At 35.7% G+C, this 72,089-nt stretch overlaps 2 protein-coding genes across 6 annotated transcripts; one reads left to right on the forward strand and one right to left on the reverse strand.

Moving 5' to 3' along the window:
- The first annotated feature begins 2,285 nt into the window (after window positions 1–2,285).
- On the forward strand, window positions 2,286–42,892 carry LOC131161878 (pre-mRNA-processing protein 40A). Of its 4 annotated transcripts, none has more exons than XM_058117885.1 (30): window positions 2,286–2,446; window positions 9,192–9,254; window positions 9,938–10,003; window positions 10,098–10,439; window positions 10,527–10,721; window positions 11,766–11,833; window positions 12,067–12,136; window positions 16,241–16,293; window positions 16,425–16,482; window positions 16,561–16,940; window positions 17,037–17,106; window positions 17,367–17,465; window positions 17,624–17,692; window positions 17,799–17,876; window positions 18,041–18,127; window positions 18,208–18,242; window positions 18,380–18,485; window positions 24,370–24,450; window positions 24,573–24,665; window positions 24,733–24,786; window positions 24,871–24,987; window positions 25,118–25,216; window positions 28,453–28,500; window positions 28,583–28,675; window positions 36,392–36,499; window positions 36,616–36,680; window positions 36,779–36,881; window positions 38,220–38,525; window positions 38,617–38,796; window positions 42,375–42,892. In XM_058117885.1, the coding sequence occupies exons 2-29, from the start codon at window positions 9,222–9,224 to the stop codon at window positions 38,752–38,754; spliced, it is 3,114 nt and encodes a 1,037-aa protein (XP_057973868.1). In that variant the 5' UTR covers window positions 2,286–2,446; window positions 9,192–9,221; the 3' UTR covers window positions 38,755–38,796; window positions 42,375–42,892. The 4 variants fall into 4 exon arrangements, with proteins under 4 accessions (XP_057973868.1, XP_057973869.1, XP_057973867.1 ...); XM_058117886.1 differs by lacking the exon at window positions 42,375–42,892 and adding an exon at window positions 41,569–41,875; XM_058117884.1 differs by lacking the exon at window positions 42,375–42,892 and having other exon boundaries at window positions 38,617–39,130.
- Window positions 42,893–47,303: 4,411 nt separating this feature from the next.
- Window positions 47,304–49,149, reverse strand: LOC131162486 (uncharacterized). Of its 2 annotated transcripts, none has more exons than XM_058119025.1 (3): window positions 48,261–49,149; window positions 48,030–48,141; window positions 47,304–47,936 (listed from the first exon to the last, which is right to left on the reverse strand). In XM_058119025.1, the coding sequence occupies exons 1-3, from the start codon at window positions 48,870–48,872 to the stop codon at window positions 47,356–47,358; spliced, it is 1,305 nt and encodes a 434-aa protein (XP_057975008.1). In that variant the 5' UTR covers window positions 48,873–49,149; the 3' UTR covers window positions 47,304–47,355. The 2 variants fall into 2 exon arrangements, with proteins under 2 accessions (XP_057975008.1, XP_057975007.1); XM_058119024.1 differs by having other exon boundaries at window positions 48,027–48,141; window positions 48,261–49,027.
- Window positions 49,150–72,089: the final 22,940 nt, after the last annotated feature.

The raw sequence follows: 72,089 nt of genomic DNA on the forward strand, positions 1-72,089 counted from the left end.
ATGAAAGGGGGTTGGTGGGGGCTAGAATAAAATCTGGCACACTTAGTATATAGGAAGAGGTTAAAGGTGATAGGATAAAGGAAATCAACGTCGTTCTAACAACATTTTAGTTATACCAAAATAAAATGACATTGTTAAGGCTAAATCTATGACATCTCAGTACAAAACAACATCATTTTGATAATGTTTTTTTACGTATAATTAAGAGAGGTGTAGTTTTTCTAGTGCAATGATGTTAATTTGTTTTTTGTTTGTTTTTCATTCTTTTATTTTTTAAAGAAAGGGGGAAATAGTGTAAATATGAGAAAGGGTATTAAATTAGGAAAGAAAACCTAAAAAAACAAAAAAAGGGGCATTTTTTAAAAAACATTTTTTGACATTTAGAAAAATTTATAGGCTACACTTAGAGGTACTAGCACTCCAAAAATGCAACAATTTTGACTTCATTTTGGTGAGGTGTTGATTGCTCTGACTCATAAGGTTTCATGACTTAGCATAAAAGATGGCTTGCAAGGTTCACTTAAATTACCTTTATATGGTTACAAGCTCTAGTCAATGTGTGATAGTGACATACTCTCCTGTTTAATATCTAACACTTATGTTAGAGTGGAGCACACCTTTATATGGGACCTTGATCTTCCTGGAAGATCCACGTAGTAACACTCTTAAGATGCCTCATATAGCAAATGTAACAATTTTGTTCATACTCTAGGAGATATTGCTCACTTCGACCCATTTGTCATCATGACTTCGTCACAGAATGACATCTCACAAGATTGAAATCTAAATCGTTCTTATATGACCTATATCTTCATGTAAGACCTATATTTTTGTGTAAGATCGAATCGTAATACCCCTAGGTGGCTTTAATACCAAATATAGAAGTCTTAACCCAACATTAGGTGATGTTTTATCCATTTTGGCCCTTTGAGTCTCACCACTTTGTCTTATAAAACTAATAATATTTAAACCTAAACCATTTTTATATGTCATAAATCTCCAAAATACATATTTGATGTGTGATCACAAAAAGCTCACTTATGCAATCTCTAATGCTCTTTTGAATCCATACCTTTGTGTGGAACCTACACCTTCATATAAGATCCACCAATATCGCTGTGCTCTCATGATAGCTCTAATAGCAAATGAAAGAGTTTGAATTCAACTTCGCCAAATATTGTTTATTACAACATAATAGATCTCACGATTTTGTTTAATAAAAGATGTTTAATGATGTTCAATCCTAAAATTATGATAAAGATTTTCTGTTATTGGTTTGTAATTTTAAAAAATTAAATTAGTAATTTGCAACTCCAAGTTAATGTTTTTTTTTTTTTTTAGAATAACAAGAAAACAATTTTGAAAAATTAGAGTTCAGTTGAATATTAGATGTGGTAATTCAATAACAAATTTGGTAATTAATTAATATTTCAAAATTAAACTTATTTAAATTCAAATTATCCCCAAATCTAATTAAAAAAATTCCATTTTGTAATATTTAAAAGCAAGATAACTAAATTTAATAAATTTGATTTGATTAAATATATACTTTGTTGGGATTTCTGGTATGGAACCGTCGGCAGCAGCACCTCCCCATGCAGCCTATGTTGAAATGAAGACTAGCGGCCACCAACCTTTGCGGACTTTGCTGAAATCTGCAGCCACCTTATTTGATTTTACTCCCCCCTTCTGTATATATATATAGCTGTATGTGTGCAGCAAGGTGTGGTTGTGCAGTGTTGGAGTTGTGCTCAGAGTGCGCTGTGTGTGTGAGAATAAGCTGTGGGTTGTTGTGAGGTGTGTTGCAGAGAGAGAGGTGTGCGAGTGTAGTGCAGTTATTGTAGCAGTGTAGCTGTGAGTGCAGAGAGGTGGTGTATTTGTTGTATGCAGAGAGTTGCAGTAAGAGAGAGAGAAGAGAGAGACAGTGAGAGTTGAGCAGTGGCTTTTACTTGTATTTTTCTTTCAGTATAGTGCAGTGATATGTGCTCCCGTGGAGGTAGGTCAGATTCGACCGAATCACATAAATCTGGTGTTTCAGTATAGATATACTTAATTAATTTTTTCTGTGTGTGATTGCTGCTCTAGGTTGATAATTCCCCAACATATTTTTTGGTGGAAAGAACTGAATTGAAATCGATTGTTTCTTACATATTTTCATATGCGATTACATAGGTTGAATTTTTTTTAAAGAAGTATATATTATTATGCTGGTTAAAATTTACGGTGGGCCCGCCCATTGAATTTATGGCACGCGTCAACTAAACTCATGGAGCACTTCCTAGTCCTTTTCCTTCTGGGTACAGTAGTCTAGCAAGGCGACCTGCGTATTAGGGTTTATATTCTCGACTAGCTCCTTCCTAAGGTTCTTCCAACATCCCATCGGTCGCTCCTGTGCCGAGCGATTCCTTATTTCTCCTGCGGCCTTCTGCTCCGATCTTCCTAGCAGGCAAACCCTCTGTCTTTCTCATGATTATGTATTGTTTGAATTGACGGTGCTCTTTGTTCGACCACTTAATCGGATGTATTTTCGCTAGGTTACTATAGGGGACAAGACCCTTTCTTTGCAGTTGCTAAAGTTTTGAAGTATTCGCATTTTTTTTTTTCTTGGTTATGTGTAGAATGGGCGCTACTCATTACTGCACAATTCATTGTGGCTATTCAACGGCGTTTGTTTTAGGTTTTTGATGCCTCATCTGTTTATCGCAGAAAGTGGCTTATGAAGGCGAAAGTTCCTGGGAATATAGTTGCGAACCTTTGGGATGGAGCCTAGCTGTTGCATCAGCTAGGTTAAATAAAAAAGTTATGGTTTCCCCCAACCTTTGGGATGGAGCCTAGCTGTTGCATCAGTTAGGTTAAATAAAAAAGTTATGGTTTCCGTGCTTATAGTTGAGTTTTCTACATGAATGAGCCCCATAAAGACTTTTTCCTCCTTTTTTTTTTTTTTTGCTATTTTTTTCGTTTGTTTTTGTTTTGTATATATATACAGTGATACTCGACCATTGTGGAGGGGTTTACCAGTGTACTACTCCTGACTGATGTCCAGATGATCAACCCCTTATGGTGGTGGATCATTTGATGAGGCACTTAGAACCTGTGGAGAATTGAATGGCGAGACACCTTGTCTTACCAAATCATCTCTAAACATATTAAAACGTTAGTGATGGGATAAATAGTTATGTTACCTACCTATGCTAGTTATTCTTCCAGCATCTGTGTAGATACAAACATGTATATGCAAATTCCTTGTTAAAAAAAAAAAAAAACAATCTTTGAACTATACTGTTTGTATGTGTTTTATAACTGGTAAGTGCTTAATCCAATTATAAGCACATTATGTGTTTGTAGTGCCGTGGAAATTATACTATTAGATGACTGCAGGAACAACAACTATTAAGTGCTTATCCCAATTATTTGAGGTCTGCATCATGAGTCCCTTTTCTCTGTTCAGCTTGATTTGCTGATATTTCAATGAGGCTGTTATACATCCAGTTTATCTGATGACCTATGATTGTAGAATGATTTCCTCAACAATTTTACTGTTGCCTATGTACATACCTTGTAATTTACCACTGCCTACGTATGCATCTTGTAAGTTATGCAGATTTATGTGCAATATTACATGCAATTAATGGTTCACAAGCATATTAATTGTTTATTGTGGTGTCTTTGGAGGGAGAGAAATAGTAGGTGTTTTGAAGATAAGGAAAGATCCATTTCAGACCTGAAGCTATTTTTCTTTACAACTTTGATGGATTGGTTGGCTGCTTTGCGAAACCAATCATTTTTTTCTGTTTTTGATTTACTAGATTCTTGTAAAATCTGTTTTTGATTTGTTTACCTCATGTACACTCCTTGTGTACTTGGTGTTCATTTTTGATATCAATAAACTTATTACTTATAAAAAAAAAAATCATTTTGCTGATTTCTCATGCAAAGTCCCTTGAAAAATGATTGTACAGCTGTACAGGTTTTATGTCATATTTTAATTAAATATAATTGCATATTGATATTGAACAAAGCAAAAATTGGACCGGCATCGTAGATAAAGATTTGATGAGTCAATTTTTAAAGGATTTTTCATGGATTGTGTGTGGAGTAGCGAAACAAAATTATATAGGTGACCTCTCCTAGCGGTAGTTATGTTTGTCCTGTTTTTGAAATCAAATAAATAAATTAAAAAAATGCTGGGGGGAGAGAGGGAGAGAGAGAGGACAGCTATCATATGCTTCTTCATTTTTAATAACAATGAATGGATGATTGCATACTAGAACTATTGAGGGGAACTTCATAACCATTGACAAAGAACAGTTCTTTTCCAAGCAGAAAGGAGGGTCATTTAGAATTGTGGGTGACAATAATCCGCAATTGTACTTTATTACAGTATCTCTTTAAGAACAAGAATGGCTGTCATTGGAGCTGAACTTTACAAAAACTTACAGTCCATGAATGAAAAGATTCGGGTCACCTAACCACATGTTGTTACTTCATTTGCGACTCACAATCCATTGATTATGGAGGATTTTTTTTTTTTTTTTAAATTTCTGGAAAAGTTCCCATGCATGGATAGAATACAAGGGCTTTGTATTCCTGTAACAAGGAGGTGGTAGGAAAGTGTTATTGCACAAGATGAAAGGAATAATCTTAAATAATGCTCATGGCAAGTCTCTGGAAGTTAAAGGGTGAAATGGCGATGAGATGTTTAGATTGTGGTTCGAAAAGAATGTTCACATAGGATTGAAGGCATCCAAAAAACGCAATCCAGGTTACAAACTATCAATTTTATAAAGGTTAGTCTCAGAAGTTAGAATTACAAGAGGGGAAGGTTCTTTGGTAGTTGGAGATAGAGAAGGGTAATTTCCAATAATGGAAATTACTGAAGAGCAATCTTGGAAATTCTGCTAGTAGGAATCATGATATCATTTGGAATCAAATTCGGAATTTCATTTTGAAACTAAATATAGGAATGGGAATTTAGGCCTGAATTTTGATTCCATTTTGGCCTTGATTCCGCAAACTAAATGGGGGGTTGATTTTGTTAGAAGTGACTAAGTGAGAGGTTTTGGAGATTGGTGGTTCATGTTTGTATATGTGCTTACATTCTGATCCTTGCAGGCCTCATTTTTAAGGTTTTGGCTAGACTTTTTTGGCTTTGTAGCCCATTTTGGGTTGTTGAGGGGAATTTTAATGTTGTTTGGTTGGCCAGTGAGAGATTAGGAGGGTCGAGGGTGACAATCAAATGGAGGGAGTTTGGCTTGTTTATTCAAGATGTGGGCTTAGGACGGGCCTTGGTTAATTGCCATTTTACTTGGGTAGTTGGGTGGCTTCAGGAGAGAGGCTAGGTTCTAGTTTTTAATAGGTTTTTATTCATTAATGAATGATAAAGTTTTATCTTCCAATGTTGTTTGGAAGGTTTTGGTTAGTCTAGTTTTGGGTCATTGCCTAGTGCTGCTGGATGCCAATCCGACGCAGTGGGGCCCTATCCCTTTAAGATTTGAAAATATGTGGTTGGTGGACTCCACCCTTAGGGAGTGTGTTAAGATTTGGTGGAGAGATGGTTGCACTCAAGGATAGGTGGGTTTGAAATAATTGAAAAGATTGAAGATTGTGAAGAATAAATTTAAGCTGAGGAATAAAGAGGTTGGTAAGGTAATAGTAAAAAACTAAAGGCTGATATTCTTGATGAGATTGAGTGTTTGGATAGATAGGGGGGAATGCGGTGTGGTCGATGATTAGAATAGGGCTAGAAGGTTTCACCTTGGCAATGAATTCGAGATGATCCTTTTCCGAAAGGGCATTTAGTTGGGGACAAAAGCAAGGATTAAGTCTGTGAAAGAGGGAACTCTAAGTCTGTAATTCAAATTTGGTTTGTAGGGTGGCTAGTGGAAGGAGGAGAAGTCTTGTGAAAGAGCTGGATTGGGACGTGGTGAAAGATGCGCAATTTGCGGATTTTTGTAGGAAATTTGTATGTTGAGAGTTGTCAATATAGGGTTTTGGTGGAAGGTTTTGATTGGGGTCCCATTGATGCCTAGCTATGTGGTCAGAGTGCCCGTTTGACATGGAGGAGGTTTGGGGGCAGCATTTGAGAGGGAGAGGGATAAGGTTCTATGTCCTCATGGTTTTACATTAGCTCTCTTTTAGGATTGATGGGAGGTGTTCAAGAGGATATTATGAAATTTTTTCGTGAGGTCCATCAGAATAGAGTGGTGGGGTAGAGTGTAAACTCTATTTTTATTGCTCGTCCATAAGAAGGAGCTTTCTTATGGTTGAGGAACTTTTGCCCTATTTATTTGGCTACTGGCCTTTATAAAATTTTGGCGAATGTTGTAAGAGGTTTTGTGAGGTGTTAGGGAGTGCTATTTCTTTGGAACAGGCTGCATTTATTAAGGATAAACACATTTTAAACGCATCTTCGGTTGTCAATGAGGTAGTTGATTATGTTAGCACGAGTTCTAAAAGTGGGCTTGAAAAAGCTTATTACATGGTGAGTTGGTGTTTCACAGTCAATCCTATTATAACCACCATGGCTGTCTAACGGAGTGCACCAACTCTGTTCCTTGGAAGCCCATTTGGAAAACAGCAGCCCCTTCCAAGGTTGCTTTTTGTGCATGGGAGGCTGCTTAAGGGAAGATCCTCATCCTTGAGGTTCCTATCTCACAAAGAAGCAGAATCTGTGACTCACATCCTTCCCCATTGCCTATGGATAAGGTATCTTTGGAGCTTGGCCATATTCCTTGGTCAATCATAAATGGGTCATCTTAGCAGTGGTTGAGAGCAAGATTTTGGCTTGGAAAGCGATCTGTGCCAACAAGCTCAAAAAGGAGAGCTCTTTCTCTTATCCTGTTGCTATTTTTTGGGTGGTCTGGAAAGAAAGAAGCAGAAGGGGTTTCGATGGGATGGCTTCTTCTCTGCAGGCTGTTAAAGATAATTGGATTTTCATGATCTCTAGTTGGCATTATGGGTTGCTTGAGAGGGACTTCCCCGTTATTCTTGATTTCGTGGATGTACTTCAGTGATTGGTCTTTGTTTTAGTTTTTTGTTGTTTGTGTTGTACTCTAAAGGCATTTTTTTTGATGCTCAGTTTGCCTTTAATAAAGTTTCTTTACTGATCAAAAAGTGGTGAGTTGGGTTTTCTTGGATAAGGTTTTGGGTTAGTTTGGTGAAACAGAAAATGGATTCATGGTTGTTCATCTGCAGTGAAATTGTCCATTATTGTGAATGGTCAACATGGTGTGTTGGGGCCTCTTTGTCCTTTTTTGTTCACTTTGGCAGTTTGATGTGTTGAGTAGGTTGGTTAGTCACGGTCCCTAGATGTGATTAGATGTATTAGGGTAGGTAGGGAGGAGGCTGTTGTGTCTCATCTCACCAATGCTACCATGCTCTTATTTGTTGATCTTCTTGTGAAATTCTGAAAGGCATTTCAGGGTTGAGGATCAATATGTCTATGAGCGGGGGTAGCTTGTAAAAACATGGGAAGAGATGAGATGGATTTGTTGTGGCAGGGGGCTGTACAATTTTAGTTTGCCCTTTGACTTATTTGTGTCTTCCTTGTGAGGAAATCCTAACTTTTCTACTTTTTCAGAGCTTGTGGTGCAGTGAGTGGGTTAGAGGTTTGAAGGGTGAAAGAGTGCTTGTTTATCCTTAGGAGGCTGTATTACTTTGATTAGTGCAATTCTTTTTAATTTGTCTCTTTATTTTCTCTCTCTCTCTAGACTCCCTGCAAGTTTAGCTGCTGTCTTGGAGAGGCTATGCGAGATTTTTTTATGATGGGTATGGGGGAGAAGAAGGGGGATTGCCTGTTGCTTGGGATTGGGAAACCTAGGTCAGCGGGGAGTTTGGGTCTCGGTAATGTGGTGGTCAAAACATATCCTTAGTTGGAAAATGGTTATGGAGGTGCCTCTTGGGAGATAAATTTTTATGGCACAAAGTTATTTGAAGTATAGTATATCGGTATGCTTTGTCATGGCTGGGACACCAGAGGAGGTGGTAATCCTTCTTATGCCAGCTCTTGAGTCTTGGAAGTTTATTTCACAGGTTATTCCTTTTATCCTCTTACCCAGTTCAGATTTGTTGATGTGAATTCGGAGGATATTTGGATGGGTCATGTTTTGTTGGAATTGTTGGTTCCTCACCTTCATCGATTATCTTCAGTTCATAATGCTTGAATTAATTCCTTTTATTCTTTTGAGAGGGGCTTCACCATTCTGTTGAGGGTGTTCAATACGTTTGTTCCTTATGAGGAATGAGCTGAGAATTGGGATTGAGGATTCTTCTGGTTAAGCACTAGAAAATCTTCTTCTCTCATTTGCTGAGTCCTTCTAAATATCCTTGTTTTCGATTGAGTAAGTGTTATTTGGAAAGCTAAGGGTCCTTACAAAATCAGGGCTTTCATGTGGACTTTGGCTCATGATAGGGTTAATACTAATGAGTTGTTGCCTTATAAAGCAATCAATCCGGATATTTGCTTTATGCGTTCAGATTCTGGTGAAACAATGAGTTCCTTTTTCTCTGTTGTGGTGTGGCTAAAGAGCTTTGGGGTAATTCTTTTTTTTTTTCCCCTCTTGTTCTTTAAGTGGCTATGGTTTTGCTACATTTACTCGAGGCATTCATAATGGTCACAGCTTTGGGGTTTTGGAAGAGGTAAGAAAGGAAGTGTGTGTGTTTGCCCCTTTTTTTTTTATTATAGTTTTTTTTTTTGGGGGGGGGGGTGTGAGTGTCTTTGAGCATATTTTTTGGGTGTCTTTTGGGGAGTTCTGCGGTACCACAGGAGTGGGGGTGGGGGCTTTAATGTAACTATTTGTTTGGTTCTTTTAGGAGGATGTCTCATACTTCACTGCTTGTAGTCCTTCTCTCTTCCATTGGTGATATTATTTTATCCAAAAATAAATAGTTGAAAATGAATAATTGTCATGCAAAGCAAATATAATTGCATATTGGCATAAAATAAAAGAAATCACATATTTAATGACACTGTCTGTTTTTCAATGGATAATGCAAGGGAATTCATCTTATTATATGCTGCAGCAATGAGTCAATCAATTGGTTGGCTAATTTGAAGACTTTGGGCATGCTTAAATGTTCTCCTTTATGGCTCAGCAGTATTTCCAAAGATTTAGCACCATTCTGCTTTTGTATGTTGCAATATTTGATGTTTTCTTGAAGAGCATTGCTGACAACATGTTGATATTTTGCAGCTTTTTGCATAGGCGTGCTTATGTGTTGTAATGGCCACTAATCCTCAGACATCTGGTGCGCAGGTACTACACCTTTATTGTGGTCCTCTGTTGCTCTGTGCTGAGTTTGAAGATTGAAAACCTGTAATTGGCTTTGAGTAGATGGTTTAATAAATGGTGCTCCTACAATATTTTTTGACTCAGTAAATATCAATTAATTATTTTCTCAATCCCAAAACTTCATACATTCACCATTTGTGTTAAATTGTTTGATTTGGTTTAGATCTTTAACTGTTTTTCTCAGGATAGTTTTACTTAGTTGGTTAGTTCGCTATCTGACCATATAATTTTTTTCCTGTAATTTTTCTTGTTATTATGCATTTTTTTTTTCATTTTTTTCTATAAATTTTCTGGTTAACATCTCTCATCCTGATCTTGACCCGTCTCATACTCTGAGAACTATCTCATCAACAACTTCAGATGGGAACATGTTATTATTATTATTATTATATTATTATTATTAATCTATCTTAAGTTTTTTGTCCATTTGTGTTTTTGTCAATATTCATCCTAATGTTTGTTTGCACAAATGAAACTGTTTTTTCTTTCCTGACTAAGTATTATTTAATTATTTGTAATGTTTGTGTGTATTTGCACAAGTTTGCGTGTGTATTTTTCATCTCTGTTTATACTTGTAGTTCATATAATAATTAGCTGATTTCCCCGAGTTATGAATCTCTGTTTGTGTATGTGTGTGGGGGAAAAAGCCACTTCGGCCTCCTGCAGTTGGGTCCATGGGTTCGCAAAGTTTTGGTCCACCCCTATCTATGCAAGTAAATTTCATCTTGTTTCCAATTTTAGCCACTTTGTTATCCTTTTACCTGCAAAAACATTAAAATGTATGTGCTTGTTATGTAAAAATTGCAGTTTCGGCCTGCGGTTGCAGCACAGCAAGGACAGCCATATATTCCGGTAGGTTCTCAACAATTTCGGCCAGTTGGACAAGGTATTTCTTCACCAAACATTGGGATGCCTTCCATTCAAAGTCAGCCGCCACAATTTTCTCAACCAATGCAGCAGTTACCTATGAGACCTGGTCAATCTGGTCATGCCGCCGCACCTTCATCACAGGCCATTCCAATGTCATTTATGCAGCCAAACAGGCCATTTACGTCCGATTCTATCCAGTCTCAGCAAACAGTTCCCCCTTTAAGTAATCATATGCCTGGTTTAAATGGTCCTGGAATGCCTCTTTCCTCACCATATATGGTGAGAAATTAAAAATATTATTTTTTTTTGTCTTTTAATTCTATAGTTCGTTTAATGCTCTTACTGAATCATTTTGAATTGCTTCAGTATGCGCCGTCTTCTTTTGGTCAGCATCAGAATAATGTTAATGCACCATCCCAGTTCCAACCAATATCTCAAATTCATGCACCAGTAGTGCCTGTTGGGGGCCAACCTTGGTTTTCATCTGGAAGTCAGAGCACAGCGCTTGTCACTCCTGTGCAGCCTGGTCAACAACCTTCAGCTAATGCTGCCACAGTTTCAGTATGTCTCCCCCTCCCCCTACCTCTTAACACACACTCCTTTTTATGATCCTTTTTTGATACTTATCTCTGAGAAATGTAAGAAATTCTTTGTGTGTGACAATCTTGGTGAATTTAAACATCATGCTCTTAATGCGTTTTTTTTTTTCTGTTTTCTAATTCTCATGGCCAACTTAGGTCCTCTACTGCCCATATAATCTGAAATTCTTTCAATTGGTTTCGTTATCCTGTTGTTTTTGTATTTAAAATACATTTGATGCCAAGGAACACTTTCTACAAAGTAAGTTCACTGGATTTTGAGATTTTTTTTGGTTTTGCATCGCACAACCTGACTGTACTGTTTCAGATGGTGCATTAATCAGTTATTCTGGGTGAATCTTGATTTACGACATTGTGAAAATAATCTCCCTTTCCTTACTAAAGGGGCCTATATATTTTCTTTTGAGCTATAAATCAAGAAAGTCAAATGATAGACATGAAAAACTCAATTGAGGTTTTTTGGAAGTGATTATATGAACTAGATTTGAATGTGTTTCTGGCATGGGACTGGCTTGCCTTGTAGTGAGGTATTTCAGCTAATGTCAGGAACTCTCCTGAGGCTTCTGATTATTTGAGATAATTTTATCGCAGCCATAATTTTAATACCTGGACCTGACTGGCTGGTTTGACCGGATTAGATCGGAAAGTTCTCGTCTAGGTATAAGAGAAAACCGAATTTTTAGAAAACAGGTGTCAATCCAGCTAGGCCTGACTTGGTTGGACCAAGTCCTGGCTGGATTTAGCCTATCCTTTCAACAAGAAAAATTGTATGCTGATTTGTTGGGGGAAGCTTTGAACGTAGTACCTGTTATGGGATGAAGGAGGGTGTTGCCACTAACGCTTATTCATGAGTTGCTATTCAAATTAAGCAAATTATAAATACACCAAACAAACTTTGCAAAAATAAAAAAAAATATAATCACACAAGTATCATTTGTGTCCTAAGTTACTTCTCTGTGAAGCCCATCTTGTTCTATATTTATATTTTTTCTTTTTGAAAATTTAGGCGGTTCCTAATCCTACTCAGCAGTCGTCATCTGATTGGCAAGAACATACTTCTACTGATGGGAGAAGGTAAATTATTGTTTTCCTGACTTCATTGAAGCTTAGTGGTGCCTTGGGCTTTGATTGTTCTAATTATTTCATTGTGTCATTATTTAAGGAATTTGTGGCTGTTGTTGGATTTTTGTACTTTTGTATAGTAAATCTTAAATTCACTACTTAGATATCTTGAATTCATTTGTTCAGTTATGTGTTATAATTTATAGTTTTTTTAATAATTTAAATTTATTTTATGTATTCTTCAGATATTATCACAATCGAAAGACAAAACAGTCGAGTTGGGAGAAGCCCTTGGAATTAATGACGCCTATTGAGGTGAGTCATATAAGTGGCTTGGTGCTCTCTGTGATTGTAATGTCATATTAATTTGCTTGTGTAGCTTCCTTTTTGAATTGCTTAGGATTTCGCACAATCTGTGTCGGATGTTGATAATTGTAGCGGTGGTTACATTGATCAAATTTGTTTTATGTGAATTCTCCTTTTCCTTGCATGTTCTTCGTTTGGTTTGTAGATGTCATGGCAAGTCAGGAGAAAATAACGACTGCTCTATATGCTCAATTTGAAGACGGGATTTCACTTTCTCAAGGCAGGCAACAATTTGTCATTTACATTTTATTTTATCATGCAGGGGCATCTTTCATGTGGAATTGGTGGTTAGATAAATTTAATCAATACGAATAGTGCTGCTTGCTGCCTTGTGTTCCCCCTTCATATTTTGGGATTGTTTTTGGTTCTGAATCTGTGTCAATAGATTGTTAGGATAGGGTCGAGAATTACTTCTTTTTGTTTATTAGATTAGTAGTGGTTACATGCACATCTTCAAGGTTTGAAATTTCAATTTCAACTAAAATTTTGAAACTTCAAAATCTGGGAATTTCGATGTTGATGTCAATTTCAATTTCAATTTGGAAAAAATATTTTATACTAGAAGTCAAGGCCCCCCCCCCCTCCCTTTATATGAAACTTAAGAAGGCAAGTTTGAGAACGAAAATAGTTAAATAAAATACATTGATGGTAGGTATGTGGTGTATAAGGTGCAATAATTTTGATTCAAGAATCACATTAGCCATGTTCAATTCATATAAATGAAATTGATAAATAAATCAAATATTTTTTATCGTGCTAATACAACTGATTTAGACATAAGAGGTTGAATAAAATGTTGTAGCTAACATCTAAGACCACTTTTGCGTAAAATTTCAAAAAGAATTGAAGTTAGCATTCATATCCTCATAATATCTCTACTTCCAATTAGAAGGAAAAATTATTAAGAGAATTTCAATTTTTGGGTTTTGAATCTTGAATTCCTGTTTCAAGGAAAATTCTTCCATAGCCAAAAAAATTTGCTGAAATTTGGAGATTTTTGGATTATGATTCATGGAAATTTCAATGGAAGATTTTGAGGAATGAAGAGTGTTGGAAAGTGGACCTTTTGACGGAATTTTCGACAATTTTGTTGAAATTTAAGACTGCACTCATTTTATTTGTCTTTCTCAGGTGGTAAACTCAAGGCTCTCCTGGCTAAATGATCAGGGTTTGAGTCTTGGGGACTCCGACTTTTGGTTTGAGATGATGCTTTGGTATTTAAGTGGAGAAGGATAGAGGGGCGGGCCCATTATCCCGGTGAATTAGTCAAGTGTCCAAAGGGCCTCGAATACCATCATTTAAAAAAATGTGTGCACCAGTTTCATTCTTAATTTTTTTTTTCCTTCAAATTGCATTTCTTCAAGTCTGCATTGGAAGATTTTGGTTTACAATTCTCTGGCTGTTAAAGATGTTTTAATGTAAGAGGTTGCGGAATTTTTATAATAATACATTAATGTGCTAGCTCTGTATAGCACATATTGGGTTCTAGTTTTTTTATTTTTACCACAAATGGAAGTAAATTATCTGTCTTTACCAAATCAATTTAAATTTAGCTTATACTGTAACTTTTTTTGTTTTTACTACAGCTGGTGTTCTGGAAGTAATTTATCTGTTTCACCAAATCAATTTGAATTTAGCTTGTGAAGCTTAGAGATGAATTTTTATATTGATACATTCATGTGGTAGCTCTGTATAGCACATATTGGGTTCTAGTTTTTTTGTTTTTACCACAACTGAAAGTAAATTATCTGTCTTTATCAAATCAATTTAAATTTAGCTTATACTGTAGCTTTTTGGTTTTTACCACAGCTGGTGTTCTGGAAGTAATTTATCTGTCTTCACCGAATCAATTTAAATTTAGCTTGTGAAGCTTAGAAATCTACTATACAATGTTTTACATCACCTTTGCTTTTGATATGATTATGACAGCCATTATTTTGCATCTGCAATGCTGAAAATTGTGCTCTATATATATCTACACACAAACACGCGTAGATAGTCATATATGTATCTATATTTCTTCCTTTTTTTCTACACGCCAACACACACATAGAGACAGACAGACAGACAGACACACACACACACATATATGTATATATATTCTTCCTTTTTCCTTTCTCTATAATGTTGTTATGCCATGGCTTTGTCTGCGGTATATGACCTACTTGATGTCTATGGTCTCTAAAGGGTTCTGCAGGCACACGTACTACTCATTTTCAGAGGTAAGATATGCTGTGCCATTGGTGTTTGCTCTAAAATCTTTGCATCTGGTGACTTTTAATTTTAAATTTTCTTCTGTGTTTTCTCATTTTTGTTTCATTTGTGAATATATTTTATGGCAATACATGTTAGCAGACACATTATGTTGATGTTTCCCCTCTTTTTTTTTTAGAAAGAACAGATCAGTTATGACTTAGCTTCTGTATTTGCCTGTAGTGGAATTCTAAGATTTTTAAAGTGATGAAGAATTCCCCGAATTTGGTCTGGAGTAGAATTATTTTTCTTGCCTCAATTTATGTTCTTTTGGTGGTTTTCAGGCACTGATTTTGGTGTATATGCTGTGAAATTGGATGACATTGCTTCCGTGAAATGTTTGATTAATTGTATTTTTCCAGTTTTTTGGAGGAACACTTTAAAGTTTTCTTTATATTATTCTTTATTCCTTAGTACAGTTATACAGTCATTTGTTTACCTAAAAATTAATGTTTAGCTTCATTGTGTGTGTTTTTATATTTCTTTGGTTGGAAAAGCAAGTCGAAATCATACATCTTGTTCAGTCATGCTCCTAACAGCGCTTTCAGATTGTTTCATTATTCTGGATTCTTGTTTGCAGGTTGCCACATACATTCTATTATATTTTAACACCTCTCTTCTCAGCATCTGTGGATTACTATGTAATCTGGGTTTGCATTTGGAGTTGTTTTGCAGCTTTTAACTTTGATATTTAGCAAAATAATTTGATTTCTGTATTAATCCAGGTTATGTGGGCAGATTTGATGCTCAGTTATTTTTAAAATTAACTGTAAAGCATGTTTGCTTTGGGTTGGTGATGGGAATTTGGATTTGATTTTATTGTTGCCGCATCCTTAGAAATTTGATTGGGGTACTGCATTTTATGCATTTGGCAATATTGGAAGTTGGAATAGTGGATAGGTGACTAAGCAAAATTCTGTGTTGTATTGCAACATCTTCTCTTTTGTGTTGATTTTTTTTTTATTTGATAAATTGTCAAATTTAGAATCTGAGATCCAATGTACAGTTATTGAAAACATTATTCATGTTTGCTAGAAAGTCATATCGGACATGGAATGACACCCCCTCTTAGATTTAGAAAATAATAAGAGCACTGGAAATTACAACACAGCAGCTAATGTAATCCAACAGAACTTCATTCCTTCAAATACTTGCTTTTGTCATTAAAATTCAGTGCTTCAAAAACTTGCTTGTGTTATTAGCTCGCAGCCTTTAGCGCTAAGACTGATGGATCCTAGAGTATACACACACACACACGACCTTAAAGTAGTCAAAATGAGTCAGCTGAACTTGCTGCTGTTCTTGAATGTATATTTCCTTTTGTGGCTGCTACGAGTCCTTTTCCAGTTTTCCCATTTTCCCATTTCTCTTTTTTTGTCTATTGCTTTGAGTTTCTGAGATTGGCTGAAAAATCTGGTATATGTTTGAGTAAATTCTTATTAACTGAAATACAGGGCCACTAACTGCAAAATTAAGGAGCGCTTGTTTGCTATTCTTATTTCCATATTTTTTGCTTGTTATTTCAAATGCAGTTCTTCTCTTTTTTTGCATCCTTAGTTTTTGTTTCTTATAGTATAATTGTGTTTTTGGCGTTGAAAATGCTTCTTTTGAGCCACTTTGATCTTGTTTAAGTACTCTCTTGACTCTTTTGTTGTCCTGTTTTATAAACGTGTTTATCTTACCTTCTTGCAAACTTATGCTGCCTTACCGATTATTGCTCAACATATCTAGTATTATCTATTTATTAATTTCTGTTATGATGTTGTCTCTGTACTGAATACATTTTTGTTACTGCAACAGCGGGCTGATGCATCAACTGTTTGGAAGGAATTCACCACTCAGGATGGAAAGAAGTGGGTGATTCCTTTCATTTTATTTCTAGCTATTTATTTCTGTCCTTAGAGACTATTTTGTGTTTGTTATATCTGTTTCTGTCTTGTCAATTTCTACACATAGGTATGTAATTTGAGGATAAATTTTGCAGATATTATTACAACAAGCTTACAAAGCAATCTAAATGGACGATACCTGAGGAATTGAAGGTTTATTGGCATGCCTTATTACTCTGCATCATTTCCTATTTGTGTTTATGATCTCAATTTTGAAATACTTGTTTTCAGTTGGCACGCGAACAAGCTGAAAAAGTAGTTAGCCAGGGAGCACAATCAGAATCAGTTGTGGCTTTTCATGCTCCATCTGTTGCTGCTATATCTTCTGTTGAAACACCACCTTCTGCAGCCATTTCAGTTAGCTCTACCACTTCTTCCACAGTGTCTGTTGCAACTGCAAGCCCGGTTCCAGTTACACCCGTTGTTGCTGCTGTTAGTCAGCCCTCAGTGTTGGTTTCTGGACAGACAGATGTCCCCATTTCAAATCCTGTTGCAACAGCAAATATGGTTGGAGCTCACTCCCCTGCTGTAACAGTTACTCCTTTATCTGGCACAGTTTCAGGAAGTACTGCAGCTTCTGTCTCTTCGATGAATGCCAACGCAGCGTCATTGTATGGCTCATTTAACTGCCTTTGTTTCCTGCTGATGTAGTTACTGGTCAGTAACTAGTGACAGCTAACATGCTTCCTTTTGCATGGAATTTGCAGGAGTAGCTTTGTTAATCAATCTCAAGATGTGACAAATTCTTCAGATGGGGCTTCTATGCAGGATATTGAGGTATAGCCAGGCTCCTTAAGGATTCGTTCAGAAAATTGCCCTTGTAGCTGAAATTGGCTGCACTTCAGTTGATTATCCTGAAAAAGCCCATTTCAAATGTTTAAGAAAAATTCATTGACAACTTTACCTATTCTGGCTTATTGAACGGCAGTGTTTACCTATTTGTTTATTTATTGAAAGAATCCTTTTCCTTGATCAAGAGGATAGGAGAAAAAAATCTTAATGAACTTCGTATTTCATTTTTTGCAATGTGCTGGCAGGAAGCAAAAAAGGGTATGGCAGTTGCTGGAAAAATTAACGTGACTCCGTTAGAAGAGAAAACAGTTGATGATGAACCTTTAGTCTATGCCAGTAAGCTGGTAATCAATTATAATATGTCTTCTCTAGTTTTTTTGAGTTCTGAAAATTATGTCGTCTATGTCTTCATCACCACTAATTTCTTATTTTTTTCTTCTGCTCTTACAATTTATTGCCCCTGTTCCTCCCTCATCCCTCCCACTCCTAACAATAACAAAAGGAGGCAAAAAATGCTTTCAAAGCACTTCTGGAATCAGCGAATGTTGAATCTGACTGGACCTGGGACCAGGTAACTTGTTATCAACATATTATGTGTGTGTGTATGTGTATGTGTGTATGTGTTTGCATTCGTAAGTTTTCTTCTGGTTGTGATTGATATTGACATATTATAACAGGCAATGAGAGTGATAATTAATGACAAAAGGTATGGTGCTCTCAAAACTCTTGGTGAGCGGAAGCAAGCATTTAATGAGGTAAGCTAAGATGGTACTTGCATGGGTTTGTATCCATGGCATGCATTGAAGAATGGCATTTGGTATTGTTACAAATTGTTGTGCGCATTGATTAACTTCACTGGTTTCTGTAAAAAATAATTTTACTGATTTCTTGCTGATATTTAATCATACACCTGTTTTAGTACTTGGGTCAAAGGAAAAAATTGGAGGTTGAGGAGAGGCGTGCAAAGCAGAGGAAAGCACGAGAAGAGTTCATAAAGATGTTGGAGGTACGCCAAATATTTATTTTGGAGTATTTTTTGTGGTCATCTTTGATTATTGCTGATTTTGTGCTTTCATCCTTTTTCAGGAGTCCAAGGAACTTACATCAGCCACAAGATGGAGGTTTGTGCCTGTCCTTGCATTATCAAAAATTTGGGTTTCAGTGTAGACCCTAATTGCTGTTCTGATTTGAAATGACATGTTCAATGTTTTTTATATTCTTACTGAGGTTTTCTTTTTTCTTTTTTTTTTTTTTCCAGCAAGGCTGTAACAATGTTTGAAGATGATGAACGGTTCAAGGCTGTTGAACGAGCTAGAGACCGTGAAGATCTTTTCCATAGTTACTTGGATGAACTTCAGGAGAAGGTAAATTTGCTATCTGGTTTTCAAAAGTGCGTTGACGTGCATAAATAAGGAAACTATATATCTATGTATGACCCCAGATGGTCGCTCTTAAAATTTAGGATTTGCATACTTGAAATAGAGAAAGGGAAAAGTTTCACACACAGATGCTCCTTTATATGTTTGAATGTCCAAACATACTAGTGATTCTGTCCATTTTGTTGCCCTCTTTCTTAGTGTCCCCTACTCCCCCCCAGGCTCCCCCCCCCCCACTCCCCCCCCCCAAAGAAAAGGAAAAATCTTGTCTACTTACTATTTTTTTAACACATGTTCTTCATAAAATACAAGGTTTATTTTATTCCAGTAGTGATTTATAAAATTTATTTTAATGTAAATTTTTCCACTGAAACGAACAAAGTTATTTTCGGGGATTAAATGCTTTTGTATTTATAAAGGCAACAAGAAGAAGAAGAAGCCTTAAGTCCCACTAAGTGGGGTTGGTTATATGAATCCTTTTCCACCAAATTCATGCAATCATGTGCATTTTCCTCAACTAGCTTAAGAGCTGTTAAATCCATCCTTACAACCTCATTCAAATTTGTTTTAGGTCTACCCCTACTTCACCTAGTATGTTAACAATAACTAGCTTGCTCCTCCTCACTAATGCATTGCTTGGCTTATGTTTCAAATGCCCAAACCATCTAAGCTTCCCCTCCCTAATCTCTATACCTAGCTTGTTGCGAATATGTTCCTTCCTTAATTTATCCTTTAATGTTTTACCACTCATCCATTTTAGCATTTGCATTTTAGCGACTTTTAATTTTTTGAATATGCTATTTCTTGGTTGCCCAATATTTTGATCCGTAGATCATGGCTGGTCTTATAATTGTACTTCTTCAAGCACTCCATTTTACCCAACCTGCTTTAACTCTATGTACTATATCTTCTTCAGTTTTTCCTTCTGTTTGCATAATAGATCCTAAATATTGAAAACAACTAGTGCTGTTGATTTCTTGATTATTAAGTTTAATCTTATCTTCAATATTCATTTTGCTGAAATTACATTTCATATGTTTAGTTTTGTTTCTACTTACCCTAAAACCTCTAGACTCTAAAGGTTGTTTTCCACGGTTCTAGTTTGGATTCTACCCCACTCCTGCTTTCTTGGATATTCCTAGTGAGTTCATCAATCACTAAAGAAAAAGTTTGTCAATCACTAAAGAAAATATATAAGGCCTTGAAGCAGAATCTTGGTGTACACCTATTGTGATTGAAAACTCTCTAGAATCTCCACTTGCAATCCTAATACTAGTCGTTACTCCATCATACATATTCTTAGTGACATTAATATATCTACGGCAGACTCTTCTTTTCTAGGACTTAACAAAGCACTTACCTAGGTACCTTATCATAAGCCTTCTCTCAGTCGATAAAACCCATGTGTACTTCCTCATTTTCTCCCCGTACTTTTCCACTAACCTTCTTAGGAGATACATAGCTTCTATTCTTGATCTCCTAGGCATAAAAATTGATTTTCTGAAAGCCTTGTTTCTATTTTTGTTCTTTGTTCAATTACCCTTTCCCACAGTTTCATCCTATGACTAATAAGTTTAATTTTGCGATAGTGATTACAGTTTTGAATGTTACATTTGTTTTTGTATATAGGTATTAATGTGCTTTTTTTTCAGTCCTCTGGATTTTTCTTGATTTTTATAATAGTGTTGAATTGATCAATTAGCCATATACTTCCTTTATCCCCTAGACATTTCCTAGCTTCAATAGGGATGTTATCTAGTCCTATAGATTTCCCGCTTCTCCATCTTTTTTTAAAGCTGTTATGTCTATAAGTCATTTTCTTATTTTTCTTTTTTAGTTTAACTTTGCCTTTATTTATTTATTTATTTAATATTCTGTTTCATGGCAGAATTTTTTTAATTGCATCTGCTAGAGTGTGGAGCAGAGAAAGTATACTGCTAGAACACTGTATTTTTATAGGTACAAGAGATCCAGAGTGTTGAGATATAAATTATTAAATACACATACTGTAGAATTAAGTTTTTATCCCAATAGTAACGAGTTAAGAGTGTTCATATACTGTTCTTATTGTTGGAAGTATGAAGATTTGCATTTTGATTGCCCTCCCGAGTGTCATTAGCTTTGGGCAATTTGACTCACATTAAAGACATGGAATTTAGAAATGAGGTTTCAAATATCAGTAGGCACCTGATTTATTTTGCTTCCTTAGTTTGAAGTTTCGTCTGATACAATGAAAAAGGTTTGGAACAAAATTTGGTACTCTTTAAGTTGTCACAAGATTAAGCTTGATGATGTAGGTCAAGAAGTAGAGCAATGGATGGATCCTCATTGGGGGGCTGATTAAGGGGTGTTGGGTTGAGGAATTATTGGATTTTTAAGTGCAATGAAATTACAATTAATTAGGCTTATGTTTATTTGGAGGTTTGTAAAATCTGTGTATTTTATGCCCTTACGTTATTTGGGGGTTTTGTAATATTTGTGTATTTAATGGTTCTTATGTAATTTCTTGTATCTTTAGGAGTACGTGTCATTTGTTGTATTATTGTTTTTCTTATAAATAGTGTGAAAGCCATGTAAGAGTTAGGTTATTGAAGAATTTGAATTGAAGTGAACATGTCTTTTTTCCCTCCCCAAGTGTATCTCCTTTTCCCCACTCCTTCTTCCTGTTCCTCTTCCCTTGTTTCCTCAATGTCTTCTAATTTCTCCCTTGGCAGCAGATCCTTGATGCTGTCCTGCATCATTTGGTATCAGATCAATCTCAGCCCCCCACTTTCACTCTTCTTCTCTTCTTCTTTCCTATTCTCCTTAATTTTTTTTCTCACTATTTCTGATTTTTGCAGAATTCTCCACAGAACTTTTCAATGTTTAGCTAATTCGATGCGTCTAACCAAAAAATCCCTTCTTCTTCCAACTTTTCGATCTTCCCATTCATTCCCTGTGGAGCCTTCTTCCACTAAATCTTTCCATTCTACCAATGAGTAATCTATAATAATTCGCAAATCCAGATCGGCTAATTGTTCTCGGATAGCATCAGCTCCAGTAGAGATTTCTCGATTTCTAAATGTATCGAAGCTTTGGGTAGTAAAAAAAAGTGGGATGCTGTATTTCCAGGATTGGATTTCATATTCGAATGAACCTCGTAATCGTAAGAAAGTCGGTTTTTTCGCTGTAGGCCCAGAAAAAAAAAAATTGGGATAGGATTCTATCAGATCTCCCCCCTTCAAAATCCTCCACCGAACTTTTCTTCCTTTCCCCACTCTCTCTTTTCCTTCTTTTTATTTGTCTCCCAAATTTTCCCTTTGCCAGTAGCTATACTGCAGTTCTGTTCTATCCCATGTACCGCTGTTCTGTTTCCCATTCTGCAATCAATTGCCGTCCCCAAGTGCTGCAACCTTCCTCTCTTCTTCTTTCTTCGTATCTTTTCCTCTCTGTCAATCTCGCATGTTTTCCCCAAATACTCCATTTCCAATCCCAGATTTTGGGAAAAAAACACGAGCAAATTCCAGCCAAATTACAGTTGTGCCCCTCGAATTCAAATTCTATTTTCCAGCCAACATTTCACAACACCACTCAAGTCATTAAAAATAGAACCTCTGAAACTGCATCGCTGAAATTTTATCACCATCAGATCACTGGTGAAGCCCCAGGCGCTAGCCAAACTTCTTCCAGCTGTTGCCACTTCAAAATCCACAACTTTCTGGACTTATTTCTTCACGCTGTCACCACTGATGGACTAACGACCCCTCAGTCTACCACCACCCAAAAATTTATCGCTGGAAGAACCCTTGCTGGCAGTGCAAGTGCCACACATGCTTGCGATGCGTGTGAGGAGAACTGCCAGTCTCTCCTCTATTTTCCAGTTTCATGAGAAATTGCTCCAGTTGTGAGATCAGGGTTTTTTCATTACTTTTTGTTTTGCAGGATGATATTTTGATTGTGGGTATGGTACATTGAAAGCAAGTGTGATAATTTGATAGAAATTGTTACTGCTGGACTGCCAGCATCAAGATGAGGTTTTATTGCTGCGTTTTGTGAATTTTCTAAGTAAATTTGTTTCATTTCTGCATGCTACTCAAAGATTAAAAGTGAATTGGAGATGGTTCTTGGAAATTGGGAGTCAGTTTTTTGGTTTTACATGAGTGGATTGAGAATTGTGGGCCAATTGTGCAAGGACATCCAGTGATATATAGTTGCAATATATACATGTATAAATCCAACAACATGGTGGCTAATTGTTGGAAAAAGGAATGCAATTTGTCAAACTTTGGGCACAATTTCAAGTTTTTTCACACCTTTCTTAGGCGTGGAGAGAGTGTTTACAAAATCATCATTGATGGAATATCCCCTGTGAGTATGGTTTCTATGAATGGGGTCACTTGTATCAGTTGTATGCAACTTCATCCAGAACATCTTTGAGAGCTTTATGATATACCTTGGGTTGATAACTCTCACATGTTAGTGAAATATGTTTGATTCCTATCCAGAAGGGTGACTATTTTGATAATGTTTGATGTTGATATCATACCCATGAATATTGGCCATATACTCCTTGTTCTCCTTGGTCGGATGACTTGAGTGTGGCTCAAGGACATGAGAACACATATATCTTCCATTATGATGGTAAGATCATATTGAAGCCTGCTCTACCAACTAACCAGGAGAAAGAATCTGGCATTATTGATCATGTCAAAGTTACTCAACTTGAACTTGAAAACACTATAAATAAGGAAATGCATGTGTTTAAAGGCATCAAAAGTCTTCAACACATTTTTATTATTTTGTCATTCCCAATCTGTACATTGATGCCAATTCTCAATTCCAGTCCATGTTGTTGCTAAAGGAATGCAGGTTCTTGTATTGCTTGAGCACCAGCTTTCTAAGAGTCCAAGTTCACTTCTTACTTTTGTTCCTCCAACATTCCAAAAATCGAGGCCTAACTTTTTTCCAGCTGGGGAAGATTTTATGTATGAGAAGAAGCAGGCCAAGCGATGGACCCTCAGTGGAGGTTGATTAAGGAGAATTGGATTCAGGAATTATTGGATTTCAGCCCAATAGATTTAGAATAATTAATTAGGCTTGTGTTATTTGGGGGTTGGCTTGTAATGTGTATTCTAGGAGTTCTTTTGTAATTTCATGTATCTTTATGGGTATATGTGTAATTTGTTGTATTATAGGCTTTCTTACAAATAGTGTGTGAAAGCCATGTAAGAGTTTTGTTATTACCGGATTTGAATTGAACTTAAACATGTGTTCTTCTTCATCTTCAGCTTCTTTTCTTCTTCTTCTTCTTCTAGAGCTATATTTTCAAGAGAGTTTTGTCTTCTGTTATGTTGTTATATGTTGTTGTTTTTGAAGTGGACACATGGGTTAGGGTAAAGGCAATGATGATGGTGACGATGATTTGTGATCGCAACACTGATGCTCCCACAATCGATGATGGTAGCTGTGATAATTGTTCAGTACCTCACCAAGGAGGGAAAAGATGACACATTTCCTGGTGTATCATTACATAACTTATGTTATGCTTGTACATCCTATACTTGACTTATTATCGTTGTTGCTTTTACTTGCACGATTATGAGAAATGAAAATTCACTTCTCAATACATCCTCTGCAGCTATGGTGAGCACCGAGCATAAATAATGAAATCAGAGATTATTGTTATTATTTTACATGAATTTAAATTGCACCCATCTTTTTTCTTATCAATGAATTGAGTCAGTCTGGGGGCATAAATATACTTGCTGTGGAGTGATTTCTTGAAATTTCAGAAGGGGCAAGCTGCAAGTGTGTGTGATGTCTTGAAGTTGGGTGCGTCACTGTTTGCTTGCATAGTTGATTTTGCTGCTCACATTATGGTATTTTGATGCAGGAAAAGATTAAGGCTCGTGAGGAGCTTGAGCGAAATAAAATTGAATACAGGAAATTTTTGGAATCCTGTGACTTTATTAAGGTTATTTCTTTAAATTATGTTTTTATTTGTTTTCTAATGTTTTGTATTGCATTTATTGTACAATTCTCATACTTTTTGTCATCTGGATGAACCATGATTCACTTTTTGCCTTTTGTCTGCAGGTGAACAGTCAGTGGCGGAAAGTTCAGGATCGCTTAGAGGATGATGAAAGATGTTCACGGCTGGAGAAAATTGATCGTTTGGAAGTTTTCCAGGTAACCTTATAAAATTTTTCTATTCATTTCTCATGGAACCATATCTTAATATTGGTTATTGTGGCAGGAATATATCCGTGACTTGGAGAGGGAAGAAGAGGAACAGAGGAAGATGCAAAAGGTGCTTATATAATCACATTTTTAAAACCATCTTTAAAGTTTCTTTTGTGTGTGTTCTGATATTATCTGTAATAATTAACTTAAGGAGCAATTGAGGCGGACCGAGCGGAAAAACCGTGATGAGTTTCGCAGGTTGATGGAAGAACATGTTGCTGCTGGCACTCTTACTGCTAAAACCCATTGGCGTGAATACTGTATTAAGGTAACAAACTGATTTTGTTCTGTTGCAGATTAAAAAATGAAGGAAATTGCCTGATAGGGAAGTAAAATGGTTTCTAAGAATTGCATCTTGCTCAAAAGCATGCTTTCTTGTTTTTGTCTTTGAATATCAGGTTAAGGAGTTGCCGCAATATCTGGCAGTTGCATCAAACACATCAGGTTCAACACCAAAAGATTTATTTGAGGATGTGGCTGAGGAATTAGAGAAGCAGGTGATTGTGTTATTTCATTACGGAAATGTCTATTGTCTAATACATGAATTATTATAAGCACTGCAAAGGGGAAAATGGTTATATTGAAGTTATAATACCAAGTTCAAAATTGCTGGACTTTATACGGTGTAAAATGCAAGCTTATTTTTCTATATTTTATGTAGATTAGGTGACTATTTAAGTAGAAAAAAGCATATAACTGTTGATTCCATTTTTGATAGCATTGCATTAGGAATTAACTTGCTACAAAAATATTTTTTGGTTATATGAATTTAATATCTTTTTGCATTTTGGATGTTAATGGAGTCCTACTATGAAAATCTAACTAGTTTAACTATGAGTTTTTCCTTGGGGAAACTCGTACAGTGATTTAAAGCATATTAAAAAGAAAAGAAAAAAATTGTGTGATTTTATTATGGTTCTCTCTATAGTATGCTAGTGTAGTTATTATTCATGAAGTAGGTCTCTGATTTTATTTATATTTCTAGTTACCAACTGTCCTACTTTGGAATAATTGCTGTGGAAAGGGCTGTTCAATTTGTTTTTATAATTTACTATCTATAGATTTTCCATGTACATAAGTAAATAGTAAAAAGGGCAGTCTGGAGCACAAAGCTCCTGCGTATGCGGGGTCTGTGGAAGGGGTGGACCACAATGGGTCTATAGTACGCAGCCATACATAAGTGAATAGTGTTGGGAGTAAATTGTCTATCAAATTTTATAAATTAAAAATCATATTTAGATATCCTGTTTTGAAATTTGGATGATCCTGGTTTACTTATATCATGCACTGTTTCAATAGTTTTATTAGTGAGTCTGCTCTTTGTGATTTTTCATATTGGTCGATGCTGTATTCCCTTGGTCTGCTGGATAACTGTTCTGTGCCCGGTTTGATTTTTGTGTTGTACCGACTACTGTGTAGGTGGATGCTTTCTCAAGAGACATTTGTTTGGTCAGTTTTGGATTTCTGCTTCCCCCTCCCCCAACTTTTGGATTCTCAGTGTCCACAGCGGGGCCTGCTTCATTCCAATTTGAAAATATGTGGCGTTTGCATCTTCTTTTTGATGTTTGTTGAGTCTTAGGGTAATAGCTGTAATACCTTGAGTGAAGGTTGGAAGGGGTTTAGGTTTTTGATGAAGTTAGAAGATTTAAAGGTTGCTTAAGCTGGAACATGGAAGTCTCTGGTGACACAAGGATTAAGAAGGCTAGTATTTTGAAGGAGATGGAGAATATTGATCATTTGGAAGAATATGGGTAATATTTTGGAGGACTCAACTCATAGGAAGGTTTCTCTTAATAATGAATTTGAGGCTTTATTGTTGGAGGAAATGAGTTGGAGGCAAAAGGTTAGCTTTAAGTGGGCTAAGGAGGGAGATTGTAGCTCTAGATTTTTTCATAGAATAGATGAAGGTATACTTAGGAGGAGTGTGATTAAAGGTATGGAATCCGATGGGGGGTTGTTGTTAGGGATCCAATTATTTTGGAGGAAATTGCTGGGCTCTTATGAATTTGTACATCGAGGATTACTCTTGTCGGCTTATGGGTGAGGTGTCAGATTGGTTCCCTATTTCTGATGATATATTAGGTTGGTTGGACAGACCTTTTGCAGAGAAGATTAAGTTGGCTGTGTTTGGTATGGATTAAGGACATAGTTGTCAAATCGAGATTCAAATTATGAATCAAAATTGCAATTTTGGGAATTGAGAATCGAGAATCAAATCAAATTGCAATATTTGTAGAAAATTTCAAAATCAAGTCTAAATTATTATGGAACAGTAAAATACATTTAAATTTTGACAATAAAAAAGATCATATTTCATGTGGATGCTCTCACTAAACATAATAAAAATAAGAGAATGAATCAGGAAATATTGATAAAATTTTTTTATGCTGTTTAAGGGAAGGAATCAAGAAAAAATAATAAAAAATAGAACTTTCAGTGTTTATCAACAATTATAAAAAAAATAAAATTTCATGCATATTTTTTCTTGGATTAAAGAGGAAAAAACAGTTGGCCTAAAAAAAAAATGACAAAAAATTGACATTATTAAAAAGCTAACTTCTGAATCTTAACTACTCAATGAAATGAGTATCACATTTGCTTCGGTGATTATTCCACCCCTTATTCCTAATAACAGAAACCGCAGAAACACTATACTCCTTGAGTGAAGAATATTTTTGTAAAGGCAACATAAGTCTTAAAAGTTTTTTTTTCTCCTTTTTAGCACAAAATTGACACAGACAAGGAATGGAAGGCAACTGTGTAAAAATAAAAGCAATAAAAAAAGGAAAAAATGTTGTTTTTTTTTTTTTTCTGTTGAGGAGGTTAAACTTGTTGGGTTTGTTAGGTATGATAGGTATAGAATCGTGTGACTCAATAGATTTGGATTGATTCGTTAGATTCATGAGGTGAACCGATAGATTGCTAGTAAGATTCAAATTGATTTGGTGTGGAATTGATATGAACCATATGAATCGAATTGAGAATCGTAAGATTCAAACAACTATGGTCTGCTCCATAATCTATTTATCTCCTCTGCTGCTTGCTAGCCAGATCTTCATACTTCAAACTTCCAGAGGGGAATTGAATTTACAGAAAAGGTGAAACTGAGAAGCTAGTAGGAGAGGGTTCTTGGGCTAGATAGAGAGAGATTGATGGCTTTCCTATTCAACTGATATAGATTTTTATTTCAGTGGTCATCAATATGATTGTACATTAAGTGAGTTGGTATACTTGTCATTCTTTAGGTTTATTTATTTTCATTTTTTCCCGTTTCCATACTTGATATTGTTCTATCATTTATTTTTTATTTTTTATTCTTTCCTTGGTCGGTACAGGATGTCACTTGAAATGTCCATGCTTATGCTATATAGCCATTTGTTCTTATTTTTTCATTAGGGAATGTTGTTCCATGGTTCAGACATCTGCTTTAAATTTGCTGTCTTAATTTGTAGATATGATGGGGGGCAAATTTTGATAAGTTATTGATAGAGTTTATGAATGCTTATCCATATTTGCTGCTGAAAGTAACTGGGGGTAGTCAACAAGAGAATGAAGTCCTGAAAGGGTCCAACAATTATATTTGCATTGACATATGTTTTAGATGTTTCCTTTGCAGGTTTGTCTGAAATGATATGATAAAAAAAAATTAGTGGTAGATACATGCTTTAATTTTGTTTCCCTACATGACGGTACCATGTGTGCATGTTTATAATTTTGTTTGCCTTCATAACAGTACCATGAAGACAAAACTCGTATTAAAGATGCCATGAAGATTGTGAAGGTAATGATTATTTGCATTTTGCTATGCCTAATGCTTGACATATGTTCAGTGTGTAATGTGTGGATTGTTTCTTCTCCGAAAGGTTACCATGACATCAGCATCGATATTTGAAGACTTCAAAGCTAGCATTTTGGAGGAAATTGATTCCCCATACGTATCAGATGTTAACTTGAAGGTATTCTGTTTCAATATTCTGTTGTTGTTGTTATTATTATTATTATTATTATTATATTCCAGTTTGGTCAGTGTCTTTTTCTATATATTTGCAGTGGTTTGACTCAAAATTAAAATTTACTCTTGGTTTCATGCTTGTGTTTACATATATATTGACTGGAATATGAGTCCCATGTCACTTGAAAATGACCTTACTTGGATAGCTATGATGTTCCCCCATATTTTAAACTTTTATGTCAGTTTCTTGGAAATGACCTTTCTCTTTGATACTCGTGAAGTTCTTTATATTTTGAAGTTTTATATTTTCTAGTGAATATTACGGTCTCAATACCTAGTTGCTTTTGATCCCTTTTCTTGAAGTTCTGTATTTTCTGTTTCTCTTGGTGCATTTTAGTGGTGTTCTGCTATTGTGCACTGTCCCCCTGGTCTTGATCCAATTCTGAGTTCCTGGCTTAGCAGTTTGGAATTCTGTTTTTATGATCCTTCTGGTTTTCCACTGGAATTGTTATAATTATGGATTGCATTCAAGGTGAATCCTCAAATGCTATAGAGAGCTACAGGAAGCAGCTTATGCGATCTGCATCTCAAAAGAGCACATCAAAAGACGATTTGCTGTGGCTAATAGTTAATCAGATGGACGTTCAATTGGAAACTCTTGGCATAATTTGTTTGATAATAAGATTCTGAGCTACAGTTTTTTGAACCTGTAAAAACGGATGGAAGAATCCTTTTATATCCATGTATTAGAAAATTTTGAGGTAGCTGTAGATAAATGGAAAGGCACTCCTATGAGATAATATCTTGGTGCATTGAACACACGATGTTCCTATCCAACTGGCCTATGGCTGGAGAGGAGAAGTTACAACGTAATAAGGTTCCTATATGAGTGAAAATTTTCAATATTCCATCTGTTTGCTGGGCCTCAGTTTGTCTCAGTTATGTAGCAAGGGCAGTTGGAGTCATTCTATATCTGGATGTCTATACAAAACAGATGACAAATTTGTCATATGCTGGATTCTGCATGATTGATACACGAGATGATTGCCCTGATCAAATTGAAGTGATGAATCCAGAAGGTGATTGTTGGATATGGAGTATGCTGAGAAACTAATTAAGTGATCTCAATTTGGTCACTCTCAACTGCAATGTAAAAGCAAACAAAAATAGAAGGGAAAGAAACAAGAAAATTCTTCAGTTCCTATTTCAAATTTGTTCTCAATTCTGAATGCTGTTGAAACCTAGTTGATGGGATCCAAAAGGATGATACAGATCATGTCAAGCCTGGTGTGGATAAAGCTGGTATTAATCCAATAAATTTGGGTCCATTGGAAGAAAAAACTAATCAGAAGAGTTTTAACCTCTAAAAAGATGATCATTAGGTAAAATATTTTCTGAAGCTGTAACTATTCAAGATGAGGTGTTGCCCCCCAGTTCTTCAGTCACAAAATGAAATATTGTTGGCCTTCTTGCTCTTCTGTCTCCAAAGGCTCTTCAGTCAGAAAAATGAAAGAACCCATGTCAAAGCAAAAAGGACAATAAGACCTAATTTGCAACTGATTATTGGTTTTACCTCTATTTTAAAAACAGCCTTCCACATGAAAGCCTTAACCTTTGAAGGAATCTTAATTTTGTCATCAAATGATTATCAGGAGCCAATGATTGTGAGGAATGAGTTGGATGAGACTAAAAGGAATCACAGGATAAAACATTTCTACAAAAAATGAAAGTCTCAAGAAACACGATCAATATCAGCAATCATAAAAGAAGAAATAGATGCATCATGACACGAAGAGAAGGGAAAAGGGATGGAAAAGTAATCCTCCCCAAGCTGAGGATCTACCTGACAGTCCCTCAAACAAGCAAAGAAAAGGGAAATAGCTGCAAAATGAATTTCCTTGGTCTTTCATCCGTAACTCTCAACTCCAATATGAGCATCCCGCCCATTTTTTTGCAGGCCAAATTTACCTTTGATTGCTTTATGGAAGGTGAATTCGTTTCCAAGGAAAAGGTCATATTGATTTACCCACCTGAACAGTGTTTAGAGACACAAAATTACCATGACACAAGCCTCCCTCACTCTTAGAATCAGGTTATTGATCTATATTCTCTAATCAAAAGACGATCCCTCCTCTCAACCACTTGTCACCAAAAAAATAAAAAATCCTGCAATCCTCTCTAAACATCCCCTAATAAAATTTTGGACAAAATAAAAAATAAAGTAAATTGGACAAAAGACATGCCTGTATTAGAGTAATATGACTTCTAAAGGAAAAAAGCGCACCCTTCTTCCCATTGACATTTTGAAACTCCCAACCATGGGATTCCTGAGTCTCACTGAGTGAGGGTTACCACCTAAAGAAACTCTTAAATAAAGCATATGTCAATATTACATCCCTCAACCCACAAGCATAACAAAGTTAAAAGCATCACACTCTCAAACTAAAAGCATCTAGCTCAAACTAGTCCAAATTAACCTTAAGCCCTGAAACTAGCTCAAGAACTTGCAGAATATTAAAAATATTACAGAAGGACAAGATAAAGTAATATCATGAACACCGATAATTTATTTTGTTGGCTGTCCTTAATTGGATAAATACTAATGACTTGCTGCAGATTAGGAGACCTTTAAAGGCTCTTTCTCCTGTTAAATGTATGTTTTGTTTTGATTGTTCAGAATCTGTATCACATTTTTTTTCTTGCATTGCTATTTTTGCATGGAAGGTTTGGAACAAGCTATTCAATTATCCTGGAGAAAGTTGCGTTTGTTGAAGGACAGTGGAGGAGTTCTTGGCAATCTCTTGTGTGGTTTGGTAGAAAGAAGGAAGGAATTGCATTTTGGAATTGTGCTTTATTTGCAGAGTTTTGGGGTTTGTGGAAGGAACAGAGTTTGCATATATTTTCAGGGAAGAAGTTATCATATTTGCTGGTCTAGGAGAAGGTTCATTTTATGGCTTCTTTATGGTGTGTGGGCAATGGAAACTTCAAGGAGATGTGTTTTTCAGATGTTTAGCGTGATTGGCATCTTAGAGCATGCTTATTTTCTTTTGCTGCTTTTCACATTTTTTGTGTGTGTGTGTGTGTGTGTTTGTGTGTGTATGTGTGTGTGTGTGCGTGTTTTTTTTTTTTTTCTGGGATACTCAAATTTTGTTAAAGTGATGTCTTCTTTCTTGATTTTACATTCTCTCTCTATCTAATGAATTTCTTTTTCTCTGAAAAAAGGTAATATCATGAACATATTGCAAGTGGAACCACATTTTCTATCCTCATGGAAAAAGGACCAAGTCTTGGGCTCTCCCATGATAATTGCAGAAAGATAGTACAAAACAGCCCCTTAATTTATCGTATCAATCTCAAAATAAAATCACGCTGAGAGGAAGAAATAATATCTCCTATCACCTCCCTAAGTCTAACAGGACTTCCTTAGTTATCTTATATACATGTGATAATCACTGAATCCAACAACTACCTATGTTGACATAACCGGCAAAAACATAAGGGAAAATTTCAGTTTCAAATATGCGGTAAGATTTAAGTAATAGCATATTCACAAAGGAAATTTTATGTTACCGATATTAGAGAGTGCAATTATGTGAATCACCTGGCAAAACAAACTTAAGAATAGAGGCAGATCAGTATAGAATTAGAAGAGAGGACCAGGGACAGGAGTACCAAATAAATATGTGCAGATAAAGACAGACAGAAATTTGTATGACTTCTATTCCATATCACCCTTTCACTCCACTCTCTTTTCTCTTCTATGACTGAGGGGCATGTAATCCCATGTCATGCCCCAAAATATTCTAATTTTGAATTGCAAGAGGAAACAAAGTAGTGTGTTAAAATGCGGACTTTGAATTGCAAGAGGAAACGAAGTAGTGTGTTAAAATGCGGACGAGTAGTTCCTTCATGATTGAATGGATCCTTCTCTCTTGCTGTGTGGGTGTGTGTGTGCATGTGGGAGAGAGAGATGGAGATTTATAGTGTTTGTTGATATGGATTAGGGAAGGAAGGAGAGTGCTATCATGATTGGACATATTACTATTAGTCTCTCTCTGTGCAAGCGTGCACGCATATGTGACATAGAAAAAGAGAGCATTTGGACTTATGGATTACCAGTGGTTGGTTCAATATGAAAAGATCATTCATAAGAATTGAAGGATTTGCAGGAAAAGGAACTGAACTATCAGTAGATCATAATCTCCTATCTAGGGAAGTGAGGAATTGACACGAATAAGGAATAGAGCTCAAAGAAGTAAATTCCTGTACCTCCCCTACATTAGGATGACAACGTAATTTGATTATTCCAAGAATAATGAGAAACATTCTGATTATAGAAATTAATAATAGGATATTAATTTTGTAGTTATTGTTGCAGTTGTTGAGAAAGGATAAGCTACAATTTGGATATTTTTCCAACAACTGATTTTTGAAATTTTATTAGCTTTGACAGGTGATTGTGAGGTTTAGGATCATCTCCACATCTTTGTGACAGTTTGGAAGGGTATTCTGGTATGGGTTCTAACCATCCATTTAAATCTGATAACTAGGACTGATTGGCCTCCTGCAATCCCACAATCAACCTCAAGGCAGATGGTCTCCATTTCTAACCATTTGAACTTCAAGGAATGGAAATTGAGAAAACTCTGTCATTCAGCTGAAACCCAGATCAAGATACCAATCTCTATGAGCAGATTGTACTGCCTGCCAATATAGGGGCCTTCCTAATTGCGTTCCCCAATCAAAGTGCTCCAATTGAGCAAAAACAGCACATTCAAATATCTACCTTGTCTCTGCCAACAGTTCCATCTCGGATTCTTATCCAACAAATTTACAAATACCCCAACACCCACTCTCCAATTGTAGCTCGTAGACCTCGCGTGTGATATGGATGGATTGGCATATATTCCTGTTTTCTACATTTAATCACCAACATCAGAAACAGAGATGTTATACATGTTTTTTTCCCTTTCTTTGTAGTCTAGGTAGATTGTTGTGTCTTATCATGTTTGTGATACATTGACAATCATGCCATAAGAGCACGGGATAGCAAGAGGGACACTTTCCAGAGGTGCATGATGTTAGTTACAATGGAGTGCTCTAATTTTGTGCCAGTAACAAGATCTAAACAAACAAATTCAACTTTGCACGTCGATTGCAACAACATTTATCAATTCAAGTCAGTGTGCACTTTTCAATTCCTAGAAGAAGCTACTCTGTGAAAGCCTATGGATGATTGAACTGTGAAGAACCTATTTTACATAGCCTAATGCATTATGTTTTCTTCACAATGAGTTTTGAGTGGCTTATTGGACTGTTATATGGAAAAAAAAAAATCTTGGATTCTTTAAAGTGACATTTTCTTTTCCCTGTTATGTATTAGAAGAGAGTTCAGCTACATTAATAGTCACATATAAAGCCAATTGAAATAAGTTACAACAATGAAAGGGTGAAAAGGATAAAAGCATAAGTGGAAGAAAAGAGAAATAGAAAGAGTAGGCAGAATACTATCAAGATTCTGTCTTCAAGAAGCTTGATGACAAAGAAATAACTCAAGGCCTCAATGCTGAAAATATAGCAAGAAGACTTCTGCTCATAAAAGTGCTGGATGATGTCATTAACATGGAGGAAATTACCTGGAGACAAAAATCTATGACCTTTTGGCTCATAGAGGGGGTCGGAATACTAGCTTCTTCACTGAGAAGCAAATGTGCTCCTAAGGTTCAGCACCTTTATTCGAATTGAAACCGAGGGGTGATTTTGGTGAAGCAAACATAAAAAGCATTTGTGATTTCTATAAGAATCTTTACCTCGAACCTGCAATTTGGAGACGGAGTTAATGGCATAATTTTCAGCACTTTGAATTTTTTCCACTACAGAGTGGCTTGAAATAATTGTGATGATGAAATTCTTCAAATCCTCGAGGACTGCGATGGAGACGAAGTGCCAGGCCCTGTTGATTTCACTTTGGGTTTCTTTCAAGCAAGATGGACCTCCCAAAGCTGGACATTATCCTGATTTTTTATGATTCTCGAAGAACAAGCAGATCTGTGGGCAGCCCTTGATTCCTAAGAAAAAAGGGGCCTTTAGCATCAATGATTTCCAGCCTATCCTCCTCATGCATGGTATCTTTAAAATCTTCTCCAAGGTGCTCGCAAGGAGATTCAAGAAGTGATTTTCAAGGAATTATCAGGCAGCATCACCATAGTAGGCACGAGGCGCACTGAGGCGATGAGGCATGTGCAGTTGTGCCTAATGGGGGTCATGGTGAGGTAACCTTCAAGAAGCACACTGAGGGGTGCTTCGTGCATATTTGCCTTTATATTTTGTTTTTTTCCCCTTTCAGTCTTAGCCATCTGATTTGTGTGTGATTTTAAAAGAAGGTGAAAAGAAGTGGATAATTTCTTCATCTTGCATCTAATGTTTCCCAACTCTCAGCAAGTCAGCATCCTCTTGAGAAAAAATATTCTCAGCATCCTTCAAGGCTAGTAGAGATGCAGTTGAAGGCCAATCCTAGATTCCCAATGCCAACTCGCAAGCTTTGATTGAAGGCCAACTCTATTTCTCTTCTTCTTCTTGATTGATCAAAATCAGTGATTCTGATGTTGCCTGTGTTGTCAGTCTGAAGTTCTGTGACCCTTTTTTTTTACTGTTATTTTGGGATTTTTGTTACTTTTTCCTGGAAAAAATTTTGCTTTGTTGCTGTCAGTCACCACTGTGATCCCACCTTTTTTTTATTCTTTTTTCCGTTCACTGTCTTTTTTTCCTTCGTTTTTTTTTTTTTTGAAATTTATGCTACCTTTTTTTTTTTGTTGGGAAATTTCTACTCTGTTGCCCCTCGATCTTCTTTGCATTTCTGTTTCTTTTATCTGGAATTCCTAGCATGAAATTGCGCGCTATTTTCGGGAATTTTTCTGTCAGAGCTGCTCTGCTGCTGCTTTTGTTGTGTTTATCTTTCATGCTGCTCGTTTCTGCTTCTATTTTGTGGAATTCGTGCCATGAACGTTGTGTATTATCTACAATTTGTAATGTAGTATTAGTTGATCTTTTTGTACTGAATATTTTGGTTTTTTAAGAATTCAAATATTAGTGCCATTGTGTTTAGACACCAAGAATCCATTATATGGGGTATTCTACACAATTTTAATAACTGCTTCCCTCACTTCATGAGAATGTGCCCTCACTTTGCGCCTGGTTGAGAAACTACTTTTTGTGGTCTGTAACTTGTTTGTCTGTTAGTGTAATGAGTCTTGGCGTATGGCTTTTTTTTTTTTTTTTTTGCAGAAAACAAACTACATGGGTGTGAGCTAGCATGTTGCAATGGAGTAGTGGATTTATATATCTTCAGCAATGGAGTGCTGTTGCTATGCCTAGTACTTCAGCTGTTTAGTCCCGTTGCTTGTCCTACTTTACTATCTGCACTTTATGTTGCATTATACATGCTGGCTCTTGGGATTATGCATTATAGTGTGTCCACTATATGGGCCTTTGACTGTTGCTGCATTGACTACTAATTCACTGATTGACAGTAATTTGTTGGAGATTTGAGGTGCAAAAGTTATTGATAAACATGCTATGTGATATAGTTTTCACTCCATTGTAGTTGCATCAATTACTATGCTTGATTGTGACTTGTATGCAGAGTTTTCTCTCTCTCTCTCTCTCTCTCTCTTTTTTGTTTTGGGGTACTAGGTTTTCATGATGCTCTATCTGATTGCAGCTTGTATTTGAGGAGCTTCTTGAGAGAATCAAGGAGAGGGAAGAGAAAGAAGCTAAAAAGCGTCAACGTCTCGCAGATGACTTCACTAGCCTATTGCGCACCTTCAAGGTTTGACACAATTTGAATGCCAGGGGTTGGAGATGTTATACTCCTACTTGGATTTAGAATTCGTGAGGGGTTCATTCCATCACACACTAATTTTTGACTGTTGTGTAACCTGGTAGGAAATAACTGCTTCTTCTAAATGGGAGGATTGCAGACGGTTTTTTGAAGATAGCCAAGAGTACAGGTATTGCTTGTTAATCTTAGCTATTCTGTTTACTCTTTGCCTTATAAAAATTACCTCTTTTGGGGTAGCTTATTCTTCTACCTGCATGCTTGTATTAGTTCAATTGGGGAAGAGAGCTTTGGAAGGGAGATATTTGAGGAATACATTGCGCACTTACAGGAGAAAGCAAAAGAGAAAGAACGCAAGCGCGAGGAGGAAAAGGTATCAAACTAATAACATTTTTCTATAATTGTATATCCAAGTGGTATCCGGCCAATTTATAGAATATGCTGTAACAACTGGCAAATGTTGATTGATTTGTTAGTATAGAATAATTATAGATGCTTCCAGTACCACTTCATTCCTTTGGTTAAAATAATATTAATTAATTTTCTGGTTACAAGTTTGATGATAAATCTATGAGCCATCATTAAAACATTCATTTTAATTTTTGCTTAGCTGAAATCTTATTCTGTTCTTGCATTTGGTAGGTTGAATTGGTCGTATAATGATATTTCATACCCAGTTGTGTAAAAATTTCTTTGGATATTTTCTCAAGTTGCTTTTTTGTTATGTCTGAATAATTTCTTATTCTTAACCTTCTTTTTCTCAACTTGACCCTATTTATTGCGGTAAAGTTCTATAAACTGGCTAATTGGGTTGGCAACACAGGTCTTTTAGCTTAAGCCTCTTTTTTTTTTCGGTGAACAATATAGTGTTGGAGTGGATATCTCTTATTTTAGAGGTTTGGAGTTAGGGATTACCTTTAGTTGTTTTGCCTGTTTATGCTCTTTGCTTGTACCATTTGTATCGAAGAAAAAATATCTTGATCAGTAGAGTTACCGCTTTAGCACAAGAAGTATGCTGTGAATGGCCAACTTTATCCCTATTCATATTGGAATTAAATAAGAGCCCATGGCAGCATTCATTTTGTTCTGTTTTTCATTGTTTTGTATCTTAGATTGCTTTGCTCCTAATATTTGTAATAGATGACACTTTTACTGGAGAAAAAAAGAAAAAAATATCTTGTTTTTTCAATGCCTTGCTTATAATTGAGAGGCAGGTGAGCCATGAGGGTTTGTATCCATCATTTACTGCTAAGTTGGATTGGCCAAGCGCCTGTAATGTAGGCTGTTGACTGTTGGAAGATACGCACAGGTATGTGGGGGGGGGGGGGGGGTGGGGTTGTGCTTGGTTGGGTGCTGAAATTCTCAGTTTTGGTATCCTTGCTGCCTTCTTGCTTCATAAATCATAATGTGTGTGTACTCACAATAAAAATGTAGAAGAATTCCAAATTATTTTGTGTTTAGTTCTATCCCAGAATGTTACATTTAATGGCCATCAATATCTGGGGAGCTGCCTTGTCTGATGTGTAGGCTTTCTGTGCTCCTCATATTTTGAGGTAATTGTTGTCTAAGCAATCCAACTGTTTTTGCTTTTTGTGTTTAAGCCTCACCACGGGAAATGAACCTTTTACATTTTATTATTTTTGTTGTACACTTACACTGTTTGTCTTGATTCATTTCATTTTTGGGGTTTTTGGTTTTACCGTCTTTGCAGGCCAAGAAAGACAGAGAGAGAGAAGAGAAAGAGAAGAGGAAAGAGAAAGAGAGAAAGGAAAAGGAGAGAGAACGTGAAAGAGAGAAGGGGAAGGAACGGTCAAAGAAGGATGAGACAGAGAGTGAAAATGTAGATGTGACTGATGGTTATGACTATAAAGAGGACAAAAAAAGGGAAAAAGACAAAGATAGGAAACATCGAAAGCGTCACCAAAGCAACACTGACGATGTGATCTCTGATAAGGATGAGAAAGAGGAGTCTAAGAAGTCTCGCAGACATAGCAGTGATCGTAAAAAATCTAGGAAGGTTGAAAAGTTTTTAGATCGTCTTATAACTTTTTCTTATTATCTACATGACTTTGTGTACTCTTATAATCTAATCTGATATTTCTCTGCAGCATGCATACACACCTGAATCGGATAATGAAAGCAGGCATAAAAGACACAAGAGAGATCATCGAGATGGTTCCCGTCGAAATGGTGGTTATGAGGAACTTGAAGATGGTGAGCTTGGTGAGGATGGGGAAATCCGGTAGTTGCTGCTTTATCTCTGCAGGCATTGATGATTTTCCAGCGAGGTACAAGCGCATCAAATGCTGATTGATTTAAGTGTTAGGTTTAATGATCAATTTTCTTCTATGTTTTTGGCTTTACAGCTGTTGCTTCTGCCATAAGTATGTGATTTCTATCCGTGAGTAATGGTGCTATTGTCAATCGTAGAAGTAGGCTTTGCTTGGATATTTCTGCTGATTTTGATAGAATGTATGAATTTATTTGTTTTTGTATTAGATAGTTTTTAAGGAATGTTGGTCCACATTTTTTGTATTAAATGCAATGTAGATCATTGGATATAAGTTATCTGAGATGAAAATAAATGAAGCAGCGGCATTCTGTGCTAGGCAGCCAGAAAAATGTGTTCAGGAAGTGAACCGACTGTAGCTTGTCTCTAGAAGCAAAGGAATTCCACCATTATATTAACTATGACATAATATGTTTATGACATGCTTCTGGTTAGTAATGATCTTGATATATGGCCCTCCTTAAGAATGTTGGCACTATATGACATTGTTATTCAGATGGCGCTGTAGGATTGTTGATTTGGTATCAGAAAATTTTCAGAGGAGTATATTTTTATTGCACTTAGTATTGTTGGGCAATATTATTTGTTTTTAATGGGCAAACATTAATTTTAAAATTATCTGAGATGGATTTTTTTGGAAAATATAATGGTCAAACTATGCAACATCCATTTCTTGTTCATTGTGTGCACAGCTTTCCTTGCATCCTTGCGCCACGCCTTCCTGCCACACTTCTAATGTGCTAATTTTATCTAGCAAAGGTGTGAAATCAATTATTGAAACTTCAATTTTTTTTGATTTTATCTGGTCTTTTGAGTATATTTGTGTATTTGCAGGACATTCTGGCTACATAATATCTGTTTGATATTTTTTCTGTAGTTTTGCCCTGGGCCCATCAATTTTGAAACTGCAGGTGCCTGTAATTAATTTTGTGGGTGTTTTTGCCAATTCAGCAGTGTAGGCCGAGTTTTGTTCATGTTTTGAGTATGATTCTTTTTTGGGAGCATGGGTACCCAAGGAGGCTGGTCTTAAGCAGTTTCAAATTAATGCCTATGGATGCTTCCTTAAATAATTTTTGATACTTCTTCTGCACTTCATGCACGTGTATAAATCACTGTTGTTGAAAGAATATTTAGGTTTGAATTTGTGAGGCTGTGAATGCAGTTTAGGTGGTCTGAAAAGTGTTCACTTATTCACGTGTAGTATAAGTGGGGAGAATTTTAGTTCATGTGCCATCTAAGTTAGCAATGGATCATTCTTGTAAACTTGGTTCACCGTAATACAGATTGCTTTGGGTATCCTAAAACTACAAAATTCATTATAATGTTTAATTCTTCACCTGTTATACAATTTGAACTGGAAACTTCTGCATATGCAATTCACATGCCTCTCCCTATCCGGCCTCTTGTTGGGCCTTGCATGGAACACTAGGGAAATAGGTTTTAAATAAATTTTTTTTTATGATAATGAGGAGAATGAAAGAATTCGTGTCAAGAATTTTCAACCCTGCTATGTTGCATTGGTATCCCTTATTTTTCATTACAAACTGGTTTTGTAAATCATAATTGTTTTGAGTTGTGAATGCATTTGGAAGGTGTTAAGTATCATACATTGGAAGGCATTTTGGAACAATTTTATATTTTCTAAATACTTCTATTCAGTTATTTAGTGCAATGTGGACTTCCCTTTGCTTTGGTCATGAGCAATTTCAACAATTTTTTTGATTGTTAATGTGGATTGCCTCTACTGAAAGCTAAAGTTTTTGTTCCTTGCGGCCCAGGGATGCCCCTTTTAGAGTGGGGAGCCTTGGTGCAACGGTAGTGTTGTCAGTGTGACCTATAGAGGTCATGGGTTGGAGGTGTGGAAACAGCCTCTTAGCAAAATGCAAGGTAAGGCCGTGTACTATAGACCATCGTGGTCTGCCCTTCCCTGGACCCTGCATACGCTGTAGCTTTGTGCACTGGGCTCCATTTTTTTTTGGTAGTGTATTATGTTTTGATTTTAAGTGCATTGTTCCTATGTGCTGTAATAGTGCATTACTCACTTGAATCATTGGTCTGTTCACTGGCCTCGTATCTTGTTTGTGGCAACTTATATTTGTTTGATGTGCTATTTAACTGAACTCAGCATGTTAACTTTTTGGCTCTTTCATTGCATCAGTAATTTTTTCTGCATATATTGTTGACATCATTTTATTCACCATTATTATTGTCCATGATTAAATATATCACCTCATGAATTATTTCATTTTATTCACCATTAATATTGTCCATGATTAAGTATATCGCCTCATGAATTATTTACTTTATTACGATTCTCATTGGTTCAAGTAATTCGCTTGAGCCTAAGTTGTGGTTCTTATATTTTTGGGGTCCATTTGAGGAATAGGAGCAAAATTATATATTGAAATAGGATACATTGTAAAGATGATCATAACTTTGTGGATAGTGACCAAATATATATGATGATGGTGTGATAATTCTGGTTTGGTACATGATGGAAATGTTAAATGTTGGGGTTGACAAAAATGTGCAGCCTAAAAGAAATGCAACAGCCTAAGGTAGTTTAAGAGGGAATTCTTGTGTTACAAATTTAAGTTCCAGGGCAAATGCGAAATTTAGCGAATAGTTTTTAGTGTGCAGAGTGCTATTTGTGTTATAAATGATGAACTAAGCTTTCCTAGGATGGTTGACCGTTGGCTTGGATGCCCAGTTTAAAGTCTTGCAATTTTTTATTTTAAGTTGCTCCATGAAACTTTGAAAATCATTGCAGTATGGGTTACAGATGGTGAACCGAGCTTTCTAGTATGATTCACTCAGACTAAAATCTCCGATTTGTATTGCACATGGCTACATTGAGATGAAGTTTGAAAGAAGTTTTGGGACAGAAATAGGACATGATGTGCGGTTTGAGGATGCTCGCTGCAATTTTATTTTTTATTATATAGAAATATTGAGATTTTGAATGCCCCTTGTTTCATCATAAAATGTTGATGTATGAGCATGCTTTGTGATATTTTTTCTTTATAATTTGTGATTTATCATGAATGAAATAAAATGTCACGTTATAACATGTAGTATGTTGGCTTATTTAAGATTTATTATTGGAAGAGTACTGAAGCATTAGAAGCCTGGTGATAAAATATGTTGCTCAAATGTGAACTTGCGTATGAAGTGTTAGATGTGTTCAATTAGTGTATATGCTTACCAAAGGTACGACAGCCCCGAGAACCCCGCAACCCCCAACTGGCCAGGCGGATGACTGTCAGCTTACAGTGGCGCAAGCTAGAGTTGGCTAGATGTTAAAATCACAAACGGTTTAAATTAAAACAGAATCTGTGTTTTTTTATTTGTTAAAAAAAATTCACCATTGCAAAGCCTGTTGGCGTTAATTGCAACCAGCATAAAAATGTGAAAGGCTTCGTGTTTGTTCTTGAAAAAAAATATATATAATAATTTTTTTATATTAGAATTCTTTTGGCTTTAAATGGATAGTTGAAAATTGTATATAGTCGTTGCAGTCATAAACAGCTGGAAATTACTGTATATGCTAATAATTCACCTTACCAAAATTTGCAGTCATGACATTGAACAATCATGCGAGGAGAACACATTTGGGAGCTGCGGGGGCCTTTAGGAATCTCTGGTGCTTAAGTTAGGAGGAGGTAGGAGTGAATCCAAGGAAATAGAGAAGAATGAGGGGTCATTATCTTGCCTCTATTAATCCTCCTTTTTTGTAAGCTGACTCTGCTTGTGAGATCCCTTGGTACGCCTTTGTTAGGCGGTTGAGGCGTTTGATATTTGTGATGTTTGGAATGGCACATGAGTTCAATAATCTGTTGGCATCTTGGTTCTAAAACCGAGATGCATTGGCTTATTTAGGTCGGTGAGGCGTCATGCGCATATGTATTTCTTGCCGATCCATGTATGTGAGCTAAGCATGGATGACATTAAAGGATTAAGTTTATTTGTTAAATTTTTACTAAAGCTGAGCTTGATTAAAACTTAGATCAAGTTATTATACTTTGTTTAAACTTGTGTATCATGTAAATGAATGAGGTCACAAGTTCTTTTCAAGTTGACGTATGAGATGTTCACTAATGGTTTGATTCTTTTAGAACGATTTATTTTAAGAGAGGTTTTGTTAGGTTAAAAGTGGCTCTTTCTGATATTTTAGAGTTTTTGTTTATTTATTTATTTATTTTTAAAACCATATCAAGTAAGCCTTTTGCTATTGATTTTTATATTTAGGTTACATAATTTGAGTTAAATAATCCTATGCACAAACAATTCCCTACTTCTAAGCTTACTACAGTTTATTAAGTCTCATTTGACTTTATTAAATTAGCACATAATAATCTAATTCAAGCTAAGTAAACAAGCCCAAACTGAACTTATAATTGACTTGCTCACAATTCGAAATGAGCCAAGTGCATTCATGTTCAAGGTCGATTAGTTTATTAAATGAACAACAAAATTAGACTTGGAAATCACTTGTTTTTATAATGAACAAGTTTAAACAAGTTCTTACCGTACTAAACTTTTGAAACACTTTGTGAGTTTTGGTTCGTATGTAGGTTTAGATGAAATATATTGTTAGTTGTCCCACCTAGGAGTATATAGAGTCCAAGGGGTGGTGGTGGTGGTGGGATGAATGGACTCTTTTGCATTATACGACTTTCTCTATAAAATAAAAACTCTTGACAAGATTGTAAGCAATTATATCACAATAGATAAAATGTAAATTCAAGCACAAGATATAAAATAAAGAGTAAAGGTAGAGAAAGAACACGAACGCCTACATTCACGTCTTAGCACCAAGTTAAGGATTTCACAATCTACTATGATCTCCTTTACAGGTGGAGAAACCTTACAACTTGTGAACAAATTCCTACCGCGCTCACCAAGAGTCACAAGGATCACCAAGATGCCTTGCAAGTTCGGTTCACAAAGAACCTTCACCAAGTTGGTTCATAAATAACCTTTACAATGAAGATGATATATAAAGAAATGCTCCTCAAATGAGCTAATATGAAATACAATAAAATCCTCACTCTTATCTCTTAAGGAATGATTCACACAAGATCAATGAGTAAGAGAGCATTGTGCACTTTGTGAATAAACAAATAAAATGCAAGTGCAAAGTGTTAGGTTTCAAATTCAAAGATATTTTTCACCAATATGATCAACAATAATCAAAAACATTTTTAAACAAGTCTAAGAACTTGTATTTATAGGCAAAAATGGGCTACTAGCTGTTTTATGACCATTGAGGGGTTTTATTAAAAAACTATTTTGAAAACTAGCTGTTTTTTGCTCGTTGGTGTTCCGTCACAACCACAAACTGTCGATTTTTTTTCTAGGCTCTTTGAAAACTTTGACGGTTTCCTGCATATGTCGACAAATACCCCAAATCAGAAAAAGTCATCAACATGAAAGTTTTGAGATTTTTTCTTAACTTTCCATAGACACCAAGATCACACTTTTTGGAATTTTCTAGCAAAAGTTATGCCCCAAATACCGAAGGGTGTTCAGGAAGGGTGATCGGTGCATAATTGAGGTTTTAAATCTAACCAAAAATCCTTTTGAACACTTAAAACATTTTTGGACAAAAGTATATGAAATATATTAAGTCTAATAAAGTTTAATACTTGTCCAAATGAGTTTCTCCTTGAATATAAGATATCTTGTTAATTAAAACACATTTGAAAAATCGTTTCGATATCTTATATGCTTAGTATGTCCTTTATGAAAATATACTTGACTTTCTTAAGTGCTTAGGACATAAAGCTCTTTTTGACACAATTAGGACTAAGTATAAAAATATTCTTAAAACTAAGATGTTAAAAATTTGTCCATTTGAAAACATATTTTGAGTTTATGATTCTTTTGATAAACTCTTTGATTTTAACTTTGAAAACTATTAAAGTTGAGTTTGTGAGTTTAGGTGAAATCCTATTTACTCATGTGTCCTAGTATGCATATGCAATTACTCAACTCTTGCTGAGAAATCATGTAAGAAACAAAACGCAAGAGTTACAACATAAACTACCTCAAACACACACCCTATTACATATAATACAACACTAAGCTTCCTTTGGTGTGCTTGGGTTCATCTGAGTACGTGACTTTTTTATCTTTCCTACTTCGATCGTCAACTCAGTCCGATCTTTGCCTTTGATCTTAATACTTCATGTATTTGCCACTGAACCTGTACGAAACATGATTTGCAAAAATGGAAAACACTAGAAACCATATATAGGTTAATATCATCAAAACATAGAAGACCATGATAGTGTAACCAATAAGGCTAACGTATATGTTTACCCCTCTAGTTGTATATAGATCATGAGCCTATATGCCCTATACCAATATTTAATAGTCATGTAAAGGTTGCAGTTCAATATGGATCTTCCTTGCTCAAGTGGAGGTCATAGACAATACCAACCTCATTTGACCAAATGGATGTCACGAGACTACCAACTTCCCCTAGTTATGAGGACCTGTAGATGTTTATTAACCTCCCCTTTTTACATGGAGGTCGAATGCCTATATTGACATCTTTTTACATGGAGTTACAAGGCTTTACTAATGTCTCTTGGTCATGTTGAAGTCAAGGAGGTATATTGATCTCCTTTAGTACTCGTAGGTTAGGCTCATGCAATTTTTCCCTAGTAGATGCTTCCACTCTCTCGCTGAGGTAGTGTTGCCTTTGTTTGGGAGAGAAGTTGCATGCTAGGTAAGTCACAATGTTATAATAGTATAAATTAGCTAATCATTTAAAAAGTGAGCGGAGGTGGTCATTTAGATACGATCACTCTCTCTAAGGTGAACTTATGTGGTCCTTTGAGCTTAATCCAAGGGAAGTATGAGAAGGGCAAGGGGTCCCAAGGACCTAATCACATTTTACATGGTCTTAATTTGAGATGATCCTTTGGACCTAAACACGAGCATGAGTAGCATAGACCTTTGTTGACCATCCATAGTCACATAAAGATCATGAATTTAAGTAGATATTCCTGTGGAGGTCATGGGCTAACATCAATCTCCTTTGGACACGTGGAGGTTTGTCTGTCAATATTGAGCTCCCTTATTCACATGATCATAAGCCTATACCAAGTGTTGTTGCTTGCATCGAGGCCATGAGGCTATTCCAACTTCCTTGATTATGTGGGGGGTCATGGGCATTTACAACCTGGACATGACAAATCAATGCCAACCACAAGCATTTATCAACATCCCCTAGTCCTAGAATTGTTAGGCTCGTGCAATTTCCTCCCAACAGATACCCTCCACTTTTCCAATCTATGTTTTGGTCGTCAGATAACTTGTAATGACCCTCATTATTTATGAATTTCACTGCTCATTTGCATCACATCTCGGTATTCAACCATATGATTGCCACATGATACAAACTAGCCATTCCCATCACATCTTTGGCATTCAACCATTCGGTTGCCGCATGATACAAGCACAGACATAAGCATATTTAAATCTTTTTGGCTACATTCATAGTAGTGTTAGCATTAAAAAAACATGTTTTGGTAATCAAACATCTGCCGTGATAAAAATAATAAAAATAATATATATTTTTTCCCTTTATTCTTTGGTTGAAAGTGCTTTAGAATATTGGAGGATGAATTGGCGAGGCATAATAGGCAAGGGCAGGTCCTAAGGCCATCTGCGCATATGCCGATTGCAACTTCCACACTAAATGCAGAAGCATGGACACACTCCATGTCTTCATCTTTTTAAAATCTGTTCTATACTCGGTGGTTAGAACATCAACATCCAAGCTTAAAAAGAAAGGGAAAAAGAAGGAACTATGCTGCACACGCACTCATTTTTTGAAATTGTTGATTAAAGTTGACGCATGACATCAATATTATCCTATTAATTAAGCGGATAAGTGCAGAAGTAGGCCATTGAACTCGATGATTCATCACTGAGTCTAAATGAAAGGCAGATGTATCATTTTCCCTGTGGAAAGAAAAGGGAAGTTAGGGATTATGGCTTGAACAGCCTCTGTGCTGGCCAACCCCCCAAACAAGTAGAATACAGTATTCAATTATATATAATATATATATATATATATATATATATATATATGCGCGGGCGCGCACACACACACACGAACACACACAGACATACGAGAAGTGGCTGCGATTCCCTCTAGGTGAGCCTGGGTGTGTAAATATGGTTCACCATGATCATATTTATCGACTATTTCCTTCGAAAAATGTTTGGTATGAGTTGAAGGACCAGTTGTCAACTTAAAAATATATCTTTAGTTTAGGATCCCCATGGTGGGAATTACTGTGCTTGATCTTATGGAGGGAGTTGACGTATTTAGGATCAAAACATTTTTGTTATCAAAATAAAAAAATAAAGGGAAAAATAAAAATAAGTATAAAGGGAGTTGACATATGGAGGAAAGAAGCAGATTGAACACATCATGTTATCTGGAAGCCATCGTATTCAAACAGGAAAGGGGTAGAAAGGTTAAGATAGAGCAAATATAATACTTGTATTCCGTTTAATTTATTAAATCTATTAAAAATCATCTTGACATTGATTTCGAGGTGGAAAAATACATCAGGTCTACAACAACCTCATGCTTGATCTCTTCTAAAATGACATCTGCAATGTGCATCCCAATTTCCCTGGCCTGTGGCTTGAAATCATTCCACTCCTCAGCTGAGGCCGAAAAATTCAAATGCAGCAATTGGGTTATGTTTGTTTCATCTCCAGATTGTTTCCCCCATGCCCTTATTTTGGCACAGATGAGCTTCCCAATCTCTTCTGGCCCCTGGAAGTCTCGAGCCCCTTGCCGCTGTCTCCCTTTGCCTTTATGGTACTCCACCACCTCCCTTACACAATCTAACAGAAGCTGCCTGGTTTGCAGCAAAACCATTCTGGACTTTGTGGGCTGAGAGGAAGGATCAAACCAAGCAAGCTCTTGCAATTCTGCTACCCCACCACAGCTTGGCTTCTTTATTGGTGTGCACAGAAATAATTCCCTGAGAGAAGCTGAGAATATTGAATCTTCACTGAGTACTTTCTTGGAGAAAATGACATCAGAAGTTGATTGGTTCACTTCTTGCCCTGTTCTGCCATCTCCTAATGCTATTTCATCCAAATCTGAAGGACAAATTGAAGAAGACTTTAGGGTCAGAAAGCAAGTTACTGGCTAGTTCTACTCAAATTTTTTAACAGACAAAAGAGACTGACTACTTTTATGAGCTGGGGAACTTTCACTGGAAGGTATTTCTTCTAGAACTGACACAGGGCTGAGTTGCTTACTGTCTTCTGCAAATCTCCATATGCGTTTTCTATCTGTGGCAGCCTGTTTGCTTTGTTAGTACCCAAATTAAATCAACCCGGCAATTTAAAACTCTTCGGGGCATTAAACAAAATCTACTTAATTTCCACCTAGAACATGTGAAGGTTAGAAAAAAATGGTACCTGTATCTCAATTTCTCGATGAGTGCCGAGTTGCAAAGCTTTGAGAGTGTCTGCAGCACCTGAATTGTGGTCATTTTGCAGTGAAGAATAGGCGTCTTCCGTATCGCTCTCGAAGCAGGAATTGAACACTGTTGTGCTGCTAGCAGAGGAAAATCTATCTGATTCTACTACTACTTGGCTCTGATCAGCAGCACTAAAATTTCCGTCTTCCTTACTAGCGTGCCTTTTCCTCTGGTTCTGATTATTAGCAGAAACAAGCTTGTTAAAGACAGCTCGCAGGATCTTTGAACAGTGTAGGACACTCTTTCTGCTCCTCTTTGGACCACTGCTAGCTGACCTCTCAAAATGTTTGCCTGAACTCGGCTGGCAGCACACAAAGCTACCACCTGACTTTAAGCTTTTCTTCAGATACCCTCTTTCCTGAAGATAAACCTCTAGCACAAATGGTTCTTGTTGCACCTGGAGAAGTTCTCCAAGCTGTTTTGCTGGTTTGGGTGTGTTGGTAGCCATTGCAGCTTCTGAGTTGAAGGGGTTGGAGAGAATGAGGCACCAATTAGATTTGAGGTTCAAGTTTGTGCATATGGGAGATGATATGGTGAGGTTCAGGTGCATGTATTGATTAATCAATTGGTATGGAGGAAGGATATCTGTCTGTTTGGTACTGAACAAGAAACATGGCTGCAGATTTTAACCAGAGTTGCTTCAGAGAGAGAGAGAGAGAGAGAGAGAGAGAGAGGGGAAGGAGAGAGAGAATCCAAGGAGTCTCTAAATTACATAGCATTAAGTAGTGTTGGATATACCACATGAATTCCAAGATTGCCTGTAGCCAGGGTAGATTCTTCTTCTCAGTTTTTGTTTAAATTGACCCTTTGTCTCTCCTGACCTCCTTTCTTCAACCTTCAGTAGACCATCTTCGTACATGCACGCACCTAAAGCCATTGCATCCAATATGGTCCCATAAAGGTTTTGTATTTTTGTGTGGGGAAGGGTTCCCATAACTCCACTGATGGGAACATACCCAAATTGATATATATATAAAATAAACAAATATATATTTATATTTGTATATTATTTTGCTTTGGTAAGTCAATAATTGAAATATAACAAACACAGATGCAAGAACTAGAGCTCAACATTGCACAGAACATAGTCAAACCGACTTCAGTATTAATATTTCTACCTAACATGGGCTATTGTTTGGTTCCATACTCCTAATTCCTTTATCTTTTAATTATTTTTAATTAATTATACATTTATGTACTATTAATTAAATTCCAAGCAATTTTCAATCTGTACCTTTTGGTCGTAGTATTCTGGAAAAACCCTTTTGCATTCGCATATAACCACTCAAAATGAAATTTCAAAAGAGGAGTGCATGAATGATTTAGAAAATTAAATCATACAATTAGCAGTAAAAATTATCTTCAATATTTGTATTTGTGTAAAACTACATACCATTTTAAAATTTTTTGAAAATTTTGAAAATGTGAGACTAAATAATGTGTGTTCAATCTCTGATGGGTGATATGTGTTTGTGTGTGTATATATATATATATATATGCTCTCTTGATTATTTTATTCATATCGTCAATATTTATTGTCTACACGTGTGCACGCATAAAATTAAATTTATGCATTAGACTACAAAAACATGAGATTAATTAAATGAGTTAGACTAGGTACTTGATGTATTTGAAAGATTAAAATTTTAAACTGAGGAGCAAGATTGGTATAACAATAAATCTCTTGACATAAACTTTGATATTCTTCCAAAATTTTAGGGTTTGACTCATTCCCTCCAACATACACGGTAAAAGAAAAAGCTCAAATACAAGAAAAATAAAACAACTAGGCAGTAGTCTATCACTGGTGAGTGACCGCAGGTCCACATGGGTGGGTCCAGCATGAAGCTAGAGCTACGTGAAGCAAAGCAGAAGCAGACAAAAGCAGTATAAAAAATTTGGAAGTAGTGCCGGAAACTGTTTCCCACAGCAAATCTCACGATGTAGGAGGAACCACCTCTGTTCTCGTGTTGTAAAACAAAACGACAATGAAATATGCAATAATTTTAGAGGAATACCATTACCACACAGTAGGGCTGATGTATTTGACATAAAAAGACTTATGGGAAGATGATATTCTTGAGACATGTCAATGTTCTGTGCTTATAATTGTTTTCTCTTTTTAATTTCTGTGTCTGGGTTGGCAATTCATGTCCTTCTTTCTGTAGTGATACGGCACTTGTTTGCAATAGTGCTTATGCTTTCCTTTAGTTTTGCTAGAAGGAGAAGTAAGAGAGAGACTTTTCACCTAACTTGATGAATGGATAAGGAAACACTGTTATATTCATTGGTGGTGATTGAAGAATGCCAGCAAATCGATGATGAAGAAACAGTCCTGTTTATCATATGCCAATAAATCCTTTGGTTATCTTTTTCTTGTCATTTGTGTTTAGCCTAAGACACTTTTTGGGTGGGTAAAAAAGGATTTAAAAGTGAAGCCAAATAAGCTTTTGTTTTTCTCTCTACATCATTCTTGCTTGGAACTTTTTTCATGACTAAATAAATGTATCCAGGAAGGCTAATTATTAAAGGGAAGGTTTTGAAACAAGACCTGCACGTACCCCCACTAATCTATGAGGTTAGGGTTCTTAAATTTAATTAGTCAGCACTAAACAATATAATGATAAAAAAAAAAAAACACTTAATAAAACCCACTATAACTGCTAGTTTTTTATTTTACCTTGCAAGACCTTTGTCTTGTGTTCAAAATTCTTAGGATCCACATTTCATTCTCTACACATAATATTTCATTTATTTACAGAATTTTAGTAGATAACCCTTTTGAACATGAACCCCAACTTAATAATCTCTACCTCTGGTTGATAACTGATTCAGTAATTGCCAACATACTGACATAGTAAGTTCAACCAACCAACCATTGCAAGAACTTTCCCTTAATAGTAACTTTCATCAGCATGTGTGTTGTGCCCTCCCTAGTAGCCATCTCAAGAAGATAAATTTCATTTGTAGATATCAACTCGAGTATCTTGTAATATTTGATTGCAATGTGGTTTATCTTGCTATTTCTTAATAGTTGTCACAATGTAGATGAATAGTTTGTTATTGTATGTTAAGTTTAATTACTAATGATTCAATCAAATAGCCTCCTTAGCATTCAACCTTTATCAATATTCTGCCTTTGTGGTAGATAATGCAACAAGTTATTTTAGCATGAATTTTCATCATATAGGTCCGTCTATAGTGTATACACAACCTATTGTGAACCTATTATCATTTAAAATTCCTACATAGTCTGCTACAACGTATCAATAAATTAAACGTGAATCTTGTGTGCCAAACTCAATGGCAAAATTGCAATATCCTTGAAGTATTTGAGAACTCATTTTAAAGCTCTCTAATACTCTTTGCCTAGATTTACCATAAAATTACTCATTATACTAACTATAGTTATGAGATCCAAATGGGAACAAACCATGGTATACATCAAGTATTCCCATAACATTGGCATATACTACTCATGCCATCCCCCCTTCATATCCTACTTTGACTATGAACATTATGTTGAAGATAATTTGATTTGCCATGGGATAAACACTAGCTTAGCATTACTTATGCATAACCTCTCCAACGACTTCTTTATGTTAATCATTTGAGAGACCCAAGCTCTCTTTCTTTCCCAGCCCTTTGAGTTTTCATCCCAAAGTTCTTCCTTGGAGCACTAAGAACCTTCATTTTCAAATTCCTTAACAAATATTTCTAAATAATTAACACCCTTCATATTTATGACAACAATCAACATATCATCAACACATAATAGTAAGAAGACAATTGAACCCTTAAATAAAACTCTAAAGTAAACACAATCGTCATAGACACAATGAGTATATTTGATACTCATCATATATGAATTGAAGCACTTGTACCATTGTCTTATTGACTACTTTAAGACATTGATTTTCTTGACTTGCAAGCATTGGTGTCCTTCTTGTCTTCCTTCAAAACTTTCAGCTAATCCTCTAAATCAAGATAAAGGATGCTATTTTAGCATCAAATTGCTTTAACTCTGGATCGACTTAAGATGCAATGGCTAATAAAATTAACTTGAATATGAGTATGCACAATGACAAGAGAGAACATCTTATCATAGTTTATCCTTTAACTATGATAAGAGTATTCCTTTGCTTCTAGTCTAGCCAAAGCATAATATTTCTTCTTGAATACCCATTTGCACCCCACAATTTTCCTTCCCTTAGGAAGTTTCACCAAGTCTAAGTTCAATGAGTCCACTTATTCATTCCACTTATCTTTATTTTGTGGTGCATTTGGGTTGGGACTGTCTGCAGTTACACTATGTTGACATGATTGTTGTTGTTCTTGCTATTCAATTGATGATACTTTTGGTTATTGGTCTTATGTCTATCAAACTGCACTTGAACCTATAGGTTCTCCTTTCTAACCTTTTTGCCTCATTCATTTTCTTTGTCTTTCAGCATGGTCGCCTCATTAAGAATGACATAGTTTCTTATCATCACCTTCTTGTCCTTTGGATCTTGTAGCTCGAACCTTAACTAATTGTTCACTGGCCCTCTTGGATTTAAGGGTAGTTGGGATCAAATATCTTTAGTACTATGAATGTACATTGGACAATAAAAAATCCTCAACGTCAAGGAGTCTACCTCTTGACCAATCCAAAGCTTACTTAGCCACTTTACCATATAACTTAATAAAAGATGGTCTGTTAATAATATAACAAGTTGGGTTGACTACATTTGACCACAACTCTTAGGCCACCCTACTTGTTGTCTTATACTCCTACCCTTCTTAAGCAAGATTTTGTTCATCCTCTCAACCACCCTATTCTACTATGATGTCCTACAAATTGTAAAATGCCTAAAATTCTCATAGGCATGCAAAAGCTTAGAAACTCATCTTACTTGTACTCTAATCTATTATCTAACATAAGACATTTTATTGAATTTCTTATTTGTTTCTCAACCTATAGTTTCCATTGCTTGAATTTGGAAAACGCTTGAGTGATTCTTGATGAAGTTAACAAAGATGGAGCTCCATTCCTTGTTGGTAGCCTTATAGGTCTCCAAACATATGTGTGAATAGTCTAGAACTATGAAGCATCGATGTTGATATGAGACACAAACACGACACAATATTGACACGATGATATGATAATTTCAAAAAAAAAAAAAATGAGGATACGACATGGTGGGGATACTTTACACACACACACATATATTATATATGGAATGTTTTTCCTTTAGATGACAAAGATTGTGGTAATATAGATTTAAAATGAAATATAAGCACCATTTATGTCAAATTATCAATTACACTTCTTATGAATTACACTTACACAATCGTCAATTACATTCATGTTGTACAATATTGGTCCAACAACAAAAAAACCAACTCAAGGACATGGCAAATAATGGGCAATGAGTATGGCTCGTTAGAAGGGGGGGATTAATATGGAGTGGCAAACTAGCGATGGCTTTAGAGAGAGGGGGAATTTTGGAGGCTGGGAGGTCTGATAGTGCTTGATAAAGATAGCTTAGTGGTGCTAGGGCTCCAAAGTCTATCTACTTAATGTAAAGACCTTCTTGATTCTTATTCACTACACTTCTTTTTTTTTTTTTTTTTTTTTGGATTTCGTAAATAAAGGGGACAACAAGACATAGTGTTCTGGTGTAAAACATGTCTTGGAAGTGTCCTTGCCATGTTAGGAAGTGCCTTAGTCATGTTAAGAAATAAAAAAAAAAAGTTAATTAATTTCCAACACGTGTCGTATGCGTATTGGGAAGTGTTAGGCAAGTGTCGATATCCAATATGCATCGGACACCGATACTTCATGCTTCTAGAAGTGTTAGCATTTCAAAGGTCTAGAATGCTTTTGCACTTTTAAGAGGATGACTAAAATTGCACTATTTACCAAAAAAAATAAAATAAAAAAAATAATGCCTTCAAAAGTAAGCTCTACACTCCTTCAACATTTTTAATAATTTCCTTTGCTTCATCACACCCCAATAACTCATGTCTCATATGGGTATGCCAAAGCATAGTGACAATTGTGTTGGTATCTAATGAAGTGTTTGTTACATTGCCTTCAACTTTACCACCTAGTAGACAATGTGATTTTATCAAGTCGTTTACTCTCCATGATATTTATATAACTCTTTGACACCATAATTCCAATACCCAAAGTTATTAAAAGTTCAAAGGGATCTTTCTTTAAATAACTGTGAGAATGCAATGTTTTTTTTTAAATCTAGAATGTCTAACATTCCATAATGTTTTTACAATACCTTCAAACATTCTAACTTTCACAATATGGACACCAGTGACAAGATGTGGATGATAATCTCTAAGAACTATTAATCCCACAATTCCTATAGTTATTAAACCACTCCTTGTATGAACAATAATAAAAAAACAACCTAAATCCATAGTCCATGTATCATGGAATGAATTGTTACATGAAGCAATTAGTACAAGTTTCTTGTCATCAAAATTATCTTTTACTACACTTGTTGAGCTTGATGGTTTTTATTGTCTCTCTCTCTCCCTCTCTTAGAAATGGACAATTTCTTTTGTAGTGCCCTTTCTATTTGCATTTGAAAAATTCAATATTCTTGACCCTTGCTTTGATATAAACCTACTCCTATGCTTGTCCCTCACCTTCGATCTCCTTTTCCTGTGCTCAAACTGGTAACCAACCCTTTTGCTTTATGGTCCTCTTTGTTGAGTTTCTAGCTTCGTTTAACTTCAGAATCCTATCTAAGAACCTCTTTATAGCATACTATATGTTTCCTATAGAGTAATGTCATGATCAAGTATTCAAATAAGTAATTAATAAGAGAGGACAACATCACACCTTATCTTCGTCTTTAATCCTTACATACACTTCATGAAAATTACTAAGAATTTGATTAAACTAATTCAAATCTCATCCCTAAGGCATAAAGAAAACAAAAAATTTCTTTTTCTAAATGAAGGATCTTAACCTCTGCCTATAGCTGCTATTTTCTCTTCCACCATATGTATGACTTAATTTCCTAAATAGGACTAGGTAGTTCTGAAAAATGTTGTATTCTTGTTCTAGACAGGAATCTTCATCTATTTTTTCTAGTTTCTCTCTTGTTAGCACCCATGTTAACCAACGTATCAATTACCCATGTCTTTAATTGACAGGATAAAGTTTTCCTTTCCATTGAGCTTGGCGAACTTGGTCTTCACCTCACTTATTGTTGTTGCAACTTAGATGCAAATCCTATAAATTCTTACACGAATCTAGTGCTTTGGTATTGATGTGTAGTATAGCTTAGTGTTGTTCATATACGTGTAGTTCGATTTTTAAAAAAGAAGAAACTAGAAGAAATACAACAATTTATATGATTTGACAATGTGCCCAATTATGTCCACAAATCCTCTATGAATCTCCATTGTGTTAATGAATATTAATTTAAGGTTTCAACCCTTAGCTATACCTATATATATGGCCTTTATGTGAAATTTTCCAAAACACCATCATACAACAATATAATGGTACTATGCCTTAACCTAATTATGGTACCATATTATAAGGGCTGAATCCCCTAACACACCACTAAGGGGGTAACCTTTTTGAATTTGAGCAAGAAATTAACAAAACCCAAACACAATTTGTGATGGTTGAGTGTCTTGCACCATTGACCACGTTTCGGTAAATTTTCCAAGAATATACACTATGTGGATAGCAATGTCATGTCATCTCAATAACTTTGTTTAGATTTGTTATTTTGCCTCATTGTTGGAATTGGTGTATACCCAAGAAGGGGGGGGGGGGGGGGGAAGTGAATTGGATGTTAAAATATTTTTCCTAGGTTCAACTAAACCAACATCAGTAATACACAACTTAGGGTCTTTCTAAGCATATACCAATTGTGTAGATATATATAATGTGTAGAAATTAAATCATGCGTAGCATTCACAATACATCAAGTATAACATATATGTGCAGGAATATAAAGTGCAAGAAATTAAAAGTAGACACACAATATGTTATCGGGGTTCGGCCAATATTGCTTACGTTCTCGTCTTAGGCCGCAGCTCAAGGATTCCACTAATTGCTCTTAACGGGTGGAGCAACACCGAATACAACACCTTACAAGATGGTGCACCTAGTTCTCCTAATCGGGTCTGAACTAGTCCGATGCTCTCCTAACTGGGTCTGAGAAAATATGGTGCTCTCCTAATTGAATCTAAGCAATTTGAGACTATTCACAGGGCTAGTCTCTCTCTTTCGACCACACGTCAGGAATACAACAAATTATCAAATATTTGTGTACAGTAAATATGATTCTTACACTAAGCAGATATGTACCACAATAAGCATAATGTAATCAATGCACTCACAAATGATAACGAATAAAGCTCAATATGAGTATGGGTATTTTCTCAAATAAAATCTTTGAATGAAGTGCTCAAAGATTTTAACCTTAATAAAAATTTTCTCCAAAAATATTTTCAATCAAGACATAGGAGAACCTAAAATTTTGCTTCAACACGGTTTATGCCCAAATGAATATTTATGATCTTTGAAGAAGTGTGAGATATGAAAAATATATGCTATCTCAAATATTTTGAAATTCCAAAAGCTTTCTTCTAAAAATGATGCTAAAAAATATAGTATAAGAAAGCTAGGGTTTGCTTAAATAGCAATAAACACAAATAAACTTTTGGAATCTCACAATGAATGTGCAACGATATCCAAACTATGAACAATTTCTCCAAAAAAAATATTTATCAAAGAGATGTGGGAGAAATGCAAACTTTACTCTCAAAATATGATTTTCAAAAGTAATGAACTAAATGATAGTAAGGGTAAAGTGCTTTTGTAAAACACAAACAAATGCCCAAATGATAGGTTTCTTAAACAATCCTCAAGAACAATGAATTTGCTAAAGAGGAGAGTAAAAGAAAATAAATCAAAGCTCTCTTTTAAGGATGATCTTTCAAATGAAAATGAAAAGAGAGTAAAATTAAGCTTAAATGTTAGAGAGAAAATATTTGCTAATTATAATGCTAATCTCTGCTTAATTAAGACAAATGAGAGAGTGTATATAGATATTTATAAAAAAATAACCATTAGGGACAAGGGGGTCCTTTTGGAAAAAGATTAATAGGGTTTAATTAAATTTAATCTCAGTTAATTGCGATAAAAAATGGCCAACCCAAGAGGTTCAGTCACCCGAACACCCATAATAGCTTACAGGCGATTTTCCATTTTGATCAACCATGGCCAATGGCCAGTTGGTTGAGCCAGGCGATTTTCCAAAGTTATGTGATTTCGGTCACCCGGTGAGTGGTTCAGTTTGCTGAGTTTTGAACTTGGTCGAGTGAGGTCAATTTGAACTAATTCGGTCAGTTGAGGAAGGTAAGGAAAGTCACATCTCAGCTTTAGTCAACCATGGACGATATGCTCAAAACATGTTCGGTCAGCTAAGGCTTGGTCAAAGTGTTGACCTCTTTCAGTCGATCGAGACATTTATAATGCCAAGGGTTCAGTCGACCGAGACCACTTAAAAGTATGCATTTAAGTTTTGTTTGGTCTCTGTGCTTCATCAACCCTGTGTGATGAAGGGTGATGGTTCCTATGGTCGTTCTAAGGCCTTTTGAGCATTTAATCCTTATCATGCATGCGATGCAGTTATTACAAACTATTATTATTACAGACCTAATAATTAAATGCATTTATAATAAACATAAATATCTCATTCTTCTTTTGCTTTTGTGCATGGAAAATGCTGAATGACGCGAGCTTTAAGTTTCGTCTAGGATTCCATTAATCCTCTTCCATGTGTGTGATATGAATCATAAACCTATTCAAGTACTAGGCACACACATTAAATCCAAGTGCTTTGTCAGTATCAAAACAGAGATCGAACTCAAAAAGTCAATAATCTCCCCATTTTTGATGATGACAAACACATTAGAGCAAAATGAGGTTTAGCCTAAAAATGCTCCCCCTAAGAATATGCATAAGTGAAAAGTAGGCAATATAGATCAAGCATATTCACAAACGAAGACATTTCTACCAAATGCAGTTAGTTTAGGCATTAAAGCACAGACATGCATGCAGCTCAGATGTTTATCCTGTTCAAAAATATTTACCCCTCTTTAAAAACATTTTCACATTTTGCTTAGAAAAAAAATTCTCCCTCTTTTGGCATCAACAAAAGGGTTAAGTTAAGAAAAAAAATTTGGTAATTTAAAAAATAGACTTAGCAAGGAGAACTCCCCCATTTTGTAAAACACTTACCCACCTTTTTGGCAATTAAGCACACAAAAAAATTCTCTCCCTTTTTCAAATAGTATTTAGGCATATAAATGTTGATCAACAAAGATATAACATTTAAACACATATGCAAGAAACAAAATATATTTAACGTAAAACCATTTCTTGCTAAGTAAAATTATAAATATGTATATAAATATATATGTGTTAGCTTTGGTGTATTCCCAAGAGAGGGGTGAATTGGAAATTTAAAAAATTTATCTCTTAGGTTAATTTATCCAACAGTAGTATATACCCAACCTAGGGTTTATCTATTCAATTTCCAAATGCGCAGATAAATATGATGTGGAAATTAAATCACACGCATCATTCACACCATAACATACACGTGCGGTAAATATAAAATGCAGAAATATAAACAAACACATGATATATTATCGGGGTTCGGCCAACTGTGCCTACGTCCCCGCCTTGGCTAACAAGAACAAAGATTACCACTATAATTGCTCACTTAAATGGGTGGAGCGACACCTAAACAAACCAAGTCAATTACCACAAGGCTGACCTCAACCTTTACAACTAAGTCAATTAATACAAGGCTGATCTCAACCTACATAATCCTTATCGGGTTGGATTACCGCTACCTCAGGCCACGCTTGGAAATACAACAATATTCACTCAATCAATTGGTACAGTGATTGTGCTTTCATGGAAAGCAGATTTGTGCCCCAATAGGCTCAGTATACTTAATCAATCACATACACATCAACAATGTAGCTAATGTAAGCTCAGTGATGTGTATATATGTGCAAATAACACTCAACAAGATATGATCACAATAATGTTCAAGAGTGTTCTAAATAAGAAATACCTTGGAATTTAAGCAAAACACAAATCAATAGCAAATCAGTATTCCAAATATATGAATCAGATAATCAAACTAGTTTAAGAAGATTTTCTTCAATAAAATAGGCACACTACTAGTTTGAAAATATTTTACTTGTTTGAAAATATCTTTGCACAACCAAAAACATAGCTATTAGACACTTGCAATAACAATGCAAATATCCTAAACTTACTAGGTTATCCCAATACAAGATTTATAGTATGAAAATCTATGGGATAAACCAAAGCTAAACTCCCCAAAAATAATATCACACTCAATAAATCAAATGAGAGTTTCTAGCAAAGTGTAGTAATCACAAGCACTCTAAATATGCTCTCACAAACTCAGAATATATCAATGAAGTGAAGATTTGAGAGTATTTGGACAATAAGAGTGTTTTTAAAAGAGAGAATTTTTGGATAATGATTTTTACTAATCCCCCACTAATTCTCACAAATGAACCCATATATATAGGCTAGGTAAAAAATATAACCATTTGGGACCTATTGGGTACTATTAGAAAAGTTCAAAAATGTTTAAACATAATTAACCCAAGATAACCCGTATTTACCTTAGTTAAAAACTTTTTTTAATTCGACGAGGTTCGGGTGGCTGAACCTTGGTTCGGTCGTACAAACAGACACAGTCATAAAAGGTCTTTAAAGACGTTTGGTCGCCCGAGTTAGAGTTCAGTGGCCCGAATTAAAGTCAGAAATATTTCTTTGTAAATTCGGGTGCCCGGTCATAGGTTTGGTAGCCCGAACTCGTGTGTTCGGTCGCCCGGGTTGGTGAAAAGTTCCCTTTAAGGGTTCAGGTGCCTAGGGAAGGTATGTGTATTTAGAGGTCGGTCGCCCGAGAGCTTGGTCAACTGTTGACTCGACAATAGTTCGGGCGTCTGAGGAGTTTTGAACTCTAGGGGTCGATCGCCCGAGGAGTTCCTAATTATGTTCAATTTCAACACAGATTAAACACTCCTATATATTATATGATATGTGTATGAGTGATGGGACCTAAGGTCATACTAGGGTCTTTATCGAGGCCGTTTTGAGATAGTCCCAAAAATTAAGCGTCGGGTGCCCTAAAGTCATTCAGTCCCTATGGTTAGACTATGATCTTTTTGAGCTTACAAAACCTACATGCATGACATGCAGAGATTATTATAGACCGTTTCTCTTAATTATTATTACAGACCCAAATTACACAAAATATAAGTTACAATAAGTTTTCAGGGTCTTTAGTCTTCAAGTCTTTATGTGCCATCAATTGGTTTGCTAATATAAACCTGCACACAAATTAGATAGACATTAAATACGAGAATATTTGTCATTATCAAAACTGGGTGTGAATGTGTATATATATATATCCCCTTTATGATATTATCAAGAAGTACTGAGGGGGTGTACTTGTTGAAAAAAAAATTTAATTTAAAGCAAGCAAGCAACATTATTCTGGTTAAACATTTAAACACTATTTATAATACACCCATAAATCCCAAGCATATTAGAAAATTGAAAACAAGGATCATATGTTAAGACCAAAGAACCTGTGGCTAAGCTTTTCATTTAAGATATTCAATAAAAGCATCATAATTAAGCACATGAGCTATAACGCCTTGAACCTGTAAACCCGGTTTGGTGCGTTATACTTGATTAAATCATGATGATCCATAATTAAATCATACATATGCAGCGGAAAACATAACTATGATCCTTAATCATAAAAATAAATACCAGAGTTTACTAATTCTATCTGTAATCCACAATAGCCATTCATCACCTGTATTCTCATATATACATATCTCCAAAACATTTCAATATTCACAAACACCAGTATGTTCCACAACCATCCATATCACAAAAGACTTAAAACATAAAAACATAAAACATAACTTATATACATCCCAAAATATCATTAATAATATTTATACCCTTTTCTTTATCTAGAACCCCAAAAATGCTATCAACTTCAAGCTTCTCTAAGCTTGTTTATGTGGTGGTCTAGAAAAGAATAATTTCGTAATCGGGTGAGACACATCTCAGTAAGGAAAGAAACAATATATATAAAAACAGCGTGTGGTCAACATGAGATTATAATCAACATTTTAATATCATTTGCAAACCATTAACATAAATTCTTAAAAACCATTTTCTGATCCTATTCAAACACATGCAAAGTATTTACCCATGAGACTACCCAAGGATAGGGGTGATTACCCACCCATACAAGTAGCACTCCTCTACTCTGATACATTAGGCAATCTAAAGGTCACAATTAAAGCATACTAGAGCACTCACCTTATTCAGTAAGCCCTCAAGTGATTGATTAATCTCGTATTCATACAGTTCATATAAAAGTTTACCAGCGAAGGCCCTCGAGAATAGGGAAATCTACTCGTCCATACAAATAGTTTCCCTCTGCCTTAGTGCGTTATGCAGCCTACTGCTACATTTGATACTACTAGTGCACTCGTCTTTCTCAGCAAGTCCTCAAGTGAAGATTTTGCCTCGCCTTAGCGTAACATGTTTTACTAGCATAAATACATGATAATACCATAATACATTATTCTGTTTTGTTGTTATTCAAACATTTATAACTGTTCTTGTTCATAACTTTAGCATTTCATAGCATTTCACTTTACGTAACCTTTAATAGTTTACATCGTTCACATTTCATATTTCATGTCCGTTTTATTCACATTTCCATTTCATTTCATTTTCATTTCATTCATTCGTACTACAGCTTCTTTTTGTTGTACATCAGTTAGTCCACATAGATATGCTCTAGAATCTGCTAACACAACTCCTTTTAACTGTCATCAATTAGTCTACAACTCCTTTTAACTGTCATTGCATACATGATTACATTATCAAACACAAGCAACATGGTCCTTATATCATTTAATTAACAATGCATTACTTACATAGCCTGCATCTCATACATATAACATATGTTTACACAACATTACTATCCACTCATGCCACACATTTTAGCAGTTAATTCATACATCGTCAGTAAAATAAGCCAACCAACATTTAACGTTTATATACTGAAAACATACCTTCATTTCTTACATAATTATCCTGAAAATATGTTCCACTTTCACCAGTTTATTTTCACATATACATAGCTAAATAAATAGCCCTAAACTCAGAAAAACATTATTTAAACAGTTTGCATTTATACCCACATGAAAACAAATATACATATATATATATATATATATATATATATATGTATATATGTATATATATAACATAATCCATTTCCATTTAATACATAAAAACCTGATTTAATATATAAATTTTCCCATTACCTGAATCCTCGAATTACACCAAAAGATATTCCAAACTGATGCTTATGATGCTCACCTGGTCCCTGGTTCAAATCCCTAGTTTAATCAAATAAATCCCAAATAAACTACTATTTCTATATTTTATCAACTTAATAACCTTAAATAACCTTTTAAAACCCAAAACTATAAATCCTAACCCTTACCTCAACTTAGGAGCGTTTCTCGAAATGCCTAGTTTAGGAAATTGATCCGCTCGATGTGTAGAGAATCTTCCCTAGAACACCGTAGCGACTTCCGATCGTCAATTCGGGCTGAATTTGAGTCAGATTCTTGGAGAGAAGTGAGAGAGAAGCGTTTAGAGAGAGAGAGAGTTAAAGGAAAAATGTTTTCCTTTGCAAGAAAGTAACCTTAGATCTTTATATACTTGTCTTTGCCACATGGACTCGTTGACGAGAAGATAGGACTCGTCAACGAACCACTGAAGACCACTCATCGATGAGTTTCAGAACAACCCAAACCCTCTCGGTTAATCATCGTCGATGAGACATACATACTCGACGACAAGTTTCTAAAGATCTCTCGTTGACGAGAAAATCCTGCTCGTCGACGAGCACCTGTTTGTACCCTTTTACAATTTTTATTCCCTTTTTCTTCTAAACTTTTCTTTTCCCCTCTTTTCCTCTATTCCTTATTTATCTTTTTTATCTATTATTTTTTCCAATTATTTTATCATTAAAATTTTCCAGGTTATTACATTCTTCCTCCCTTAAGAAGTTTCGTCCTCGAAATTTTACCTACTAATCATCATTTCACATCATTAGAATTTATTAAGTCATACAATTCAATATGTATATCATCCAAATACCTACATTATTTACAATTAATCACATCATCATAAACATTTAGATCATCATGTATACTGCTCAATCATTCGTAACTGAAATAATTTATAATTTCCTTAATCATAAAGTTATACTTGCTTCTCTGATGGCATCCTCCTCAGCCTGAAGTGTATACAGTCAAGGTGGAGCACCTCTTCCAAGTGGTACCTGTTGTTTTCCCTTGTCCTAGTTTTGAATAGATACCATAGTCAATGATTCCCAATAATTTTTCTTGATATGCCCTGGTTTACCGCACCTGAAATAATTCGGAGTGCCAAACCAGCATTCACCCCTATGCTTTTTATTACAATTCTGGTATACAGAGTCCACTGCCTCTTTCCCTTTCTTCTCTAATCCCTAATTGGCCTTGAACTAAAAATTAGATGGTTCAGGTCTCTTCTTCTACTCTGAAGGCTTTGTGCTGCTCTGGATACTCTTCTTCAGCACCGAAGCCTTATCAACTAATTCTGAGAAAGTATGAACCTGAAAGCCCACCATTAGCTCGTATGTTCTGCGTCTTAGGCCTTTCTCAAATTTCTCGGCCTTCCTTGCCTCATTTGGAATCAGAAATGGTGTGAAGCACGAAAGCTCCACAAATTTTGCTACATATTCTGCCACAGTCATCTCCCCCTGGGTCAAATTAGTAAACTACTCAATATTTTCCTCTCTAATAGATGAAGGAAAATACTTGTCAAAGAACAGCTCCTTGAATCTCTCCCAGGTAAGAGCTATCTTTTCCAACCTCTGGTCCTCTAGCAACTTTGCAGAAAGTCACCAGCGTTTCACCTCCTCGGTCATCTTGAAAGTAGCGTAACGGACCTTCTGCTCGTCCGTGCAGTCGAGTACAGCCATGATCTCTTTTATTTCCTGTACCCAATTCTCTTCAACCACTAGATCAGGTCTTCATCCTCATAAACTCCTTAATGCTGTAGCCTTGACCTGCAGGTAGACAGTTCTATTCTTTAGGATCCTTCTTCATCTCTGCCTTAACCTAACGGACTATACCCCACAACACCTTGGAGGTATCAATGTCCTATTCACTGGAAGTATCTGAATCTTCTCTTCCTTCAGCCTTTATTGTAAGAACCTGAACCGTGATAGGTGGATTTAATTAAAATAAGAGAGGGGCAAATTGGGAATTTAGCGAGCTTCGTCGATGAAGCCAGAGTTCTTCGACGAAGTCCATGTACAGCTCGTCGACGAAATTCAGAGGCTCATTGATGAGGAGAAGCTGAGAGATTTCAGGAAACCGGTAATATAAGGATTCGTCTACGAATTCATCGTCTCGTCGACGAGTTGACTATATGGCCTCATCGACGGGGATGCCATTCGTCGACGAGGGAGGCTGGGTTAAAGGAGCTATAAATATCTTTTTCATTACTTCTCAGCTAAGAAATCTCACTTTCTCTCTCTATCTCTCCAGAAACTTTTCCTACTCTCCATCTCTTTAGATTTCTTTGTCATTCGTTGTGAGAATCGTTAATCTGAAGTTACCACGAGGATCGTGAAAGGATTCTCTACAAGTTCTACGAATCAGATTTTCAATTCGGCCATTTTCGGGTTTTGGCATAAAATTGAGGTAAGATTCGGTTTTCAACTGTGATCCTGTAGTTTTGTAGAGTATTCTTGTGAGTATCTTATGTACTAGGAATTGTAGGTTTTGGAACTCGGTTCACAGTTTAGGGGCCTTAGAGTTTGAGAATTGTCATTTGGGGGAAAGGTAAGGGGAATTGTGTTTATATCGGTTATTTTCAAAATCAGACTCGGTAGAACTGTGGTTCACGGTCCTGTGTGTGTTCTGACTACTCATTTGAGGGGATTTAATGGGGAAAACTATGAGTTTTTCATGATTACAGTTTTGGGAAAAAGAGGGCGATGGGTTGCATCCCTAGTTTTGTTGAAAACCGAATGTATATGTTGATTTATACTGTGTTATAGGGATGACTATGCCTTGACTTGTTTAAACTGTATGTGTTTTGATAATCATGATTTTAGATTACCAAATGGGTATGGTTTGTTTGGTTATATGAGCATGTATGTTTATGTTGTGTTTGGTTGAAATGCTAGTGGGAACGTGGTTCCAAATTTGTTCCAGGTACTGAAAGTGTCCGGTTCTATATCCGAGGGCGTATGAAATCGCTGGCCATATGTTGACAGAGTGTCCGGCTCTATATCCGAGGGCGTGAGCCTATTTCAGCTGATCACTGAAGGGTGTGGATCCACCAGTTTAGCACCGGTATGATGCCATGGGAGTCTGGGACTAGCCATGTGCTGGTGGTGCCGTGTTACACGGGTTGGCTACGGGCCAAAGGGTGTGATGACACCAGGATTTCTGATCATGTGTGTGTGCATGTATGCACTGTTATGAAATTAGTACTGGAACTGCATTTAACTGCGTGTATGTTGCATCATGATAACACTCAAATGCCACACACCAATATAACCTACATTCTTCCTTACTAAGAGTTGTCTCACCCCTACTATACGTACATATTTTTCAGGTCCTTCGAATAACCGGAACTAGCATCCTTGTGTCGGGAGTGTAGTGGCTAGTGTACTGCGGGTAGCGCTTGGGTAAGTGCTAAGACTTGTGTTTTGTGGGTTTCCGTTTTGAGATATGTTGGGCACCCAGTTATCTGTTGTATGATAGAGCCTTATTTATGCTCTTGCATAGACTCTGGTATGGTACCACGTATGTATATAGAATGACCTTTTTCTGTTGCGTATATGATTGTGTTTGGATGTGTATAGGGTGTCTGGGAACCCCACGGGGCCGGACCCTTATCATTTGTACTGTATCTTTGGATGTTTTGTTGGATACATGGACATGTTAGGTTACATTCTCACCCTTGGGTCCTGTTTCCGGGTTCGGGGTGTGACTTCTATATTCTCATCTCCAAGATCCATCTTGAAAATAGGATAGAAAAGAAATAAGAATTCTATATCATAACCCCAAACAATATAATCATTAAATTAAATCCAAAATCTCCATATAAGGACCAATCTCACGGCTAGGAAACATCACTGTCAATGGATTTACCGTGGTTTTCTAAAACCATCGAATAAATAAGAAAATCATAGAATTCCACCAAGGGATTTCTGCTACCAAGCTATAAGACAAAAATCCTATACTTTCCTACACCAAACTTGTTTCTTAATACCTAACCTATTCATCTAGTATCCTTATCCTAACTGTTTCCTATACTCTGGTATAAGTAGCACCCCTTGCTTTGATACATTAGGCAACCCAAAGGTCACAATTGAAGCATATCAGAGCACTCACCTTACTCAGTAAGCCCTCAAGTGACTGATTAATCTCGTACTCACATAGTTTATACAAAATTTTACCAGCGAAAACCCCCGAGAATAGGGAAATCTACTCACCCATACAAATAGTTTCCCTCTACCCTAGTGCGTTATGCAGCCTACTGCTACATCTGATACTACTAGTGCATTCGCCTTTCTCAGCAAGCCCTTAGGCGAAGAGTTTGCCTTGCCTTAGTGTAACATGTTCTACTAGCATAAATACATGATAATACCATAATACATTATTCTGTTTGTAGTTATTCAAATATCCATAACTGTTCTTGTTCATAACTTTAGCATTTCATAGCATTTGACTTCATGTAACCTTTAACATTTTACATCATTCACATTTCATATTTCATGTCCATTTCGTTCACATTTCCATTTCATTTCATTCATTCGTACTACGGCTCCTTTTAATTGTACATTAGTTAGTCCATATAGATATGTGCTAGAATCTACTAACACAACTCCTTTTAGTTGTCATCAATTAGTCTACAACTCCTTTTAGCTGTCATTGCTTGCATGGTTGCATTATCAAATGCAAGCAACATGGTCCTTATATCATTTCATTAACAATGCATTACTTACATAGCTTGCATCTCATACATATAACATATGTTTACACACCATTACTATCCACTCATGCCACACATTTTAGTCGTAAAATTCATACATCGTCTGTTAAATAAGCCAACCAACATTTAACGTTTATATACTGAAAATATACCTTCATTTCTTACATAATTATCCTGAAAATATTTTTCACTTTCATCAGTTCATTTTCACATATACGTAGCTAAATAAACAGCCCTAAGCTCAGAAAAACATTATTTAAACGATTGGCATTTATACCCACATGAAAACAAATATACATATATATAACATAATCCATTTCCATTTAATAAATAAAAACTTGATTTAATATATAAATTTCCCCCTTACCTAAATCATCGAATTACACCAATAGGTATCCCAAACTGATGTCTGTGATGCTTACCCAAACCCTGGTTCAAAAACCCTAGTTTAATCAAATAAACCCCAAATAAACTATTATTTCACATTTTCTCAACTTAATAAATTTAAATTACCTTTTAAAAACCCAAAACTATAAATCCTAACCCTTACCTCAACTTAGGAGCGTTTCCCGAAATGTCCAGTTTAGGAAACTGATTCGCTAGATGTGTAGAGAATCTTCCCTAGAACACTGTAGTGACTTCTGATCGTCGATTCAGGTTAAATCCGAGCCGAATTCTTAGAAAGAAGTGAAAGAGACATGTTTAAGGAGACAGAGAGCTGAAGGAAAAATGTTTTCCTTTGCAAGAAAGTAACCTTAGATCTTTATATACTCGTCCTTGCCACGTGGACTCGTCAACGAGAAGATAGGACTTGTCGACGAACCACTGGAGAACACTCATCGACAAGGCCGTGAGCTTGTCAACGAGTTTCAGAACAACCCAAACCCTCTCAGTTAATCATCGTTGACGAGACATACATACTCGACGACTTGTTTCTGAAGATCTCTCGTCGACGAGAAAATCTTGCTCGTCGACGCACCTATTTGTACCCTTTTACAATTTCTATTCCCTTTTTCTTCTAATCTTTTCTTTTCCCCTCTTTTCATCTATTCCTTATTTATCTTTTTCATCTATTATTTTTCCCAATTATTTTATCATTAAAATTTTTCGGGTTATTACATGAGCCACTGTGAATTCACAACAAAAACTAAGCTAAACATGTTGGTGATCATAATAAGATGGAATCTTTCAATTTAGATGCTCCCTTTTTTATTTTGAATCCTAGCTTAGATGCAATGAGTTGCTTATACTAATTTACGATGATTTCACCAAGTATGCCATGCAGTATAAGAAATCATTTCTAAACTTCTAGAAGGACTATATTGGATTTTGACTAATTCATGTCTAACATGCAACCAGTATAATTATCTCTATATTTCACACATGCATCAGAAAATATATATTAAGGCATGCAATAGTGCTCATACACCTGAGAACAATTCATATCTAAATATAGAGCTTTAAGAGTTGTATATGATGTTTCAGGGTCCTTAAAAGAGCCTCAATATTCAAAAAGAAGCGAAAGTGATGCATGTGAGATATTTATGCTCTTTCTATAGGGATGGAGCTCAGCTCCTTAAATATTTGATGATTATGCTAGGATGGAGTTTAATATTCATTTAATTTTCACTCATCCTTTCAAAAATATTTTAATGTTAATTTCATCATAATCATCATTGTACATGGTTTTATTTTGGGAAAATTCTAGTAAAATTTTGGCAGCATGCCGTTTGTAAATTGAAAATTTTCTCATAAAACCTATACCTGAAATGTGGTTGTTTTCAGCAGATAAATCATATTAAGCATACAACAACCTAGATCCACTATCAACATGCAATTCTCATCATTGCATTCGCTATGCAAGAGACATTCAACACAAGCATGCATTTCAGTAGACCAAATCAACAATTCATATGAAATAAAAACCATTCATCAAGGAAATTTAATCATTCAGTACACATTATGGATAGCAGTCTGCAATGCTGAATTCATAAAGGCATATGAGCATAAAAGATATGATATCAAGAAAGCATTTCAATTTATAACCATGAAAGATAAATGCTCCCCCTGAATTATGCGCCAATCCATCTTATGCCTTCTCTTGTTTTTCAAATACTTTAGCTAGGATTTCTAAGATTTTCAATGGTTTAAGTTTGGCTTTGAGTTCTTTGGCTTAGAGGACCAAAAAGTCACAAACAAAATTTCTTCAGGGTCATAAGCCTATTTTTGCCTTTTTTCTTATTAATATCAACGCGTGAGAGGCCCAAGTTCAAATGACTTTTCATTTTTAAAGTTCATGCATAGGCTTCTCAGTCATTTGCATTTCCATATATGTTGAAATCTATAGCAATCATATTAGCCATTTAACTTAATTCACGAAGACGAAGCTCTAAATTATTTGATTTAAATTTTGAGAGCTTGTGAAGGGAGTATGAATGAATACTCTTAGAGAGAAAAATTTTTCATTATGTTCAGAAAAGTATTTGGTAGAAGCAGGACATTTTTCAGTATAAGCAAGCTGGAAGGTATGCCCTAACAATTTAGAAAAAGAGCATTTAGGAGTATATGAATTTCTTAAATACTGCTCTTTGGACATTTCTAGTTCGCCATTACTGGAGGGTATCCTTTAAAATAAGATCACCAAGTAGAGCAAGAATACAAACCAAGAAATAGGCAAAATCTTTACCTGATGTGATCGTAGTATGGTAAAGATTTCCTATGGAGGATATAGTGAATCAAAATTAGAAGATTTTTATATTTTAGGTGCAAAAGGGAATATTTTGATTAATTAGTAAAACTAGAATCTCTTAGTGGTTGCCTCTAATTTTGATTATGGAAGGATGTCTTTTAGTAAGCACTAGTTAGAATAGAGACTAATGATCATTAGTGCTTAAGCCTGGAGTGATGACCAATATTTGATTAGGCTTTTATGTTTAAGGATAGGCTTAGGGTTAGATGGTAAACAATATATGATGAATTCCCTAAGACCAAACTTGTGCAATGGAAAAAAAATATATGCTTAACTTAGGATATCCACATTTAGGCAGGGGTTAAGTATTAAAAATTATTTACCTAGCAAAGATGCCATGTCCATTTGGAAGTGGATTTTACTCTAGCATGCTATAGCCAATGTTTTTATATTTTACCTAATCATTATGATATATAAGTATTGGATATGTAGCTTGAATATTCATATTGGCTTTGATTTCCTGATGATCTTAGTATTCGATATAGTGTATAGTGAATGCATATATTAAGATTTGATATATTAAACCAAAAACACTTCCCAAGCCTTTAGTCATCACTACTCCTAAACCTAGGAACTAAGGGAAGATTAAAATATTTATATAATTTCTATTGGAATCCGATCTTCCTTTGGCTTTATAAGAATTCCTTTCATGATAACCCATACCATTTTCATGTCCAAGCCTTTGACACTTCTAGATAGACAGTTAAACCCGTTGTGCCCTTTTCTTTTTATGTTGTAAGCACATTTTGAATTTTTGTGAAAGGCTATGCTTACTAATCTTATGTTTCCATGATAAGGCATGATTATGGATTTATATGATGACCCTAAATCTTTTTCAAAAATATTTTTCTTTTTAATTTCCAAGGATTTATCATCTCCCATTTCTCCCTTCTTGCAAATAAGTTTTAATATCTTTACCATCTCTTTTTTTTTCCTAATGTGGTCTGATAAGCTTTTAATTCTTTTAATTGTTTTGCCACATTTTTATCCTCATTTTTCAAAAACTTTTTCTTTTCAGATATCCTAGCTACTTATGTATTTTCAATGAAGCTTTTTCTAGTTCTTCATACACATGTATGTTTCCATTATTGAATTTAACACATGATTTATCACAAAATTTAACATGATCATTACATGTGTCATCAGTAAGATTATCACAAAATTCAACAGATGATTCATCAAATAATGTGATATAGGAATCAACAGAGCAATCATCACATGCAATATTAATTAAACCAGAAGGTGAGTCCTCATTGGTTATTGCAGTTAGCTTATGATCTGCCACTACCGGATCATCTGATCTTGGAGTTTCCAGAGTGGCGATCTCCTTTTTCTGGGTCTTTCCGTATCTCTTTTCTAATTCAACCCAGATTTCCCTCACATTTGTATATGCCATAATCTCAAAAAAAATATTAGAATCTAAAACGCAATACAATAAATCCATGGCATGTGAATTTGCATGCATTAAACTATTATCATTTTCAACTATTGGTATACAAATTCCTTTATCAACCACTTGCCAAGCCCTCCAGTCCATAGTGTTAGTTTTAGAGGTTATGTGAGCTTAATTGCATTTTTTTTTTATGATAACAACCCATTAGTGGTTCTAGGTAACCTTATATTTGCATATCAAGCCATGATTAGTATAAATACAAATGCAAAGATTAAGTAAATTAGTAATAGGTTAGACATCATCAAAAAGAGGGAGAATGTTAGCTTTAGTGGCTACACCATCATTGTTTAATGTGTTTTGATGATATTAATCTATATGTTGTTCCTAGTGTTTTCCTATCTTTGTAGATCATGTTTAGTGCAGGTACTCGTAC

Source organism: Malania oleifera, chromosome 8, assembly GCF_029873635.1.
Source record: "Malania oleifera isolate guangnan ecotype guangnan chromosome 8, ASM2987363v1, whole genome shotgun sequence".
In the NCBI taxonomy this organism is placed as follows: domain Eukaryota; kingdom Viridiplantae; phylum Streptophyta; class Magnoliopsida; order Santalales; family Ximeniaceae; genus Malania; species Malania oleifera.

Excerpts from the sequence above, each read along its gene's own strand:
- LOC131161878 (XM_058117885.1), top strand. The coding sequence starts at position 9,222 with ATGGCCACTAATCCTCAGACATCTGGTGCGCAG. Across the intron at positions 9,255-9,937 it reads CTCAGACATCTGGTGCGCAG|CCACTTCGGCCTCCTGCAGT; the intron begins GTACTACACCTT and ends TGGGGGAAAAAG. Across the intron at positions 24,787-24,870 it reads AACAGAGGAAGATGCAAAAG|GAGCAATTGAGGCGGACCGA; the intron begins GTGCTTATATAA and ends AATTAACTTAAG.
- LOC131162486 (XM_058119024.1), bottom strand. The coding sequence starts at position 48,872 with ATGCACCTGAACCTCACCATATCATCTCCCATATGCACAAACTTGAAC. Across the intron at positions 48,142-48,260 it reads ATCGAGAAATTGAGATACAG|GCTGCCACAGATAGAAAACG; the intron begins GTACCATTTTTT and ends CAAAGCAAACAG. Across the intron at positions 47,937-48,026 it reads TTCCCCAGCTCATAAAAGTA|ATTTGGATGAAATAGCATTA; the intron begins GTCAGTCTCTTT and ends TTTGTCCTTCAG.